The following is a 72,089-nucleotide window of genomic DNA, read 5'->3' on the forward strand; positions in this document are numbered from 1 at the left end:
GTTAAAAATATTTTCTTTTTGTGTTTATTTTTTATTTGTATGAAAAGTATTAGGAACCTATTACAGTACAGTACTATATAGCCAGTTGTGTTAGTTGGGTACCTAGGCTAACTTCACTGGACTTATAAACAAATTGGACTTAAGAACCCACATTCAGAATGGAACTTGCTGGTATGTAGGGGATATACTGTAATGAAATATAGTGGACTCTGGAAGATCACAGGTTTGAACTGAGCAGGTCCACTTATAAGTGGGTTTTTTATAATAAATACATACTACAATACAACATGATCTAAGGCTAGTTGAATCCATAGATACAGAATCTCAGATATAGAGGGCACACTAAAATTATAGGCAGATTTTCCACAGTAAAGAAAGTTGACACTCTTAATCCCCATGTTGTTCAAGGGTCAACAGTATTTAGGAATAAATTTAACCGAGAAATTGCAAGATTTGTAGACTGAGAACTACAAAACATTGCTGGAATAAATTTTAAAACATCTAAATAAATAGAAAGAGACCACACTTGTTGATAGATTTGGAATATTTAATATTGTTAGAATAGCTATTACCAATTCAGTGTATTCCATATCAAAATTGCAACTGCCTATTTTATAGATATGGACAAGCTAATTCTAAAAGTATTATGAAATTACAAGGGCCCAAAATTAGCAAAACACTCTTGAAATAGAATGAACTTGGAAGATTCACATGTTCAGATTTCAAAATGTACTCTAAATCAACAATAATCATATCTGTGGTATTAGCATAAGAATAGATACAAAAATTGACATCTATGGCCAACTTCTTTTTGACAAAGATGCCAATGGATGCCATTCCATTTTGAAAGAATAATATTTTCAACAAATGGTGCTGGGAAACCTGGATATCCACATGGTTACATACCTCATGCCTTATGCAAAAATTAACTCAGTGTACGAGCTGAAATTATAAAACTCTTAGAAGAAAACACAGGGCAAATATTCCTGACTTTGATTTGACAATGGACTCTTAGATATGACACCAACGACAAAATCAACAAAAGAAAAAAAACTAGAATATTTGGATTTCAGTAGAACTAACTTTTGTGGATCAAAAGACACTATCAAAAAGTGAAAAAAGACAACCTTTAGGATGAAAGACAATATTTGCAAAAATCCAGAATGCATAAAGAACTCTTACAATTCAACAAGAAAAAAGAAAACAACTATATTTTAAAAGGAACAAAGAACTTGAAGAGATATTCTTCCAAAGAAGATACACAAATGGCAATAAAAATATGAAAAAAAACTCAATGTCATTAGCCATGTAGGGAATAGCAAAATAAAACCACAATAAAATATCACTTCATAACCATTAGGATGCTATAATCTTTTAAAAAAAGGAAATAAGTGTTAGTGGGAATACAGAGAAATTAGAAACCTCTTACATTGCTAGTAGAGTGCAAAATACTACAGCTGCTAAGAAAAACACCTTGGAAATTACTCAGAAAACATGTACACAAATATTTAGGTATTTATAATAGACAAAAAGTGAAAATGACTCATTTAACAACTGATAAACAAATATAGAAAACACTATATGTATATATGATGGAATATCATTCAGTCATAAAAAGAAATGAACTAGTGATACATGCTCTATCATGTGTGAACCTTGAGAACTTTATGCTAAATGAAAGACATCAGACATAAAATTTCACATATTGTGCAATTCCCTTTATAAGAAAGTGAAGATTAGTCAAAACCATAGAGACAGCAGATTAACGTTTACCAGGTGCTGCGAGGAGAGTGAATTGAAGAGTGGCTGCTTAAATGACCATCAGGTTTATTGGGGGGTAAGAAAAATGTTCTGGAATTAGGTGGTGGAGAAGATTATACAACTTCAGGAATTTGCTAAAAATCACTGAATTGTATGCTTTAAAATGGCTAAGATGATGAATTCTATGTTAAGTGAATTTTATCTCAAATTTTTTTAATTCCACATTAAAAGAACACAGTGGCATATCTGAAAATACTAACCAACACTGAGATAAAGTATAGTAAAATTAGTTGACTTGAAAAGAAAACTATTTTGGACATATAAATAAGAAGAACAAGTTAATTAAGAAAAATTAAAAGATTATCATCAGATATTTTAATAACAATATTTTATATTAGAATAAAACTGACTGAGGTATTTAACTATCAAGAAAGAAAATGTGAGCCCAAAATTTTGTAACCAGCAATAATGACTTTCAAGTGAAAGGCACAAACTCTTTTCAATACTCAAGAACTTAGGAATTGTTCTTGTGAACACTTCTTGAGTAATCTATCAATATTTTAGCATAAGCTTCAGACAAGAAAAAAATCAAAAGATACTAACATAAGATCTGATGATGAGAACTACATATATTTATTATAGGACTAAAATTGAATAAGATTTAAGAATGCATACACATTATAGAATGTATACACATTATACATAGTACACATGTATCACACATTATAAAATATATAATCTATATTCTCTAACAATGCACATATAGAATAATTATAAAAATTGAGTCAATTTGGGTGGTTTATGCTTTACCAGAAATTTGCCCATTCCACTTGTTTTCAAATCCACTTGTTTTCAAATTTACTGACTTGAAATCAGTAGTACTAATCTCATATATTTTAATGGTTGTTGAATATTTAGTTTCATCTCCTTTTTAATACTTAATATCATTCACTTGACTTCCATTTTCTTTCCTTTTCTTATCACTCTTGCACAAAGTTTATCATTTTTATTAGTCTTAGCAAAAAAACAACATTTATCTTTGATGACACCCTGTTTATTTGTCCCCACTAATTTCAACTCTATATTATTTCATTGCTTATATTTTCGTTGCCTTTGGTCTTAGTCATTTTTTAAAATTTCTTGAGTTCAATGACAATTTTTAGCATTTCTCTTATTCCAATACATTGAAGGCTATAAATTTCCCTCAAAAATCCTTTATCTCTGTCTCAAGATTTTGATAGGTATTATTTTAACTATCAGTAATTTTACATTGTGAGTTCTTATTTGGGCCTGGTCAGGCCCCAGACATTTTTCCCCATGGGATGAGCATGTGAACTGTTTAAACCCTGCCTCTCGGTTTCCGTGGGTAATTGATATCTCCAGAGATAAAACTGATTCCTGTATTGTCTTAGTTCCATATATTATTTCTTGCCATTTGTGTCCTTTGAGGATTTCCCTTGCATTCTGCCACATATTTGAAAATAGTATATTGGATTACATTTCACAGGTGTATCATCCATACAATTACCAAAAAATAGAAGCTCAGCAGTTATTTCTACAAATATCTTGACTACTCTGCATTTCTAAACGGCAAATGTTGTCCCTAAACTTTTTCCTCAGTTTGAAGATCTAACACAGTGCAATATATTTTGAATTGTGAATAAGTGAATGAATGAGTGTCCATGTGGAAAAGCTTGGCAAGTAACTAGAAATTAAACCAAGAAAATCTACATGTTTTTAACTTCACACATTTTATAATATAAACACATGATTTAAATTTTCCAGCATCATTTTAAATAAAAATTCTAGAATCAGATTTTATTATGAATATTTTACATAGTAAAAGAGTAAGTCTGTCTAATTATTTAAAATGCCTTGCAGAGGGCAATAGTCATTCTAGTTTCAGTAGCTTTTCCAACGGAACTAGACCCAAATATCACAAAAAGGGTTTTTGAATATTATTCTTAAGAGGTGTAATTTTAGCTGTGAATTTCTGCCTTTATCAATAATAAAACATCCAAAAGAGAAGAAAAATACCCTAGCCAGTCAAGAAAATAAAGCACGATCTTTTTCCATGGCTTCAAAACAAAATTTATTTAAAACACACACACACACACACATAGCGCAGGACATAGACATAATTTTTTTTGCTGGAATCTGCCCAAGGGACAAATTTAACTCCTTTATGTTAACCTAAATACCATGGGATTTTTAATGACCGTAAATCTTTATGTCTAATCTAAGAGATAGGACCTCCAACCAGCTCAATTCACTAATATCCCACTGAGGCTGTGAATCATCACTGACTCAGATGCATACCCCCTAGTGAATCCCTCACAACACACTTCCCTTAGCTTTTAAAATCTAGCAGATCAATTTGGTACAATTGCACAGGTGGAATGTTTAGGCTTAAGTTCTTTTTTCATGTTCTCGCAAGTCATTCTCCCTTTCATCACAGAGTCATTTTCCATGCTAAGAGAAGTTTGTTTTTTTTAATCTTTTATCTCATTCTTATATCCTTTCTTCCTTTCTATACCTTTCTTTCTCCTTTATCTTTTCCTTGTCTCATTACTTCAAAATAATGTATCTCTTTTTTACTTTCTCTACTTATACCCTATCTTTGCAGAGGTTTGGTATTTGTACTGAACTTCTAGCCTCTTTCGCTTATCAAGATTCAATTTAATCGACATGGTGAGAGGATGTACAAGTAAGATGTCCTTCTAAATCTTGCTTCCTCTTGTCAGGCGGAAGGAGAAAAACAGGATAAATCTCAGCTTCAGTTGTTAAAGGTGTAAATTTCTTTAGGAACTTGAATTTGATCACTTCAAATTTTGTCCTACAGCACATTCATTTCACTTCTAATTGATAAGCCTCCTTGTTGGTCAGAGTTCAATTCTTTCCAGAGCCCAGAATAACTTCTCTACTCGATGCTGTCTTTAGTCACTATTTATGCTCTCTCTTGTCAAAGTCACAATGCACTTGCTTCCATTTACCACATTTGGTCTCTCTTCTCTTCACAGTTTCCATGCTGAGTAACATTTTCTGGATAGTACAAATCCATTTTTTTTTCCTCATGTAAGTATAGACACTAAAGATCTCATTAAGGTAGTCACAGCTCCTCTTCTTTTTGAGCATGATGTATGATGTTTCTTGGAGTCTTCAGAGAGAACTGAATAACCAGCTCTGTTCTGCCATTGCTATTGTTTGAGTGACATGTCTCTGCACCTGTTCTAAAGAGTATGTGTTCTAGTTGTATGATTTAAAGTGTTTTAAAACATGCTTTCACATATATCATCATTATCTAACACTATTTGAACATCTACTATGCACCAGTTATTATTCTAAATACCTTACAATATTACAGCATCTAATCTCTGTGAAATTGGTAAAAGTGTTCATCTGCAGTTGTAGAGGCCCAGGGAGAAGTCTAAGGTCACATATTATCTGAAGCCTGCTTAGTCTAACCCAAGTTCTCACTTCTAATCATTATTCCACAGCTGCCTGCTTGGATAATCATGATAAGCTTGATTCTGGGAATTTTACATTTAAATAGCGTGCCAAGTGCTTTATTATTTGGTTAGTTGCCCTTCTTATCAGCCCTGAGGAATACAGAAAATATTGTCATTTAATTTTATGGCTGGTGAAAATTAAACAGTCTGATTTAAGATTTCTTGATGTTCCCCAATAATGACTTCCAATCTGCTCTACAGACCAGCAAACATTTTAATTCTCCAAATAGCATGAGGAAGGTGAAAGAAATGAGTATTCATGGCATCATTAACAGAGTATTGTAAAATTTTGAAGGAAAGATAAAAAATAGGAAAGTCTAAGGAAAAATAGATGTGGTTATTCAGTCTTACAAACTTACAAATATAACCATAAATAAAAACAAAGAGTGAAAATATTCTTTGCATCAAGAATTTCAAAATATATTTAACTAGCACTTACAGAGCACTTACTGTTTGCTAAGCATTATGTAAATTACAATGAGGAGACTGGCCCTGATTATAAAGGAACTCCTTTCAGATGAAGGGCTTTGGGAATGTGACTTGTGTATATACCTGGTCATGTTCAATCCCCTCTCAGGGGTGTGGTTGTTGACAAAGAGAACTCAAAGTAATTATCACAAAATGTCATTTAATAATAGACCAGACTATCCTCTTGAACATTAATTCCTGTCCCAGGAGCCTCACAAATGGAAATGGAAGAAACACAAATATATGGATAGAATAGAAAGGAAAGCAGTTAAATAAAACTGGAAATCGCTATGGTAGCCAAAGCAAATATAAAGAAGGTCAGATTCATTAAGCCTCCCATTAACCAGCTCTGCCAGAGCTTCTCCCACTTCCTGACTGTCTTTCCTGTTCAACACTAAGAATAGACCTTTTGACAAGAGATATCCTCGGGATCCTCCAAATCCTTGAAGTAATGTCTATTTTAAGACTTAGAAAGTAAGAAAGGGAGATATTTAAATCTCAGCATTATTTAGAATTAGCAGCTAAGAAGATGATTTTCAAGTTTTCCTCTCAAGATCCCTCACTCCTATTTGCTGCCATCCTGAACTTTACAATGACTGATCAAGAAATGACTCACAAGGTCACCGATTCCCAGACACTCAAAGGGCAGAGCAGGAAAAATGCTGCTCTCCCCATTAAGCCAACCACAAAGCTCCTAGAAAGCTCACTGACAGCTTAATCAAGTGGTTCTGGCAGTTTTAATTCCTCGGACTGTTTCAGACTTGCCCTTAGGTAAAGGAAATGGAACTTGGACAAGCTTGAATTTGCAGTATCAATGTTGGCAAAGGGAATGCCAGTAGATTCATTAGTCCAGAAGAACTAAAACTTCCTGAATACAGTTCATCACCTACATCTACACAAAGAAAGGCAGATGGAGAATGGGAGAAATTTGAAGTTGAGAGAAGTGGACAATTTTTTGTCTTAAAGAAACAAAACAAAAATCTGAGTTTAAACCTCAGTCAACCAGGAGTTTATCACTTTATGTTGCCTTCCTTGCTTCTGGAAACAGAGAATTTAAGACACACACTATCATCCAGTCCAGTTATTGACACAGGGCTGTTATTTCACAATAGCCCTTGTAGGCAATTTATCTAGAGTCTACATGAACATGTCCAGTGATAGCAAAATCCATCATGGAAAAGAGCTACTCATTTCACCGCTTTGTAGATCTAACAGTTTAAAAACTTAAAAAGGGCTTTTTTACTTTGAGAAAGTTCTGTCTTAGTAGTGACCCTCATACATGAGACTGACCCTCACATATTTTGAGACAGCTGTGAGTCAAACTCAACTATTCCACTTCTCTGTGGTGAAAATCTTCAATTCTTTATGTATATATATTATATAATTATTTCAATTACATATTAAATAGCATTTATTTATTGGCAAGATATTGCTCTAAAAACTTTAACTACTTTGGTTGTTCCTCAAACATGATTTTAATGGTTAATGGCTCACAAAAATGCAGGATTCTGCAGAGTAAAAAGATATAAGCAACGTCTCCCAGCCAAAGGCAGGCATGAAACTACCAGACAGGTCTTGGTTTTGCCAGAAGCTGGCCTAGAACTCACAGCAAGCTTATGGTGTTGTTCTGTTGAACATAAGCAAGTTCACAGAACATCAATAGAAGACAAGGCTACTGTGACCATGATAGATTAAGCCAAAAATAAGGCCACTTCGTAGATTTTACATAGATAAGGCCATACATCTTCTATCCTAATTAATATGGGTCCCTATTATTGGATTTTTTTCTTCTTTACCAAGCTTTAGTCTCACTTCATTCCCTCTACCTTCTCAATAAAAGTAAGATACCCAGTCATAATGTTGACAACAAAACAAAAGTAAGGCAAAAAAAAAATTGATATTGGATCAGAGAAACGAAAATAAGGCAATAATACTATTGTATTATCACTACGTCTATTATTAACATTACTAATAATTACAACATAAGCTTAGAGTTAATATTCACTAAGTTTTTGGTTTGGATTATGAAAGACCTTGTGCTAAACAATTTACCTACATTATTTCTTCAATGTGCACAATTTATTAAGTTTACAGTTATACTCATTTTGCAGAGTAGAGAAAAACTGAGACTTGTCAAAGCAATTATCACAGATCACTAAGCTAATAATTAAACATTGAAACCAAGATCCAAAATCTACATGCCAAGATTTTATTCACTCAGCTGAAGGCAGTGAGTAGGGCTGATATTTTTGAAGTGATGTGTCTCACCAAAAGATAGATGCCTTTTGAAATTTGTCTGACCAGAGGATGTGCTTATTACAAATGTTCAAAAGGTAAGTGTGTGCCAACTATGAATCTTCTTAACACAGGAAGAATCCATGCCAGTCTTGGCTTAAGCATCCATTCTTTGAAAAATTTCTGTGAAGTTTGGATAATTTTTATTTCTATTAACTCTCAGTTCCAAGTGCATCTGCCAATTCTTATATGCCAAGTACCAACTAAAAGGTTATTATGTATCAGCCAAATTATCATTTTGTTCCATCACTCACTAAGCTCCCACTGCCTCATGGAAAGTTGGAAATATTGGTACTCAAGTTCTACTGGATAATCCAGGTTATTATTTGTCACTATGATCTTACTCTGACAAGGAAGATGATGCTATTTAATAAAATCTTTTCCAGATCACTTTTGGAAATTCAAATAATCTGCTTGGTGATTTGTACTAACTAAAAAACAAAGATCACAATCCAGTCATTCTTGTTAGCAAAGGCACTTATCAGTTATACATTTTCCAACTTAAAACTTCACATAATTATAAATATTACAAAACTATAAAAATAATTAGCAACTCTTCAATGAACCAAAGACACAGGGTGAAACTCCAAAACTAGTGTTAATAGAGGCCCCCAGGTCTTTTCAGAAAAACAAAAAGAAGCAATTTATGTAGTTCGCCCTTTCCCAAATAAGTCAATAAACTCTTAGTAAATTCATGAAACAGCTAATACAAACAATGCTGATTTGTGAGGAAAAGAAAGAACTTAGTTGTTTAGTTACCAAGACACTAACAATTGCTTGCTCCAGTTTCATTCTAAATGATACCAGGATGAAAATTTCAGGAACTAAAATAATTTTCTTTGCATAGTTCTTGTAGTTTAGTTGCTAAGTATTGTTTGACTCTTTTGCAACCCCATGGACTCTAGCCCACCAAGCTCCTCTATCCATGGGATTTTCCAGGTAAGAATACAGAGGTGGGTTGCCTTTCCTTCTCAGGGGATCTTCCTGACCAAGGAATCAAACCCTAATCTCCTGCAACAGCAGGGGCATTCTTTACCACTGAGGTTACATATATTAGAGGGCAGCTTCAGGGCAAATGACTCCACCCACTGTCTGAAAACAGTAATGCAAATTAGCATGGCCCACAGAGCCATGATCTATAAGAAATAATGCTATAGGCAACTGAGATGTCATTTTGTTAAATGGTGAAAAGAACACCATGCTAAATGTCATAGAATGAGAGAGAGAAAGAATCTTACATGTAATTACTTGGCTTTATAACTTTTTTTTTTTTTACTATATCGCTCATCCATTTACCATATCTCTCATCCATTTACTGTAAGCTGGATGAAGACAGAAAGCATGTCAGTCTTGATCATAAGGAAGAGAATTAAAGAATGAAAATCTACCAGGCCTTTTGCAAAGTATATCTGTTATATTGTGTTCCCAGCAATCACCCACATTTATCTCATAGGACTTCTATTTTTCCCAAGGCACACACAGACTTTCTACTCCCAGACCATATGTTTCAGGTTAGACTATCAATACCAACCCCTCATGGTTAATTAAAGGCATGTTATGTGATACAGTGCAAACTCATCAGCATACTTCTCCCTGGCTGTAGTAATTTATTCAGGAAAAGGCACATGACCCCAAAGAGTTAGTAAAACAAAATTCCAAAGATCTGCGGGAGTACTTTTAGGAGTCTTGGTTATAAGTCTATATATTTTTAAGACTACCAAATGATAAGTTCCTCCCTGGGAATGAAGTTAATATAAACTAATAAAGAGCACTAGAAATAGAGGTTACTTATACACGTACATACAAACCCACCCACACATAAACACACACACACACACACACACACACACACACACACATACATGAAAGAAAATGATGGGAGAGTATCTGTTAATATTTCTTTATTTTGACCATTCTTGAAGCTTGGCTTCCCAAACAGGTAAATTATCTTCTTATGCTCAAATAATTTTGAATTGGGCTACTTTCATTTATAACTAAAAGAATTAATAATATACTCTTCCTTGTACATATGGAAAAACTAAAATTTGAAGAAGAGAAATACCTTATACTTCCTTAGGTCTAATGCCTTGCAGTGAAAGAAATGTTACTAGAATCACGGTTTCTTGCTTCCAGATCTTTCCCCCATGCCAGGCTGCCTTTATTAACTAATTCATTACATTTTTTAGTCTTGGGAGATTAAGATGCTGATATCTATGATTTTATATTTCAAGTAATACAAAAATTTTCTTGGGAGAAGAACCAAAAACCTAATTCTATAAGACATACCCTCTTTTCTCAATTATGTTTCTCCAAGTTGAAGACAGAATTTTAATCTGTGATTTCACTTGGCCATTTAGCTTTCTGCTGAGACTCCCTGAAGAGGAGACAATTGTGCCCAAAGGGCACTCTAAGAAATAAATTATGTAAAATTACTCACTGAAATTTGTATTACCAAAAACAGTACTTTTTTGGTAATACAAATTACCAAAAATACAAATTACCATTCAGCAGATAATTTGCGATAATGTTCAGTAATTGATAGCTAGAAATTTCTTCACTTAACATTGGTTTCCCTTAGTGAACCCAGTACTAAGAAAAGAAATTAGTGGTTAATGACCATGTCTGGTATTTAAATGCTTTACTAAGCAGAGGAAGGATAGAGTTAAGGAAGAAGTGGCTAACATACAGGGTTAGATTGCCTAAGTGGTTTCATACTGAAGTAAATTTCTCAGATTATATGATTAACAAACACTGGGATTTGAAAAGGAAAAGAATACATATTTGGAATGCATTGGGCCTTCCTACATTCGCTAGTGAAGAACTTGCCTACTAATGAAGGAGACTTAAGAGATGTTGGTTCAATCCCTGGTTGGGAAGATGCCCTAGAGGAGGGCATGGCAACCTACTCCAGTACTCTTGTCTAGAGAATCCCATGGAGAGAGGAGCCTAGTGGACTACAGTCCATAGATGGGGTTGCAAAAAGTTGTACATGACTGAAGTGACTTAGCATCCATGGGGCCTTAATTAATATGAATTTCCATTTAACTTATTGCCTTTTAGGTTAACTCCAAATGCTCTATATTTTCTAGAGGGATAAAATAATTTAAACCTATTGGAAAGTTTTCTGAAGGATATTTAAACCCATTACACTAATTATCATTGTGATAATTAATGGTCATAGATCAGAATTAAATTTCTCTTACTAGAATGGAATCTCCTTAGCAATGCATTTTCATTTTGGTAGATCAAAGAGTAAAGTCATAGCCAGGACTATATCTATGATGTATTGAATGTTACCCAGTTGTTAAAGGGTTCTATATAATCACTGAATTGACTTAATTCTAAACTCCAATTGGCTTTAAATATCATTAATTTACTTCACATAAATGTATAAAACTTCAGTAATAAGTTTAAGTTGAAGGTTTGCACATATATACATCACAGTCAGGTATTCAAAGTCAGGTATTTTATTTTCTCTTTGAAGTGCTGACCCTGGACTTCCCTTCACCTCTGTTTCTACCTGCTTGATTTATCCTTCATTTTCTGCTCCTTCTCAGTCTATCTGGCAACTGTAGTATCTCATGGAATATTGTTTATTGTTGTTTCATGACCCTCTTCACAGACTTTTTTTTTGCAAAAACCATTTGAAGCCCTATAGATCTAAAAATTTGAGTACTATAATGCACAATAACCTCATCTTAAGATGTATATATGATCTCAGAATAACAATTTTTAGCATCCATTCTTTCTAAACAATAAGGAATTTGTATATTAGAAATTTTAAATCTTAGATATTTTAAAGCACATTGAAATGAAGTAAGCACTACAAAATACCAAGTGTGAGAAGGATTTTGACTTATTAGTTTAGTCAAAGAGTTAGTGCAAGTATTTCCATGAGGTGGTATGGAAAAACTTGAATGAACATCTTCGCCAATGCAATAATAATTACCTTTTTCTTTTAGATTTTTTTCATAATGTGTATGTGTGGTTTGGGTAAATCATTGAAGCTGTCAATCTAATTTCATTCAGTCTCTAAGTATCTGAAAGAAGATAATATTTTGGCACTATCAGTAAACTGGGATGACTCTGACAGACAACCAAGGGAGGAGAACTTCATTCCTGAGCCCTTGACCTCTTGAATCCTCCTGGGTTACTGATTTATTTAAATGCATAGCAGTTGAGCTATCATAAAAATGTAATGACCTCTCTGTCATTGAAACCAAGCAACTATATTTAGTACATAAGAAATCTAGTTACATAAGTACCTTGAAATGTTAAAAAAAGAATTGCACATGTCATTAAAAGTAGTTAGTTCTACTAAAATTATGAAGCAAGGGACTCTAGCTTCTGACTACTTTACACTTGCTCTTTCACAACTCTTTCCTTTCCTCCAGTAGCTCAGAGTATCTACATGGCTTTAACCCAGCTAGCTCCCTCTCATATTACTGTCTTAGAAAAATGATATATTTTAATCTATTACTCCTTTCTCTTTACAGCAAATAATTTGCAATAATGTTCCATAATTTGATAGCAATTCCTAATAGTAATAGATAATTGTGGTAAACAAAAACAGACTTATGGACAGACATATTCAGAAACCTGGTCTAAGGTCTGCTAACTAAGTGACCTGGGGAAATAATTACCAACTTTTTGAGATTCAGTTTCTTTCTTCCTTTCTTTCCCATCTTCTTTACTTTCTTCCTCCTTCCCTTCCTCTTTCTTCCTTCCTTTTTCTTTCTTATTGTAAAATGAAGATAAGATTCATCATTTTTGATGTTGCCTTGAGGTAAAAGTGAGATTAAATCTGCAAAAGTGTTGTACTCAGCTAATGTGACCTAACTTATATTTGTTTGTATTCAGCTCAGTATAAGTTAAGGAAAAACTGAACTAGTAACACTAGGTAATATCTATTGAGAGCTCACTACATATCAGGGATCCTTTGTGGCCTATTTTAAATGTTGCCTCCTTTCTAAAAAATTTAATAACATCCCCACTTAGTATCATCTCTTTTTCCTTTGATAACTTTAATATCTTTTGTGTGTTGTGAGTTCATTCACACTTGTATTTGTATATATTCCTGTTCTTACAAGAATATAATTTCCTGAAAATAATACTCCTTTTTAGACATCTTTTTATTTCCTGTCTAATCACACAACTTTAATGTAAGTTGTATTAAGTCAAAATAAAGCAAATAAAGTCAAATTTAAAGAGATTAATAAACAACCTCATGCTGAAGTATAACTTCTTTCACTCACATACACTGACACATGTGAATACATATTATGATGGTGAAATTTAAGAATCAAATATTGCTTAGTTGCTGAAGGGAATGTTTTGAATAAATCTAATTGGTGCAGCAGTGTTCTCATTTACGTTCCACAAATTACTTCTGAATTATTACAATTTAGACTCTTCAATTCACGTTATAATACGTCAACTTTGGTCATTATGCTCTTTTTGTTTTGAAAGCACATGAATCTTCTTTCAATTAGCACAACAAACACATTTCAAAAATTTCGTGAAAGAATTATAGGTGGAAAAGCTTTGCCATGATTATAAAACTGTTATCAAAGTTATGATCCAGAATATTGTCCAGAGCATTTCATGATGACCCTCATACTACTATCTTAGATTTCAGAGTCAGGAAAACATTAGTTTTCCAGGAAAAAGATCATATTGTTATTTTTAGCTAATAAAAATCATGCAAGACTTTGTGTTTCTCTACTTTCTTTTGCTGAGAGGATAGTTAGAACTATAGTTCACACTCAAGTAATTACTCTCCTGTCCCCACACGATCTGGTAGTTCTTTTTCTTTTACTAGTGTTTTAATATTTTGTAATTTCTTCACCTTCTAGTAGAGTATATCAAATTCCTTTGTGGAGGTGAGCAGAATAAAGATAATAAATATGTGAATGCAGTGCTTACTCTTCCATATGCCCAACTGCACTGTTAGATTGAGTACTTTTAAACTACTGTGGTAGAGCCTATAATGAAGGATTTGTTCCATCTCATGGAAACACTTGGTAAACAGAACCTTTTCTGTCTGCCTCTTCCAGAATTGCCTTACTGGCAGAAAACCCCCATTATCCAAGGTCACCCTTCTTCCTAGAGCAACCCACAAATGCTGACTGATCATTGAGAGGCTAAAGTCCAGTTCTTTCCAGTATAATCTGGAACAAGTCTGAAGGAACATTCTTAAGCTTCTCAGTTGCTACAAGGAATAGGCCAAAAAAGCAGGATCTAGGATTCTGGCTGGCACCATCAATGGTGGTTCATGGTACATATAGGTACTGGAACAAGGTGCCTATCTAATTGTTAAACTTTCATTGGCTTTAAATTGGAACAATGTACTACTGTAAGGGAATGAATTAGCTGGCTCAATGTATTAAGAGTTTTTTTTTTTTTTATAGTTGAATATTGCCCTTTATTCAAGTAAAAAATGTTTTAAAGTATAATTACTGTTTCTCTTTAGAATTACTCATGACACCTATTGTCATTTGTTTTTTTTGTTTGTTTGTTTTTATTAGTTGGAGGCTAATTACTTTACAATATTGTAGTGGGTTTTGTCATACATTGACATGAATCAGCCATGGAGTTACATGTATTCCCCATCCCGATCCCCCCTCCCACCTCCCTCTCCGCCCGATCCCTCTGGCTCTTCGCAGTGCACCAGCCCTGAGCACTTGTCTCATGCATCCAACCTGGGCTGGTGATCTGTTTCACTATAGATAATATACATGTTTCGATGCTGTTCTCTCGAAACATCCCACCCTCGCCTTCTCCCACAGAGTCCACAAGTCTGTTCTATATATTTGTGTCTCTTTTTCTGTTTTGCATATAGGGTTATCATTACCATCTTTCTAAATTCCATATATATGTGTTAGTATACTGTAATGGTCTTTATCTTTCTGGCTTACTTCACTCTGTATAATGGGCTCCAGTTTCATCCATCTCATTAGAACGGATTCAAATGAATTCTTTTTAATGGCTGAGTAATATTCCATGGTGTATATGTACCACAGCTTCCTTATCCATTCATCTGCTGATGGGCATCTAGGTTGCTTCCATGTCCTGGCTATTATAAATAGTGCTGCGATGAACATTGGGGTGCACGTGTCTCTTTCAGATCTGGTTTCCTCGGTGTGTATGCCCAGAAGTGGGATTGCTGGGTCATATGGCAGTTCTATTTCCAGTTTTTTAAGAAATCTCCACACTGTTTTCCATAGCGGCTGTACTAGTTTGCATTCCCACCAACAGTGTAAGAGGGTTCCCTTTTCTCCACACTCTCTCCAGCATTTATTGCTTGTAGACTTTTGGATAGCAGCCATCCTGACTGGCGTATAATGGTACCTCATTGTGGTTTTGATTTGCATTTCTCTGATAATGAGTGATGTTGAGCATCTTTTCATGTGTTTTTTAGCCATTTGTATGTCTTCCTTGGAGAAATGTCTGTTTAAGAGTTTTGAGAAATATGGGTGAAAAATAATTATAAAACAATGTCTTGGGATAACTATTCTGTTCTATTGATGTTCTGAATAAGAAAACAAAAATCTAAGAATCATTAATCTAACAGAAAGCTACATGTGAAATCAGAGAGAGCTTTCTTGATAATATACAAAGAAGGTCTCATTTTCTACAGAATGAAGGAAGATAAAGTTGAGTACTATATCAGAAACTCCCAGTCAGGGACTTCCCTTGTGGTCCACTGGTTGAAAATCTGCCTTCCAGTCCAGGGGACAAAGGTTCAAATCCTGGACAGGGAGTTGGGATTCTGTAGGCTGCAGGGCAGCTAAGCCCACACATCACAGCTACTGGGCCTGTGTGCTCTGGAGCCCACATGCCACAACTAGAGAGAAGCCTAAGCACCACAACAAAGAGACAGCACGAAGGATGGGGAAGATCCCACATCCCTCAGCTATTAGTAAGACCTGATGCAGTCAAAAAAAGAAAAAAATATATACATCTATATATACATATATATATACACATATATATATGCATATATGTGTATATATATAGGCTTTCCTATTGGATCAGTGGTAAATAATCTAACTGCCAATGCAGGAGATGCAGGAGACAATGATAGCTTATGGCGAACGATGTCGGATTCGTGATCTCTGAAGAAGATTTAGCTTCGGGACCAGGGACCAGGCTTGATCACTCAAGAGCTTTTGTGTAGCTGAGTTTTATTAAAGTAAGAAAAGGAACAGAGAAAGTTTCTGACATAGACATCAGAAGAGGGGATGAAGAGTGCCCCCCCAATGTTAGCAAGAGTTATATACTTTAATTAGTTATTACAATAAATCAATAAATCAAAAGAATGTCTCAAGGTTGTAAAAATTTTACCAGACCCATTCCCACAATTTACATTTTAGGATAACAGGATTAGCCAGAAGCTTTTCAGGAAGGAAAAACTGTCCTCAAGCGGGATACAGTGTTGTTATATAAACCTTAGTACAGAGCTTAAATTGAGTTGTTCATTGTGTAATCATCAAGTTGCGGGTTTAAAGAAAACAAAATTTTATGTGACTAAGACTAAGGAATGTAGAGAAAAAAAGATACTTGTCCTTTCCTTCTCCTTGATAATTCTAGACCCGTATCTCCTTCTCAAGAGCCCCAGACCCCTATCTCCTCCTTGGGGACCCCGAACTTCTTATCAACCTGCCTAGGAATTGACTCTCTCAATAAGGGTTCAATCCCTGGGTCAGGAAGATCCCCTAGAGGAGGACATGGCAACCCACTCCAGTAGCCTTGCCTGGAGAACCTCAAGGATAGAGGATCCTGGCAAGCTACAGTCCATGGAGTTGCAAGAGTCAGACATGATTTAGTGACTAAACCACCACCATGTGTGTGTGTGTGTATATATATATATATATATATATATATTATATATATTTTTTTTATTTATATATTTTAATTCCCAATCAAAGAAGACCTGCTTTGCCAATGTCAGGATCTTGGCTGGCAGAATATGAGATATCATCAGATAAGCTAGACACATTTAGGATGATGTCCATGAATATCTATAATCTTCAGATTCCCACAAACCTTCTGAGTCTGTGAAAGCAGCCTAAAAAACCTCTATTTAAATCTAGTATTCCCATCCTTCTTAAAGATGATTTAGAGAACATTCAAGATAACCTGTGTCCCCATTCCCCCCTCTTGGCCAGAGTTAAGTCACAGTATAAGCCAGGTAGGGATGTGATGAGAGTCACATAGCTAGTGATTCTATCACTTGGCATTACAACCTGGAAGGCATGCAAGACATCAGTGATGATAAATGATGTCATGTAGAGATTATGGCAGGTACCAATGAGAGAATCAGAACATAGATTGCCGGGGGTCTGGAGCAAGGTCATGTCATCAGAATTATGTGCCTCTTTTAAAGAACTATTGACATACCAATGAACCTGGTATAGATGGCACGGATGACCATGGGGCAGCAAATGATAGTTAAGCCACAGCTGTTGATCATGAGCTGTGTACTATCAAACCCACTAAGCTGTAAGGTCAGAAGGCTTCTCAACTATCATTGAAGGTTTTAGAGGTATATCCAATATTAAGCTGAAGCAGGATTGGGGGTCCATTAAAAACTACACAAACATATTGCCACAGCCCCTGTTTAACCCACCAGTGTCATTCCAGCACACAGATCTTTCCCATCTCATATCTATAACAATATAGGGGGCTCTGATATCCAACATATGGAGGAAGACAAAGCACAAGATTTGTTTATGAAAGTATCAGTTCAGTATATGAGTACAGTCTGAAAATGGACAGCAGCTGCATTATAGCTTCTTTAATTACACTGAGAGAATAGTGAGGGAAAATCTCCCCAATGACCAGAGTCTCATATGGGGAACCTTGTTATACATTTTATGTAGAAATAAAACTGACAAATTTTTGAATGTATATGGATTCAAAGACAGTAGCAAATGGCTTGGCTAGTTGATCATGGGCCCAGAAAAAAAAAAACAGAAGAAAATACAACAAAAGGATTTCTGGGGTAGAATGAAAACATGGAAGAGAGCATGAAGTATGAAGATTTTTGCATCAGATGATAATGCTCACTGGAGAGCAACCATCATGGAAGAAGTACTGAACAACCAAGAATATATAACAATTTGGCCATTGGTGCCAGGGTCTGTCACTGGCTATCCCATGGTTGGCACTTTGGTCTCATGAAATGGCTGAGAGTGCCAAGATGGAGGTTTCATATAAGTTCAACATCTTGAAATTTACTTAGCATCCCAATGTTGGTCTATACTGACAATACCAAATATCCAACTGTGATCAGTAGAGTCCAATGCTGAGTCTTCAGTATAGCAACATCCCTCAAGAAAACTAGTTGAAGTGCTGGTGACCAATTATTGAAAGGATAAGTAACTTCAGTTCAGTTCAGTGCAGTTGCTCAGTCGTGTCCAACTCTCTGCAACCCTATGAACCGCAGCATGCCAGGCCTCCCTGTCTATCACCAACTCCTGGAGTTCACCCAAACCCATGTCCATTGATTTGGTGATACCATCCAACCATCTCATCCTCTGTCATCCCCTTCTCCTCCTGCCCTCAATCTTTCCCAACATCAGGGTCTTTTCAAATGAGTCAGCTCTTCACATCAGGTGGCCAAAGTATTGGAGTTTCAGCTTCAACATCAGTCCTTCCAATGAACACCCAGGACTGACCTCCTTTTGGATAGACTGGTTGGATCTCCTTGCAGTCCAAGGGAATCTCAAGAGTCTTCTCCAACACTCAATTCATCAGTGCTCAGCTTTCTTTATAGTCCAACTCTCACATCCATACATGACCACTGGAAAAACTATAGCCTTGACTAGATGGACCTTTGTTGGTAAAGTAATGTCTCTGCTTTTTAATATGCTGTCTAGGTTGGTCACATTTTGATATAGGTAAATGTATCTTTTAGGTATGAGTTTGCCTTTTCAGCCAATTTCACTATCTGAATATTTAAAGCATGTACATTATACATTGTACATTATACATATTTTATTGTACATTGCACCTTCTAATTTAAAGTTTTAGAGAGTTCAAATACTTTTCCAATGTGACCAGAAAATGATAAAGCTAGAATATGAATCAAAGCAGTCTAACTACAACTTCTGGCTGCTCTACCACTCCCTGCTTGAGACATGGTAATATCAATATTATTTATCATACAACCGAATGCACATTGGGTAAGTTTTATTGAATTATTGAATAACTAAAAAATGTATATACATAATATGATGGAAGATACTCTAGAAGAATAGTAAGAATGAAAGAAATGAAAGAGAAGGATCCTGCTGTGATTTATGTCAGAGAGTGTTTTGCCTATGTTCTCCCCTAGGAGTTTTATAGTTTATGGTCTTACATTTAGATCTTTAAGCCATTTTGAGTTTATTTTTGTGTATGGTGTTAGAAAGTATTCTAGCTTCATTCTTTCACAAGTGGTTGACCAGTTTTCCCAGCACCACTTGTTGAAGAGGTTGTCTTTTTTTCATTGTATCTCCTTGCAGGATCCTCTATGACCCACATCCCAGAATATTGGAAATAAAAGCAAAAATAAACAAATGGGACCTAATGAAACTTAAAAGCTTTTGCACAACAAAGGAAACTATAAGCAAGGTGAAAAGACAGCCCTCAGATTGGGAGAAAATAATAGCAAACAAAGCAACAGACAAAGGATTAATCTCAAAAATATACAAGCAACTCCTGCAGCTCAACTCCAGAAAAATAAATGACCCAATCAAAAAATGGGCCAAAGAACTAAACAGACATTTCTCCAAACAAGACATACAGATGGCTAACAAATACATGAAAAGATGCTCAACATCACTCATTATCAGAGAAATGCAAATCAAAACCACAATGAGGTACCATTACACGCCCGTCAGGATGGCTGCTATCCAAAAGTCTACAAGCAATAAATGCTGGAGAGGGTGTGGAGAAAAGGGAACCCTCTTACACTGTTGGTGGGAATGCAAACTAGTACAGCTGCTATGGAGAACAGTGTGGAGATTTCTTAAAAAACTGGAAATAGAACTGCCAAATGACCCAGCAACCCCCCTGCTGGGCATACACACTGAAGAAACCAGATCTGAAAGAGACACGTGCACCCCAATGTTCATCGCAGCACTGTTTATAATAGCCAGGACATGGAAGCAACCTAGATGACCAACAGCAGACGAATGGATAAGGAAGCTGTGGTACATATACACCATGGAATATTACTCAGCCATTAAAAAGAATTCATTTGAATCCGTTCTAATGAGATGGATGAAATTGGAGCCCATTATACAGAGTGAAGTAAGCCAGAAAGATAAAGACCATTACAGTATACTAACACATATATATGGAATTTAGAAAGATGGTAATGATAACCCTATATGCAAAACAGAAAAAGAGACACAGATGTACAGAACAGACTTTGGACTCTGTGGGAGAAGGTGAGGGTGGGATGTTTCGAGAGAACAGCATCGAAACATGTATATTATCTAGGGTGAAACAGATCACCAGCCCAAGTTGGATGCATGAGACAAGTGCTCAGGGCTGGTGCACTGGGAAGACCCAGAGGGAGTGGGTAGAGAGGGAGGTGGGAGGGGGGATCGGGATGGGGAATACATGTAACTCCATGGCTGATTCATGTCAATGTATGACAAAACCCACTACAATATTGTAAAGTAATTAGCCTCCAACTAATAAAAATAAATGAAAAAGAAGAAAAAGAAATAAGAGAGAGAAGGGAAAGGAAGAGAACAGTTTTTTATATTGCACCCACTAAGATTTAGAACAGGGGTGGCCAACAGGTTTCAAAAATCATTTGACAGTTACTGTCTGGCTCTCCAAGCTGAAGATTCTGAAGTCTCACTAAAGCTTCATTTCAGTTCAGTTGCTCAGTCATGTCTGACTGTGACTCCATGGACTGCGGCATGCCAGGCTTCCCTGTCCATCACCAACTCCCAGAGCTTGCTCAAAATCATGTCCATTGAACTGGTGATGCCATCCAACCACTAAAGCTTAGGAAGAAAGAATTCTTGCTATAATCCAGGTGAGCAGGGTCCAAGGAATCACAGTAGCACATATTCCATGGAGGTGCTATATTCTTGCTAAGAATGATACATTATAATTTTTTACAAACATTGTTAATACTTTAAAAAATTATGTAAGGAACCTGAGAGATTTGATTATTCCTATTCTTCAGATAAGGACATTTAATAAGTCAGTGAAGCTTGGTCTCTACTTACATTCTAATGACTGATTAGGAAATAGTGACAAACCATCAGAACACTTCTAATTACTCTTTCAATGGGAACAAATGACTGGATGACTGTCCTAGAGGTTCCAAAGGATTACACTATCTAATGATTATTTTGTTATCATTGTCTTTTTGTGGCTGAGCCTCTTCTTAACCCTAACTCACATTCTTGGTTCTAGAGAAGTAAGTTCAAGTTCAGACAGATCCTCTTCAGCTTCCAGAAAAGCATGGAGAGAATTAAAATGAAAATATTTTCTGCTTCTTCCTCTCACAAAGGAAAGAAAGTTTTCTAGAAAGTAAATCTTGTCAATGGTCTCAGCTTTTCTAACAAACAACCACTACTGTGCAGTTTTAGGGTAAAATAGTAGTATTTCCTCAGTCACATAGGCATCTAGATTCAGGTACTTTATATAAGTAAGTTTACAGACATATTCTTATCTGTGCCCCATGAACCTCAGAAGTATTATCTAGTACCTACAGAAATCACCTTTCAATTTTTGAGAAATAGCTAGTCAACTGTTTCAGGGTAATTATCTCCTTCTTGCTAGTAGCACAAATTTTAAGGAGGTAGCTTTTGCAAGAAGGAGTACCTTTGTTCTCCACCACTATCTTTAATACTCAGTAATCCTGGGCACCAGGAGCATAACAAAGCAATTAACTTCTGACAATGGTATAAATTTAGGCTTGTTAAGACAAGAATTATTAATATTCTCTTGGGTTATCACACTGACCTAACTTACCCAACCATAAAGTACAATAAGACACAGACCTTTAGTTTTGTGGTCACATAAAATGCCCAAGGAAAGAGACTGAAAAAAAGAGAAAGAGAAAGAAACACAAGAACATAGTATAAGAGACTAAGAAAGTGAAATAGATTAATCACATTTTAAAGAGCAGGGACTTTGCATTTTATTTTAAAACCAATAACTACAACAGTTCTATAATGATTGTGATAACTTCTTAGAGTCTGTGGTGACATTGTGCTCATAATATACTGGTCATTAAAATACCAGAAGCCTCGGGTCAAGCTTATCTCTGACTTTTTAAAAATAACCCTCTCTGGGCTTCTCTGATAGGAAAGAAAAACCCAAAAGCATTAAATTGTATCATTGCAACGTAGTACACTTATCAGTCTCAGAGGTAGTGTTAAAGATGAAGAACTATTTTTCTCTTACATGTACTTTATAAGAAGCAAGATAAATTTGAGAAGTCAAGCAGAGAAATGGAGATGTATTGGATAGAATATCAGTTTTTGAGACTTGAGTTCAAACTGTTTTGCCCCTGAAGTGCTATGGCACTTCAAGTCTCAACTTCTCTACACTTCTTTGTCTCCTCATCTGTAAATTAGAAGAGGAGGCCTACATCATAAGTTCTGTGTCTTTACCCCCAGAGCATGGTAAACAGTAACTAACACATTTGATAGAGCAATTACATAAAGCAATTGTATAACATATATTAAGTATCCAGCACATAGTAGGAACAGAATAAATGGTTGCTGCTATCTTTATTATGTATCATTTACTGTAGTTTACTAATATTGGTCCCATCACTTCATGGTAAATAGATGGGGAAACAGTGGAAAGAGTGTCAGATTTTATTTTGGGGGGCTCCAAAATCACTGCAGATGGTGATTGCTGCCATGAAATTAAAAGACGCTTACTCCTTGGAAGGAAAGTTATGACCAACATAGATAGCATATTTAAAAGCAGAGACATTACTTTGCCAACAAAGGTCCATCTGGTCAAGGCTATGGTTTTTCCAGTGGTCATGCATGGATGTGAGAGTTGGACTGTGAAGAAAACTGAGTGCCAAAAAATTGATGCTTTTAAACTATGGTGTTGGAGAAGACTCTTGAGAGTCCCTTGGACTGAAAGGAGGTCCAACCAGTCCATCCTAAAGGAGATCAGTCCTGGGTGTTCATTGGAAGGACTGATGCTGAAGCTGAAACTCCAGTACTTTGGCCACCTCATGTGAAGTGTTGACTCATTGGAAAAGACCCTGATGCTGGGAGGGATTGGGGGCAGGAGGAGAAGGGGAAGACAGAAGATGAGATGGATGGATGGCATCACCGACTCGATGGGCATGCGTTTGAGTAAACTCCGGGAGTTTGTGATGGACAGGGAAGCCTGGCGTGCTGCGGTTCATGGGGTCACAAAGACTCGGACACGACTGAGCAACTGAGCTGAATTGAACTGAACTGATATTGTATGTCAGCAATATTTTTGTGAGGCAGTGAGTAAAGTTCTTTAAAGAGTCAAATCATGCACACAAAGGAAAAAATGAAAGGAAAGATCAGGTCAAAATCAATCGTTCTGTATGTATATTGCTATAAGCTAATTGTTTAACTCAAGGTCTTACCCCACTTAATATTTTTTCTATTTTTTCCACCACCGGATTAGACTTTTAATACACTTAATGAGGCAAAGAAGAATAACAGTATATCTGAGCAATTAAAGCCCATTTGTTCAGACAGCAATAAAACCTACAATAGTCTCCTTTCTGCCTGGAAGAACAACTTTATAGTTTATTGAACAAGAGAGATTGTGATTCAGCTCTATCTCTTCTCCTCAAAAGTCTCTTAACTTTACTACCCTCATCTAGTTCTCTGAAAAGATTTTTTTATCAAATGGGAAGGATTACAAATCAATATTATCAGGACAAATCAAGGCTCAGTACATTCTCCAAGCATAAGTCTTATTTGCAACAGCAGTCTCAAAGAAACAAATTTTTCTCTCTGCTCTTCATCAAATTTTTGCTCTTCACCAAAAATTATTTTGCCCTTCATCAAAAATTATTTTGCCTTTCTAAATATGAAACAAATAGGGTAGAATCCAGAGACAGCCTTTTTTTTTTTTTACTCTATTCAAATGTTGCATTCTTGCAGATAAGACCTTCCCAGAGACTAGCACCAGATTCTCAGACTAGCAAATCCTACCCTCCACCAAGCATACTCTACCTGACATATGTGCTAACAGAAGGATGGAGAATATAAACTGGCCGCCTTTTATTTTGAACTTTATCATTTATTGTTTACTTGTACCAGGTCTATAATACCTTTTGTAATACATGTGGAGTTCTACCTTCTCTGATCAAAATACTGACCAGTATTTTGGTCATCTGATGAGAACAGTTGACTCATTAGAAAAGTCCATGATGCTGGGAAAGATTGAAGGCAGAAAGAGAAGAGGGGGTCAGAAGATAAAATGGCTGGGCAGTATCACTGATGTAATGAACATGAATTTGGGCAAACTTCAGGAGATGGTGAGGGACAGGGAGACCTGGCGGCTGCAGCCCAAAGGATCTCCAAGAGTAAGACATGACTGGGCGACTGACAACAACATTCTCTGACATAAAGGAGGTCTGGAAAACTGTAAAGGAAGCTCAGAAGTGTTCCATAAATTGATTAAAAGTTTAGAGATTAATTAAGCTAGAATTCTGCTTCCAATTAAACAGGCTGAAGGAATGATTTTACATTTTGAGTAAGGGATATTTCAGAAAATGATGACAAATTCCTTGTGTTCTCTAAGTACATAATAAAGGAAACAGGTTTAAATGGCAAGATAAAGGACTTAGTAAATGTTGTTGATAATGAAACAGCCTCTGTATAGATGGATTCTGAAGTTACTTGTAAGTGAACTATTAATAGGTTCTACCCAGAGATTTGAATAGATGGGTGTGGACTGTTACCATCTCAGTTTACTTTTTTATTCTGTGATGCAGTGTCAGTGAGGCTTCCCAGGTGGCACTAGAGGTAAAGAACCCACCTGCCAATGCAGGAGACATGAGACGTGGGTCTGATCCCTGGATGGGGAAGATCCTCTGGAGAAGGGTGCGACAACCCACTCCAGTATTCTTGCCTGGAGAATCCCATGGACAGAGGAGCTTGGCGGGCTTTTGTCCACAGGGTCACAAAGAGTCAGACATGACTGAAGTGACTTAGCAAGTAGCACAGTATCAATACAGCAAAGAATAAGAACAAGAAGAATATGGAAGAATAGACGGGGGTGAAAGAAGAGAAATTGAACCCAGATTCTTCTGGATTTAAAAAAGTCTGCCTCTTTCTGCAGCATGATGAAAAAGACAACAAACCATATTGAACTCTCTCTCTCTGATGCACTAGCTGAAACCTTACTATCTTCAGTAAGCAAAGCATGTTAGACATCTCATCTCAGTCCATTTATATCACATGTTCAGGTCTTGAGAAAACAAGCATCCCAACACACTGTGATATAAAACACCACACACTAAGAAGAAAATGAAACTTATCATCACTCCTCAGGTTGAAAAGAGCTGTGGCACAGAAAATTATATGAACATTAAAACACACAGAGAATGTTTACACACACATCAGTTAATTTCAGTTCTGGACAGGGGCTATGCCTCTAGAAAGCAGAAGTGCCTCAAGTTACCAATGAAAAAGTAGCATCATTGAAACCTCCCTCTCCTTCTAAAGATAAACAATTCAATACCAGCTTCGTAATGACCACATATTTTCAGCCACAGCAGGTTGCTGCCTAGTTCCCACAGGAAAATGACAAATGAATGCTGTTTAATATTTTGCTTGAACAGTTTTTTCTTTCAGAAAACTATTTGCAATACGATAATGAGAAGGGCATAGCTGCAGATAGTAGCATTTTGTAAGGATGACTACCTTTCTGGGGCATATCATCTGATACACACTTTGTTTATCCAGAGTGAATTCAGTGGTTAAAATGATTAATTGAAACCATTTTGTGTTACTCATGCTAGTTCTTGCAAAGGAGGTGATTGCTATTTTTTCTTAGTGACTCATACAAAGATGCCAGCAGTACACTGGCAATAGCAAAATGACATTTCTAAATTTAGCAGTTCATACATCTTATAAGATGCCAGTCACATCCCATCTCCCATCCCCCATGCTCTTCTTCCAGTACTTGCTCCTATGTGCAGAAGTCCTAAATGTGCATGGAGACAGGATGGAGACTTCCTCAGGGCACATTCCTCTGTTCCTTTCCTAGTGCCTACCAACACCTCTGTGCACTCTGGGAGAAGCAATATGTATATTTCCCAAATCATAGCTTTTATTATTCCATTAAGATGCTAAATTTGTCTGGCAAAAAAATATATAGAATATGTGCATGTTTCCAAAGATTCCAATTCAATGAATTATTTTCAAGGGGCAATGTGGAAATGAGCAAATTTCCTCCATCCTCCTATGTTATCTGTTACGTGATATGAAATATGCAGTAATTTCACAGTCTCAAGAAAATTTTTTGCCTCTATCATTTTCTCTGGTTTATACAAGGCATTTACCAAATGTATTATGCTCTTCTGATGTCATTTTGCCTGGTGTTCTAAGATGTCAGGGCTACAAATGCCCTCCAGAAATTTTACCAACATATGACTCACACAGTGTGCAAAAAAAAAAAAAGAAAATAGAATTATAGTTGGTGCACTGAACATATGTCTAAAAGAGAGATTTCTGAGCAAAGTGACATACAGGTATAGACCTAGAGATTGTCATACTGAGTGAAGTAAGTCAGACAGAGAAAGACAAATATCATATGCTATCACTTATATGTGGAATCTAAAAGCAGGGTACAAATGAACTTATCTACAAAACAGAAATAGAGTTATAGAATGTAGAAAACAAGCTTATGGCTGTTGTTGTTTTTGTTCAGTCTCCAAGTTGTGTATCACTCTTTGTGAACCCATGGACTGCAGCACTCCAGGCTTCCTTGTTCCTCACCTTCTCCCAGAGTCTGCCCAACTTCATGTCCACTGAACCGGTGATGCCATCCAACCATCTCATCTTCTGTCACCCTCTTCTTCTTCCTTCAATCTTTCCCAGCATCTGGCTCTTTTCCATTGAGTTGGCTGTTTGTATTAGGTGGCCAGAGTATGGGAGCTTCAGCTTCAGCATCAGCATCAGTCCTTTCAATGAGTATTCAGGGTTGATTCCCTTTAGGATTGACTGGTTTGATCTCCTTGCTGTCCAAGGGACTCTCAAGAGTCTTCTCCAGCACCATGGTTCAAAAGCATCAATTCTTCGGCACTTTGCCTCCTTTTGGCCCAACTCTCACATCCATACATGACTGCTGGAAAGACCATAGCCTTGACTATACGGACCTTTGTCAGCAAAGCGACGTCTCTGCTTTCCAATACACTGTCTAGGTTTGTCATAGCTTTCCTTCCAAGAAGCAATTGTGTTCTAATTTCTTGGCTGCAGTCACCATCCACAGTGATTTTAGAGCCCAAGAAGAGGAAATCTGTCACTGCTTCCACCTTTTTCTTTTCTATTTGCCATGAAGCGATGGGACTGGATGCCATCATCTTAGTTTTTTTTTTTTTTAATATTGAGGTTTTTAATTGATTTATTTTTTTATTGAAGGATAATTGCTTTACAGAATTTTGTTGTTTTCTGTGAAACCTCAACATGAATCAGCCATAGGAATAAATATACCCCCTCCTTTTTGAACCTCCCTCCCATCTGCTTCCTCATCCCACCCCTCTAGGTTGATACAGAGCCTCTGTTTGAGTTTTCTGAGCCATCCAGCAAATTTCCATTGGCTATCTATTTTACATACAGTAATGTACAAGAGAAGAAAAAAGATCTACAAAATCAATTCCAAACAATTAAGAAAATGGCAATAGGAGCATATAAATCAACAATTACTTTAAATGTAAATGGATTAAATGCTCCAACCAAAAGACACAGACTAGCTGAATGGATACAAAAACAAGATCCATAATATGCTGTCTACAAGAAACCCACTTCAGACCTAAAGACACATATAGACTGAAAGTGAGAGAATGGAAAAATATATTCCATGCAAATGGGAAGCAAAAGAAAACTGGCATAGCAGTTCTCATATCAGACATAATATTGAGTTTCAAGCTGGCCTTTTCACTCTCCTCTTTCACCCTCATCAAGAGATTGTTTAGTTCCTCTTTGCTTTCTGCCATTAGAATGGCAACATCTGCATATCCGAGATTGTTGATATTTGTCACAGAAATCTTGATTTCAGCTTTTAACTCATCCAGCCCAGCATTTCACATGATATGCTCTGCATGTAAGTTAAATAAACAGGGTGACAATATACAGCCTTGTGGTACTCCTTCCTCAAATTTGAATCAAGCTTCCATATAAGGTTCTAACTGTTGCTTCTTGACCTGCATACAGGTGATAAACTTATGGTTATCAGAGGGTAAAGGAGAGGGAGAGATAAACTGGGAGATTGGGGTTGACATATACACACTACTATATATAGAAGATATAACTAATAAGGACCTACTGTATAGTATATGCGGAGAAGGCAATGGCACCCCACTCCAGTACTCTTGCCTGGAAAATCCCATGGACAGAGGAGCCTGGTGGGCTGCAGTCCATGGGGTCGCTAGGAGTCGGACACGACTGAGCAACTTCACTTTCATTTTTCACTTTCATGCACTGGAGAAGGAAATGGCAACCCACTCCAGTATTCTTGCCTGGAGAATCCCAGGGATGGGGGAGCCTGGTGGGCTGCCGTCTATGGGGCTGCACAGAGTCAGATATGACTGGTGACTTAGCAGCAACAGCAGCAGTATAGTATATGGAACTCTAGTCAACGCCCTGTAATGACCTATATGAGAAAAGAATAATAAAAAAAAAGAGTGTATATGTATATGTACAACTGATTCACTTTGCTGTACACCTGAAACTAAAACAACATTGTAAATCAATGATACTTCAATATTTTTTTTAAATAGTTGCTTTTAATCCTTCATTTGCACAATGTCTTAACCATGGAAATCTTCCCATCAGTGAGTGTAAGAGTCCATCATGTGGACTTCCATCTACTTGAAATGACTTTCTACAAATGGTTAAGTATATAATAAGCCTTTTGCCTCTCTTCCGTTTTTCTTCACATATCTTTTTAAAATACCCCATTCTTGAGGTCAATGACAACAACAAAATTGTCATTTAAGTGTGATGGGGTGGGAGGAAGGTTCAGAAGAGAGGGGATATATGTGTACCTAGGGCTGATTCATGCTGATGTATGGCAGAAACCAACACAATATTGTAAAGTAATTATTCTTCCATTAAAAAATATTTTTAAAAGAGAAAAGAATAAATGTATTCAGTAGATGAATATACTAAAAGGCTGAAATCAATAAGATAATTCTTTACAAAATACTAGCTTAGTGGCAAAGCTGAAGTATAGAAACAAAGAAATTACTTACAAGAAACAGCCTTATTCAAGGTAGGGAATGCACATTTTGTGATTGTATAGAAGTGCAGACATTTCCAAACAACCTTCCTCCACTCACATTTGCTTTCTCTCTCTTTATTTGGTATTATTCTTCTATCATTCTTCTTAGTTTACCTATTTCTGATTCGTCATCCCTCAACACTTTTTGTTGTTAGAACTTCTAGAAAGAAGTCAGCTGGATTAATTTTCTTAGTAATTGTATTCTCTAATTTATAGAAGGCTTTCTGAACACATAAATAATTCTCTCTAGAGTAGAGATAGCACTGTATCAAAAAATGTAAACATCTAGGATACAAAATTTTGGTTGACATGTGACCAGATTAATCAAAACTTTCATCTCTCTTTGATATGTCATATATCTCCATGGTGGAATTTGTTCTTAAGACAAGGGATTCTCGGTTACTCTATTTATGTTGTCTGATGTGCTTACTACTTATATTACAACAAATAGAATGTTCTGTATTCGAAGCAATTGAGCTGAACAAGCAATTCTTGCCTTTGCATGTCTAAGATATAAATTTCAAAGACCCAGCGTGTGATATATTATGCCTGGTTACTGACTCAGCTAAGTATCTCCACAATGAAAATAAAAGCATCTGAGTTAAGAGTCCCTTCTGGCTTAAGAAAATAAAGTAATCAGCTTTCCAAATGGATTAAAGATAATGGTTACTCCTTGTTGGAAAGAAATGAGGTCAGATTCTGTTCCTACAATCAGATGACTGCTAGGCTCCCTCCTGAAGATCCACTGAGGATAAACAGAACTTCCAATTATGTTTAAAGATAGGTTGTAGAGGACAGGTCCAAAGTTTACTTCTTCAAGATGATTATTTGCTGAAGTTTGTTACTGAATTTATACCAACAAGTAAACTAAAATTGGACTTCCATGATAGCTCAGTTGATAAAGAATCTGCCTGCAATGAAGGAGACCCCGGTTTGATTTCTGGATTGGGAAGATCTGCTGGAGAAGGGATAGGCTACCCACTCCAGTATTCTTGGGCTTCCCTTGTGGCTCAACTGGTAAAGAGTCTGCCTGCAATGAGGGAGACCTGGGTTCGATCCCTGGATTGGGAAGACCCCCTGAAGAAGGGAAAGGCTACCCACTCCAGTATTCTGGCATACATAGAGAATTCCATGGACTGTATAGGCCATAGAGTCACAGAGTCAGACACCACTGAGCAACTTTCACTTTCACACTAAAATTAGCACCACTTTCATTTATTCCCATTTTCTTAATCTTAAAGCATGAAAAAAAGCAATACTACCCTGAATTTTTCTTTGTTCTTTTTACAACTCAAGATGTACACATCTATTCTATTTTTTATGTCTTTTAGATATTGATGAATTATTTAGAATGTAGGAACCATGGGATCCCATTCTTTGGTGACAGTTGGTTCACCCATCCCAATCTCAAAGCAATTTATAAAGTAGTTTAAGTACTAGGAGAGCAGTAACTATGTGACCCTTTTTTCTTCTTTCTTTCTGTTTTTAGTCTATGGTCATTCCTATTGTGAAGTGATAATTTGGCTTTTCATTGTTGTTGTTATTTTAGTCCCTAAATTGTGTCAGATTCTTCTGCAACCCTATGGATTATTATTGCCCACCTGTCTACTCTGTCCATAGGATTTTCCAGGCAAGAATACTGGAGTGGTTTGCCATTTTCTACTCCAGGCGATCTTCCCAACCCAGAGATCTAACCCACATCTCCTGCATTTCAGTCCTTTCTTTACTGCTAAACCACCAAGGAAGCCCATCTTTTCATTAATTGGTAAACAAAATCTTTCTTATTTCCCTTTCTTTCTCCCTGAAAGAGAAAAACTGTTGGCTACATGCTGGAGATAGTATTACTAACAAAATATCCATATGGTCTCTTTATCAATACAGGACTTTAAAGGGAGGTAAACTTTTATTTGAGAGACTTCTGTATAAAGATGATAATCTGTCAGCTAGGTGTGTATGAAACAGGGAGATGGAATCACTGACTCAGGTCTCAGGTGCAGAGGGAAAGCCAATGTCACAGGAAACAATGATATGACAAACTGGCCTACATTGATTAAGCTGGGCTATTTTCACAGCTAACTCCAGTAAATACAGGCAGCAGAAAAACTAAACTGTCAGTCCAATTCTACCCCTTCTCCCCAGATATCACACTTGGCTCTAGAATTCTAGGAAAAGCAGATGCTCACTCTGCCCCTTGTACAAAGTCACTATTTACTGGCATCAGGACAATTTATTTAGGCTACTCCAATCCCTTTAGACTCAAAGCTTTCAGAATAACTGAAGAAATAGACATGGCTTGTCATGACCACACTCCTCAATAAATAGGAAAGCAAAACGCTTTTCTACATAAACATCTGTTGCAAAGCAAATGAATGAAAGCAGTGTAATTTTGTTTTCCCTTTCTTACTACCCATGGTGTATTCTCCTGTGCCACAGAATTTCTACACCTGCATGGTGCAAAAAAATGAGGATTTTCATGTACTATAGTTATAATGCACATCACAAAATTTTCTTCCTCTTAAATAAGTTACAGTCATTTCATCTTAAAAAACATGAAATATGAGGTAATTAAAAAGTAGCTGAAAGAGCTACACAAACTCTAATCTCTTTCTTTTATAAGAAATGGGACCAACCAACTCCTCATTAAATTAACCGATAAGAAAAAAAAAAGATGAAAGCTCACTAAAAAATAAGACTTTAGTCAACCTCATGCCAATACGTAGGCATCTAGAATGAGAATTAAGTTCATAGCATATCCTTGCTTTGTGTTGTGAAATAGAGACTACTTGGTGTGGCTAGAGAAGATGGGAAATTATAAAGCTTCCTATTAATAAAATTAAAAAAAAAGACCTGGAAAAAAATGTTAAAAATAATCTACAGCAGCAACTTACTCTTGTGATAAGTGAAGTGGAGTAGAGGGAAATTAGTGATCTGCCTATGAGTAAACATTTACTTAGAAACAGAACTAAGATTGGAAACAAGATTTGGAAGAGCAAAGACTCTGGAATCAAACAAACTTTCTTTGAATACTAGCTATGCCTTAAGAAAAGTTACTTAAACTCTTTAGCATAAATTCCCTAACTGTGAAACAGAATTATTTATTAACTCCACCTATATTGTAAACTTAAATAGTTGCATGATAAAATGATACAATGCACTGTCTATAGAAGCTATTAGTAATGCAAACAAACTTGCCTTCTTAAAATTTAAATAATGAGAAAAATAATGGATCATAGCTGAGAAAAGTGAAATCCTCATTCAGAAAGACCTGACCAGAGTTACCAATCACAGCTAAAAGTGAGAGCAATATTTGATGGGTTCTAGGATGGTCAGTCTAAAGGCAAAGAGAAACAAGAGACTTAAGCAGTTCTTAGCAGTGGCCATTCATGCAATACCCAGGAAAAGACCACCTTGTCATGCAGACCTGCAAATTTGACCCCCTGGATAAATAAATACATGTTATAGAAAAGGACAGAGTAGGATCCTCAAAGCCTTATTTATTAAGCATTTATATCTTCCAACCAAATTCTCCTTTTCTGGTAGATTCTAAACAAACATCGACTTACATGACTTCCCACTATAGTTTGATTATTGAGAAAAATATCCCAGGAAATTAACACATTGATACATTACCTTCATGAGAACTTTGTTACCATGAGTCTACATTCTTGAATGTGATCAGACTGGGAATCTTAATGAAAATTTAGTTCACGGATGAAACCAAGTCCATCATTATGAATATACAACATTTGAGATCACACTATATGTCTCCATAGTCTGCTGGTATTTCCCAGATGAATTCACTCTGAATTTTCATGTCCCATACAGACTTTTGGGTAACTTCTCTAATAATAACTTTTAAAGTTATGTTGGAATGATTCAGTTCAGTTCAGTCACTCAGTCGTGTCCGACTCTTTGCGACCCCATGAATCACAGCACACCAGGCTTCCCTGTCCATCACCAACACCCGGAGATTACTCAAACTCATGCCCATCGAGTTGGTGATGCCATCCAGCCATCTCATTCTCTGTCGTCCCCTTCTCCTCCTGCCCCCAATCCCTCCCAGTATCAGGGTCTTTTCCAATGAGTCAGCTCTTCACATCAGGTGGCCAAAATATTGGAGTTTCAGCTTCAGCATCAGTCCTTCCAGTGAACACCCAGGACTGATCTCCTTTAGGATGGTTGGATCTCCTTTCAGTCCAAGGGACTCTCAAGAGTCTTCTCCAACACCATAGCTCAAAAGTTGGAATGATTAGGGATATATTATATTTAAAGTATCCAATGCAAAGCCTTGGCATATGTCTCAATAAGTGTTCTCTTTCTTTACATTTTTAAGTCAATGCACTTTCTTCTATATCACTCTTATTCCAAGTTTCACTTTTTCACATAAAATTAATGCAAATCAATTGACATATTTCAAGTTTTAAAGATCTAAAAATAATTCATTTTTCCAATAAAAATAAATATATTCAATATGTCAGAGTGTTAAACTATCTGTTAAAGATTCAATAAAAAATAGAATGTTCTAAATACAAAAATCCTCAACGAAAAACCAAATTCAACAATACAGTAAAAAGAACATACACCATGATCAGTGGAATTTACCCCAGGGGTGTAAGGATTTTTCAATATTCATAAATTAATCAATGTGATTGATTAACAAATTAATAAACTGAGTAAATTAACAAATTGAATAATAAAAACCATATTATCATCTCAATAGATGCAGAAAAGCTTTTGATAAAATTCATTAACAATTTATGATGAAACATCTCCAAAAACCAGGCACAGAGGGATCAAACTTCAACATAATAAAGACCATATATGACAAACCAACAGCTAGCATCATACTCAATGATGAAAAGCTGAAAGCATTTCCTCTAAGATCAAGAATAAGACAATGATGCCCACTCTTGCCATTTTCATTCAACATAATTTTGGAAGTCATAGCCACAGCAATTGTAAAAGAAAAACAAATAAAAGGAATCCAAATTGGGATGGAAGAAGTAAAACTGTCACCATTGGCAGATGATGGGATACTACACAGAAAATCCTGAAGACACCATCACAGAACTATGAGAGTTTTCAAAAAATCTGGTAAAGTTGCTGGATACAAAGTTAATATACAGAAACCTGCTGCATTTCTACACAACAACAAACTATCAGAAAGAGAAATTTAAAAAACAAGCCCATTTACCATCACATTAAAAAGAATAAAATATCTAGGAATAAATTTACCTCCGGAGGCAAAAGACCTCTACTCAGAAAAATATGGCACTGGTGGAAAGAAACTGAAGACAACACAAGCAGATGGAAAGACATACCATGTTATGAGATTTGAAGAATCAATTGTTAAAATGGCCATAGTACCCAAGGAAATCTTTAGATTAATGTGATCTTTATCAAAATACCAATTGCATTTTTATAGAACTAGAAAATTATTTTTAAAACTTGTATGGAAACCCAAGAGAACCCAGATAGTCAAAAAAGTCTTGAGAAAGGAGAACAGAGTTGGAAGAATCACTTTCTCTCACATCAGACTTTACTACAAAGTGGCAGTGATCAAAACATTACCGTACTGGCAAAAAAAAAAAAAAAAAAAGACACATAAATCCATGGGACAGGATAGACAGTCCAAAAATAAGCTCATGCACTTATGACCAATGAATTTACAACAAAGGAAGGAAGAATATACAATTGAGAAAAGATAGCCTTCAATAAGTGGTGCTGGAAAAACATGTAAAGAGTAAAATTGAAACATTTTCTAATACCCTATACAAAATAAAACTCAAAATGGATTGAAGATCTAAATGTAAGACTGGATACTATAAAACTCCTAAAAGAAAAGATAGGCAGAATACTCTTTGACTTAAATTGAAGCAAATATTTTTTTGGATCTCTCTCCTGAACTAAAGGATACAAAAGCAAAAGTAAATAAATGCTGGATGGCATCACCGACTCAATGGACATGGGTATGGGTAGACTCTGGGAGTTGGTGATGGACAGGGAGGCCTGGCGTACTGTAATACATGGGGTCACAAAGAGTCGGACACGACTGAGCGACTGAACTGAACTGAACTAAATTAAAGTTAAAAGCTTTTGCACTGCAAAGTAAACCATGAACAAAGCACAAAGACAACTTACTAAATGAGATAAAATATTTGCAAATGACATGACCAATAATGGATTAATATCCAACATATATAAATAGTTCATACAACTCAATAGCAGAAAAACAAACAACCCAATTTTAGAATAGAATAACTGAATAGACATTTTCAGTTATTTCCTCCCATATTTCAGTCCTCCCATAGAGGACAAGCAGATGGCCAATAGGCACATGAAAAGATGTTTAACATCACTAATTATCAGTCAGTCAGTTCAGTCAGTTCAGTCACTCAGTCATGTCCGACTGTTTATGACCCCATAAATCGCAGCACGCCAGGCCTCCCTGTCCGTCACCAACTCCCGGAGCTTACTCAAACTTATGTCCATCGAGTCGGTGATGCCATCCAGCCATCTCATCCTTTGTCGTCCCCTTCTCCTCCTGCCCCCAATACCTCCCAGCATCAGGGTCTTTTCCAATGAGTCAACTCTTCACATGAGTTGGCCAAAATATTGGAGTTTCAGCTTCAGCATCAGTCCTTCCAATGAACACCCAGGGCTGCAAATGACTGCAAATCAAAACTACAATGAGATACCACCTCACACCTGTCAAAATGGCTATCATCAAAAAGAACATGAATAACAAATGTCTTCCAGCATGCGGAGTAAACGGAACCCTGTTACACTTTTGATGGGAACGGGAATTGGTACAGCCAAGTAGTATGGCGGTTTCTCTAAAAGCTAAAAATAGAACTACCATCAGTTCAGTTCATTTGCTCAGTCCTGACCAACTCTTTGCAACCCTCTGTACTGCAGCACACCAGGCTTCCCTGTCCATCACCAACTCCCAGAGCTTGCTTAAACTCATGTCCATTGAGTCAGTGATGCCATCTCATCTTCTGCCATTCCCTTCTCCTCCTGCCTTCAATCTTTCCCAGCATCAGGGTCTTTTCCAATGAGTCGGCTCTGCATATCAGGTGTACTGCACCTTCAGTACTGCAGCTTCAGCATCAGTCCTTCCAATGGATATCCTTTAAGGTTGACTGGTTTGATCTCCTTGCAGCCCAAGGGACCCTCAAGAGTTTTCTTCATCACCATAGTTCAAAAGTATCAATTCTTCAGCACTCAGCTTTCTTTATGGTCCAACTCTCACATCTATACATGACTACTGGAAAAACTACAGCTTTAACTATGTGGATCTTTGTTGGCAAAGTAATGCCTCTGCTTTTTAATATTCTACCTAGATTGGTCATAGCTTTTCTTCCAAGGAGCAAGTCTTTTAATTTCATAGCTGCAGTCACCATCAGCAGTCATTTTGGACCACAAGGAAATAAATTCTGTCACTGTTTCCATTGTTTGCCCATCTATTTGTCATGAAGTGATGGGACCAGATGCCATGATCTTAGTTATTTGAATGTTGAGTTTTAAGCCAGCTTTTCACTCTTCTCTTTCACCCTCATCCTCACCCTCACCTTCACCCTAACCTTAACCCTAACCCCTTTTCATCAACTTGATTAACTTGAGTTTGATAAACTAAATAGAACTACCAGGTGTGTGTTAAGTTGCTCAGTCATGTCAGGCTCTTCTGTCCATGGGTTTCTCCAGGCAAGAATACTGGAGTGGGTTGAAATGTCTTCCTCCACAGGATCTTCCCAACCCAGGGGTTAAACCTGCATCTCTAATGTCTCCTACACTGGCAGGTGGGTTCTTTACCACTAGCACCACCAAGAAAGCCCAGAAGTACCATATGACTCAGCAATTCTACTCCTGAGACTTGAATAGAGTTAAAATTATTAATTCAAAAAGTTACATACACACCAATTTTCATAGTAGCATAATTTATAATTGCCAATATATGGAAGCAACCTAAGTGTTCACCAACAGATGAATGGATGAGGAAGATGTGGTATGCATACACACACACACACACACACACAAATACCACTCAGCCATGCTCCATTTGTAGCAGCATGGATGGACTTGGACAGCACTATGCTAAGGGAAATGTCAGTCAGAGAAAGGCAGATATATGATATCACTTATTGTGGAATCTGAAACTACAACAAACTAGTGAATATAACAAAAAAGAAGCAGACTCACAGATGAACAAACTAGTGGTAACAAGGAAGGGGAATACTAGGGTAGGGGAATTGGAGGCACAAACAAAATATATTCTTAATATGTAATCATCAGGTAGTAAAATGGGAGAATTTTTTAATAGGGTGCTTCTTTGATCTGAAACTTCTCACTCTCTACCTAGTCTCTCTTAGTTACAGTACTATGTGACTATTGTAATAATAGAAGCAACAATATTATAAGACAGTGGGTGCAGGAGTAGAGCCTAGGCTTGGGGAAGAGTAAGAACTTCCTATGGAAGGTAACAAATAAAATGTTTCTAACAAACAAGATATGGAGGAAATGTTTGGAGTAGGAGAAGGAGGACGAAAAGGGGTAAAGAAGGGAAAATAAGAGTAAAGGCCTAAACATAAGAACTAGTAGAGGTAACTCAGGGAATTTAAAATTATTCAGGAAGATTTGAGAGTTAGGGGCTTATCCTGAGACAATAAAGGATTTTGAAGAAACACAGCAACATTTGAGTTTCTTTAAAGGAAAAAACAAAAACAAAACTCACTGGCTGCAACAGGATACTTGAATGGAGAAGAAATGCCTGAGACAAGGAGACTACTTGTTGTACAATCAAACTAGGAGATAACTTGAGGACATGGCATTGTGTGTAGAAGAATATGGCCTGATTAGATAAACATTTAGTTGTGAGACTAAAGATAGGATGACTTCCAGGACTTTTGCTTAGGCAAATGATTGAACCATTTCTTTCATTAATACCAGAAGCAGAGTGGAAAGAGGTGGAGTGGAGATTACCGGTCATATTGTGGTATTTCCTTTTGAGAGAACCATAGAATGGATTGATGAGAACTGTCTGAGCTAAAGATTTTATAGTTATCAGAATATATTAACACAGTTTTGGATAAATTCATTCAGGAAATACATGTGTGGTAATGAGGAAAATCTAATTACAAAATCCTGGATATTTAATAACACAGTAAACAAGAAATACATCCAGTATCTGAGCCAATGAACACATATAAAGCCCTCATCTCTAAAATAATTTTTTAAAAAGATATAAAAATGTAAGCCTCTCTCTTTTATTGAAATGCCATTGGTAAAAGATACAATATCATTGGCATAACAATTTAACCCTAAAAATAAGGAAGTCTGTTTAAATCTATTCAACATATAATTTAAGATTATAATGGCATATATAATAAGCAGAATAATATCTCCCTCCTGGAACCTATGTATATATGACCTTACATGACAAAAATGGATTTCACAGAATTGATTAATGTTAGAGCTTTGAAATGAGAAGATTTTCCTAGATTACCTAGGTCAGCCTGTTTAATCACATGACTCCTTAAAAGTAGAGCATCTTTCCTGGTTGTGGGCAACAAAAGAGATGTGATGATGAGTAAAGAAAGTTCAAAAGGATGTGACTGTTTATAGCTTTGAAGATGGAGGAAGGGGACTATGAGGAATGGGAGCTGAAAAAGTAAGAAAATGAAATTTTTCCTTAGAGCCTTCCGAAAGGAACACAGCATAGATAACAAGTTGATTTCAGCTCATCAAGACCCAAATCAGACTTTTAACATACAGTACTGTGAGACAATTTGAATAATTTAAGTCACTAAATATGTGCTAATTTTTTTGTACCAGAAATGGAAAACTAATATAGCAAAGCATAGTTGTGAAGTTGTATATTAAAGAGTGCATACATTGTAGGTTACTACTTTTGAACATTCCCTCCCTTCATTTGTCTTACTGGAAAACTCATATTCACCAATAAAATGTGATTCAAGTACCAATCCTCCATAAAGTATTTCATAACTCTAAAAGACAGTACAATTATCTCTTTTTCTATACCACTTTTATGTTTTGAATATACATCACATTATACATATTTGGGATACATATTTGAGTACATATTTGTTTACCTCTACACTTGAGATTAATCCCATGATTAATCTCATTTTACACTTTAGAAATTGTTTTTAATATCCTAGTGAGCCAGAACATTAACTATTATATATTCTGTGCTTAATAAGTGCTTTTGAATTGAACTACTTATGAATTGGGTTAGCATGAACAGATCTCTTAATCTCTTCAAGACTCTATTTATAAATAATAAACCGGCATTCACAGCTGATCAAGAGATCAAATCAAATAATATATGTGAAAAGATTAAAGAAAAGGCTCAGTTCAGTTCAGTTGCTCAGTTGTGTCCGACTCTTTGCGACCCCATGAACCACAGCATGCCAGGCCTCCCTATCCATCACCAACTCCAAGAGTTTACCCAAACTCATGTCCATTGAGTCGGTGGGGCCATCCAACCATCTCATCTTCTGTCGTCCCCTTCTCCTCCTGCCCTCAATCTTTCCCAGCATCAGGATCTTTTCAAATGAGTCAGCTCTTCTCATCAGGTGGCCAAAGTACTGGAGTTTCAGCTTCAAAATCAGTCCTTCCAATGAACATCCAGGACTGATCTCCTTTAGGATGGGCTGGTTGGATCCCCTTGCAGTCCAAGGGACTCTCAAGAGTCTTCTCCAACACCACAGTTTAAAAGCATCAATTCTTCTCCACTCAGCTTTCTTTATAGTCCAACTGCTAGTACTATACAAAGTTCATTATTTTAAATATATATAACCCTTAGCAACTAAAATTGGAATCAGGTGTTTATATCAATAATCTCAATAGTAAGCTTCTAACAATAAACTCAGATGAATTATTACTACCTCGTTTAACAGTATCAAAAAAATAAATTTTATTTAATAGTGGGACTTTTAAAAGCACATGTAAAAAAAAAAGCACATGTAAAGACAATGCTGAGGACCGATATTTAGGTTGGTGCAAATATAATTGTGGGGTTTCCCTCTTGACTCAGTGGGAAAGAATCTGCCTGCCATGCAGGAGACCAGTTCAATGCTGTTCAATGCATGCAGGAGACCAGTATTCTTGCCTGGGAAATCCCATGGACAGAGGAGTCTGGCAGACTACAGTCCATGGGTTTGCAAAGAGTCAGACATGACTGACCAACCTATCAGATAAACATAATTGCGGTTTCAAACCATGAATTTTAAATCATTATAACTAGGCTCAAACATATCTTTATTAATCAAAGTAGGATTAATCAACACATTTTTTGTCAATGAGAAATAAGTTTGTTTATTTCTGTAGCATAAGTCTGTGCCTTGGGATTCAATGAACTCTTGGAAAGCAGTTTCTGCCTCCTACTGGTTATGGAAGCATTTCCCCTTCAAAAAGTTATTGAGATGCTTGAAGAAGTGGTAGTCAGTTGGTGAGAGGTCAGGTGAATCATGGCAGATGAGGCAAAACTTCGTAGCCCAATTTGTTCAACTTTTGAAATGTTGGTTGTACAGTGTGTGGTCAGGTGCTGTTGTGGAGAAGAATTGGGCCCTTTCTGTTGACCGATGCCAGCTGCAGGCACTGTAATTTTTCAGTGCATCTCATCAATTTGCTGAGCATACTTCTCTGATGGAATGATTTTGCCAGGATTCAGAAAACTATAGTGGATCAGACTGATTGGGAGCAGACCATCAAACAGTGACCATGACCTTTTCTTGGTGCAAGTTTGGCTTTAGGAAGTGCTTTGGAGCTTCTTAGTCACACCACTGAACTGGGCATCACACAAAATTCACTTTTTGTCACATCACAATCCAATTGAGAAAGGGTTTGTTGTTGTTGTATACAATAAGAGAAGACAACACTTCAAAAAGATGATTTTTTAAAATTTGTGGTCAGCTCATGAGGAACCCACTTATCAAGCTTTTTCACCCTTCCAATTTGTTTCAAATGCCAAATGACCACAGAATGGTCAGTGTTCAGTTCTTCAGCAACCTCTTGTGAGGTTGTAAGAAGATCAGCGTCAGTAATGCTCTCAGTTGGTCATTGTCAACATTTGATGGGCAGCCACTACACTCCTCATCTTCAAGTTTCTTGTCTCCTTTGCAAAACTTCTTGAACCACCTCTGCATTGAAGTCCGTTAGAAGTTCCTGGGCCAAGTGTGTTGTTGATGCTGTGAGTTGTCGCCACTGCCTTACAACCCATTTTGAACTCAAAGAAAATTGTTCTAATTTGCTTGAACTGACTTTTTGTCTAACATAATTTTTATAGTATAAAACACATATAAAACAAACAACAAGTTAGAAGTTGTTAGCAAAAACCATAAAGCAAGAAATGCACATTAAAATTATGTATAACTACATTTATTTAAGAATGTATTCCAGTATCTAATGGCAAAGTTCAACAATGCAAAACCACAATTACTCTTGCAACAACCTAATAATATTATTCAGAAGTAGGTTTTTCACATATAGATATTTGGACTAAACAAAAAAAATAATAATAGTGAAGGACTTTGCTATACAAAGTTAATTTTCTAAGGAAAACTTAAAGAGTAAAATATCCCAAGTGGTATGTAAAGAACCTGCAACAAGAACAAATGATCTAGTGCAGATAATTGCAACAGTCAATGTAGAACAGGGAGTAATTTGCTAATTATTAATTTAGACACTTCTGTCAATGTTGATTCATATAACTTGTGTTCCACCCATTGTTTAAGAAATAAGCTATTCTCTTTTAAAAGTCCTTCTTTCTCCCATTGTAAATCAATGGATGCCAGAATACAGAATTTTCAGGGGCATTGTTGAGAAAAACTTTATATGGTTATCAATTTAGCATTTTTAGTGAGGACTCTATTTATTATTTAGTGCTACAGTCATCCAATTGCTTAAGGTAGATTCATTTTTGTTCTTACTTTTATCATATATACAAAGCCACTTATCTTAGAATAACTAATCTTCCATTTTCTTCCACTTTACTTTCTTTATAAGGTATATTTTCATTGGTAGTAATGTTTTCATGTTATTGTTATCTCCTGACTATAAAAATGAAATTACATGTCAATGGAGCAAATTTTTCACTCTGCACATAAAAGCTAATGGCTTTTAGAACTCCATGCATTTCAATCAGGTAGTTTTGTAGTTAACATTAAGTTGGTTTCTTGGATGGTTGACTTAGAATGTTGGCTACCCAAGGTGATGATATCAATTCAAGTAGAAAACTAAAGTGATAATAACCAATCATAAATAACTACCTAGGAAGAAACAATAGCTATGAAAAAAAGGCATAATCTTTCTCCAATTAAATGTACATTTAATAAGAAATATAAAATGTTATTGTTTCAGAGTGGCTATTAGTTTTATGAGATACATTAATGTTTGAAAACATTGCAGAGATTAATATTTTAAAAAATGAAACAAACTACAATAGAGAACTTACTAATTATTTTTTTAGGAGTATAATTTTGGACTTTATGGCTTCTGTCTACTCTAAAGTTTTTACTTCATATTTCTCTTTCAAAGACCTTAGTGACCATTTTCTCTGATCTCATCAGCATTTCATGGATATTACATAGTCAATTTCTACCATAAAGGTCAAAAAAGTTTTAGAACTTGGCCATCAGTTCTTGTCAGAATTGAAGTACTGATTTCTTTGTAACCCAACCAGCAAAAACACAGATATTGCATAATTACTCACCTATTCTAGAAGACAGTAACTGACCAATAGACATTCAAATTTAATCAATGGAAATCTGACTAGATAAACACCATTTTAAAGAAATGGACTTAGGAAAAGTGGTGAGCCAGCAATTCAGACACTGAGTTAGGTGATTGAAGGGTATAGAGAAGTTCTAGTAGGGACCAAAAGGAAGGGAAGTGATATAAAAAGTGCATGTTTTGTGTTTGCTTAAACTCAGTCTCTTTAATGCACAACATAAATACAAGAGTTGACTACATTTTATATGTGACTTCTGTTATTTGTATGTGAGTTCTGTTGTTTATGAACAGGATGTTGGTTATTAACATAAGAACAATCTCTAAAAATTGTTTAACTCTTCAAACAAATTTCATCTTTATTTTATGTCATTGCATACAAATATGAAATTATTACATTAGTTTACAATTATTTTTAAAAGCTTATTAGAAATAAAGCAAATGTACTACAAAAAAACATTAAAATTATTTTTGCCTTATAATTACATTTTTACTATCAATCAGTGCTCTATAAAACTACTATTTGCCTATATTTTTCATTTCTTTCACTTAAAAATAATAATATGATTAATCATAAAAGGGCTAGGTCTCTGTTGAAATTTGCTATTAGGATAGGCCCTGGGGGAAATTACAAGCAATGAAGAGAAAGGGAGGAAAGATAATTGTTCCAACAACAACAACAAAAGAAATGAATGAGTGAATAAACCCAATAGAGGACTGTGTGAAAAGCAGAATCAGCATGGGGCTCATGAAGCATCCTATGGGACGATTAACCAATGATAAATGAAAGTCAGAATGGGATGTGCACTAAGGTTCAAAACCTGCAGGTGGTGGGGTGCAAAGAGATGGGGGAGGGGTGGGGAACTAGAAGAAACATAAATGGTAAATCATCAGAAAATCTTAGATGAGGTAAAAAATGACTTGGGGATTCAGGTGGTTCCCAACTACTACTATATGGAGCCAAATTCATAGTGTAGTATAAATTTTCTAGTCCAGTTCCCAGAAAGGAATGGTCTTTGATGTGTCCCATCAGATATTCAACTGTACTTGTCACCTGGATTCTCTTTATTCTAGGTTAACAATATCTCAGAGAAAACTTTTCCTACAGACTATATAGTCAAAGGAATGTTTTTTAAGAGTGATTAAAACTATATTCTGGAAGGAATTAAAAGCAGTTTGTCAGAGAGTTAATACACAATGATCTAGGGTTCATTAGAACAACAATTTATCAATAGCAATATAATAAACATTTTAGAGAAAAATTTGGTAGTTGTTTGACAGAGTAAGCTGCAGGTAAATTTTGGGCATGTTAAGGGTAGGAGGAGTATAAATTGAAGGACAAATTTCAGTTGTGTGGCAAACTGTGTAGATTCATATACACAACCCATTATGTAGACATATATATAATCACAAACTAAAAATATATACAGCTAAAATCAAATATTAATTTTAATCTCTATTCAAGGTAGGATAACAAAATTATCTCTATTACCATTCTGTTTAAATCCCTTGTTCATCACCTTGGTTTTGCATTATTCATGAATCTGCTTCAATAATCCATTCAGGTCCAGTTTGTATTCCAATCATCACTTCCTTATTATTTCAGGTTTTATACATAATTTTTAGTGTCTCTGCCATCAATTTGGTCCATGTTCACATTTTCTCTTGGTCAATTAAATATCTGTAACACTAGCTACTGTTATGCTTAGGTTTCTACTGCACAGATTTAAGCAACACTAGTATTTGTATACTAGTACACTAGTATATATATATATATATATATATACTAGTGTATATATATAGTGTATATATACACTATATATATATATATAGTATATATATATATATATATATTTGTACACTAGTATATGTGTACTATACTTCAATAAAACTTACATTAAAATTTTAAAAATAAAATAAAATATGTATTCTTCAAAAGTGTTCTCTGCAAATGCCAGCTACATATTTCACAGAAATGATTGTCCTCTTAACTTTGTAAATCACCCTATGCTTTCTTTGAAATAATAGGGATGGATCTGTAGATTATACCATTGTTTGGCAAATAAGAAAAACAGTACAATTTGCAAAGTTAAAAATTTAAAAAAAATTTTTTCTACTGAGCAGTCATCATTAATTCTCTGATATTTGCTGTTTTGCACTATAATGTCTTCCTACATTGGCACTAAAGAAGAAAGATTTGTCTAACAGTTGTGAATATAGATACCAGAATCAGCAAGCCCTGATTGTGATTGTTGCTTTGCCACTTACTAGCTGTGTGATCCTAGATATTATCAAATTATGAAGTCTCATTAAACCTATGTGTAAAAGGAGACAATAATTCTCATTACCAAATAATTTGTGATGGAAATTTTATGAATAAACATATATAACACTCTTCGCACTGGGATTGGCATACACTGAGTCAAGAAATGATGACACATTTTTTTCTCAGTTAATTAATTTCCATCCATTACATAAGGACTATATAAACAAGGAAAGTTACTAGCAATTTACAACATTAGTGAAGTAACAATCTTGTAACCACTGATCTATAACCAAATACAAATTTGAAGTAAAGAAATGGCAACTCACTCCAGTGTTCTTACCTGGAGAATTCCATAGACAGAGAAGCCTGGTGGGCTACAGTCCACAGGGTCACGAAGAGTTGGACACAACTGCAGTGACTTAGCACAAGATCCCTATTGCTGTAAATTTACTGAAAATCCGAACTGAACCCTAATGAACAAAGTAGTAAGCCACAGGTAGCTAATCACTAAGGACACAATAAATGTCCTATGGAAATTTTTGACTTTTATTTAGGATCACAGCAGGTACACTTTTTGCCAGGTCAAGACAAGAATAACTTGAGTGACTAGTGTTGTAGATTACAGAGGTCAGCCAGATGATCTCCATGAAATGTGGGTTACTGGCTTTTGACATTCTTTAGGAATTTATAGAAAGAAAAAAACTTAGCAACCCACTACAGTCATTTTCTAGGAGAAAAGTAATAGGATCCACGACAAAATAGGGGTTGGTATGCTTCTATAGGCAAAAGCCATCAAATTGGCTTTTCTTCCCAGTGCCCTACAGTTACACAAAATTAATGTTTAACATGGATACTCATTATTATTAGAATAGTTCACTCAAACCATATAGTAGAACCTTTCATTCTGCAATAGACCCCTATATCTTGAGGAATCTCAAAATATGCAGACAGATAAATGTATTTTCATAAATGAAATTGTTCTTTTGCAATCACAGACACTCTTTTTGTTTTTCACTAAATATCCAAATAAAAACAGAAATCATTGGAGAAAATCTTTCTAAATAACAGCTGTAATAATTGATGGAATAAGATATAAAGCTTTAAAAGTGAGTATTTATTATAATTTTGTTATATTAAGAAAGTAACTTAAAGAGATAGAACACTTTGTCACATTTCACATGGTGATACTGGGAAATATTTACACACACACACTGTGTAAACTGTAGATACTTATACTATACTTATTAGTATACTATGGATATTCTATACCAATAGTGTATCCAAGAATATGCATGTGGGAGATTATGCCTGTGTGTATTTGAAGTATTAAAAATCTGAGAATTTTAATTGTGTCTCTCAAGAAATTTTAAATTCCCTGAAGGTTAGTTAAAGTTAAGAAGGGATGCTTAAAAAAAGTAAGATTATTCCCTATTTTTTCTTTCAGTCTGACCTCAATCCATGTCTGAGATTAGGATAAACTTGCAGGTGCTATGATGTAAGCACACATCAAGTAAATACATTATAATACACTTGCATTCTCACCATCCCTAGAGATGTTCCATAAGACTCTTAGGATATAGCAAATGGAAAATTGTTGTCTACCAACTTAGGTTTCAGAAATCCTGCAATGTTATTATCTAGTTTCATTAATTTATTTTTAAAATTTTCAATGAATGATATTATAGAATTTATGCTAGGCCAAATCCAGAAGTAGACCACAATACACCTCCATCAAATACATTATAGTCTTCTATGAAAACAGAAGCAAATTGTGTCACTACAGCTGTGATAAGTGTCACAATAAAAGCATGCAAATACCGAAGGGAGTCAGAGAAATGGCTTCCTCCCCAGACTGGGCATCAGGGAAAACTCACAGGCTGGGTTGAAGAATGAGTAGAAATAGGAATAAGTTGTTGTGAAGAAATGGGGAGGGGCTCTCCAAGCACAGGAAAAAACAAAGGGGATGTTGGAGAAAGCAGCAGGTATTTGAGAAACAGCAAATTGTTCAATATGGTGGAAAGAGTGCATGTGGGAACATTGTGAGAAACAGGACCATAGAAATAAGAGGAATATTCTTACATATTTAATGAACTACTTATTCTAGGATGAGCAAGAGCACAGTTCTACACACATTAAGAAACATTTTATGTAAGGGAACATAAATCAATAATTATGGGTGTGACTCCAGAATCAAACTGCTTTGTCTGAAATCTCGGCTCTTCCACTTACTAGCTGAGGGGTCTTGAGCAAAAATTTTAACTCGTGTCTTACAAAATCATCTATAAGATGAGGATAAAAATAGTACCTACCTCAAAGACAAAAATAGCACCTACCTCATGATTTATTTAAGGTACAAAAAGCAAAGCATTTAAAGGAGTTTCTGACACAATAAACTGCTTGTTACTTTATAAAGAGAACAAGGTTCAGAGGAGACAGGCCTGTTTAATCCAACTTGTCATGAGAACCAGTTTCACAGGGTCAGAATAGGTAGTAAGGCCTTCTTGATATACTGGTAAGAGGACTAAGGAGGACTACTTAGAGGGTGGAGAACACTGAAAGATCAGTTAGGGGTTTACTCGTCAGTGGAAATGAGTTCATAATGTTTGTGCCTTTGAAAAGGCAATGATATGGAGAAGATGCAAAGAAAAATAAGAAATCAAAGTCACAAAGTGGAAGAAGACACAGGAAAGAGAGAATAAAACTCATGATTGAGCCATTTTTGTCTTCCATAAGTTTTGTCTTCCATAACTCCTCTGCCTATGAATACAGTCTCATTCTGCCCAGTACCTTTAGAGTAGTAGAAACTTTCAAAGAATTTCCCAAACCCCAGAAAGACTGTTCCCTAAGAAGATTAATAATGCCAGCTCTGGATTTACTCTGAGCGGATTGGGCAGTGCAATACAAGTACTTCATATAGCTCATAGTTCTTGTGTGCTGTCGTGTCTGACTCTTTGCAACCTCATGGATTCTAGCCCACAAGCTCCTCTGTCTATGGAATTTTCCAGGCAACAATACTGGAGTGGGTTGCCATTCCCTTCTCCAGGGGATCTTCCCAACCCAGGGATTGAACCTGCATCTCTTGTGTCTCCTGAATTGGCAAAAGGATTCTTTACCACTGCACCACCTGGGAAGCTGCAAGCACTTCATAGTAAAGGTCTAAATATTCATTTCAAAAGTTGAGAATATGGAATATCTGTTGCCACCAATAATTAGAGATGCTAAGATGGAAATATTTATACATTGCATATATACACACATACTGTAACGCAATTCCATTCTAGCACTAACTATCCAAAATTAGAGTAGATTTCACAAATTAAGTATATAGTCCTCAATAAGACTGCTTTCATTTCATATGCCACCTGTAAATTCAGGAGTCCTCAGGCCTCTGATATTTATGATCAACTTGCTACATATTTAGTGGTTCCCACGATTTCCTCAGGTTTGATAACTTACTAGACTGATTCATAGAACTCAGTAAAGTGCTATCCTTATAATTAGACTTTTATTATAAAAGATACAAATCAGAGCAAGTCAAAGAAAACAAATACATGAAAAGGTCTGGGAAAATTCTGAGGGTCCTCTCATATGGAGCCAAGACATGTTACCTCTCAACACATTGATATGTTTACTAGCCAAGGAGTTCACCTAAGCCTTAATGTCTGGAGATTTTATTGAAGTTTCATTATGCAGGCACAAGTTATTAAATCATTGGCCACATGACTGATCTCAATCTTCAGCTCCTCTCTTCTTCCCAGAGGTTGGGCTTATAGCGTGTGGCTCCAAGTCCTAATCCTCTAGTCACATGGTTGGTCTTTCTGGCCTCCATTCTGAGTCAACTTGGAAACTTAGCTGCATAGGCTAGCCAAGAGTCCATTAAGAAGCATCCCATATGTATAAAGTCAGTAATCATCTCAGGAGCCCATCATGAACAAAAAATATACTTTTATCACTCAGAACTTTCCAAGGGTTTAGAAACTTGATCCCAGGAATCTGGGACAAAGACCAGACAAATTCTTTACTACACAATAGACACAAACATATATGCATATAGACATTTGTATGTAAATGGAAAGCAGCTAAGTACTTGATATGCTATATATACTGTATATATACTGTTACACATACTGAGAGAATAAGAAACAATCTTTGAACTTAAGGAAGTTAGCCTTTGATTACTAAGCTAGGGTGAGGGTAGCACAGTGTCAGTATCCAAGCAATGTTAGGTTCTAGGAGGAAAAGGCGAACACTGAAGACTGTGTCATAAAGCAAACAGGTGCTCACTAATACAAACATTTCCCTGTTTCCCTGACAAACATTTCTTGTCATTCTCACTCTTTCTGTAGCATAAACCTAGGCACAAGGGCGAATGCAGACAGAGTTTCACCTTCCCAGTAGGTTTGCTCTCTTTAATTTAGCCTCTCCTTTTAAGACCAAGAAAATTATAACCCTTTGAAACATTAAAATTTTGAACCACTTGGAAGCTTTTCATAAGATATAATTAATAGTTAGGAGGAACTTTACTAGACATTTGGAGTGAATTGAACCATTGTCTAATTATCATACTAAGAAAATCTTTTTTAAAAAAGGCTTGGGTGTCCAAATCACTTAGGAAACTTAAAAATGCCACTTTAAGTGAATTGTTGTGGTGTTTATATATTGAAGCTCTCTTGAAGTTGTATAAACAGGAAACTACAAGACTAAAATGAATATTTTAAAACCATTTGCCTCTGAGTTCCTTACTAATTGTGCAATTTTATATATGTTGAAAATTTAGCACAGGTTAAGTTTTTTGTGAGATAAGCCCTTTTGAATTTGAAATTCTACTTTATTTCATTGCAGTTTTAATTTATTGGTTAGTACTATGTTAATATATCCAGTTAACTTTCAACATTTTTTGCAAATGCCTTGAATTTTTAACTCCCAAGCATCTCTGAAACAAATGATAGCACATAGGCAAGGCGCTCCAGCTCCACTTGTCTAACTACAGATGAAAAAAGGCATTAAGCAGAGAAAATAATCATTAAAGGATCTTTTACAGTTGGCTGCGGGATTGTTATGATTGGAATGGGAGGGACATTAACTTGCACATTACTCAAAGCAAAGTATAATGATATATTTTACAAGTTAAAGAGGCTTTGCATTCTACTAAGATCATTTTCAACCATATAGAAGAAACAGTTGAACAATTTCATAGTATCTTTTTGTCTCAGTGTGTTGGATTGAAGCATAATTGATCCCTACTAGTTTTTATGAGTTGGGTATAAATGCATACCATTAATGTAGAACCTAGTCAAATACGCCAGCTCTTTAATAACACACTTCTACTGTTTAGTCCTTACACCAGAAGTCCTTTTCAAACAGAGATGCCTACTTGATACTCTGGCCAAAGTTCAGCATAGCTCAAGTCTCTGATAACAATCACATCATAACCTCATTGAGGGGTGTTGAATAAACATTAGGTTAGAAATCTGCAGACTTATTGTTAAACTTCTCCTCGGATCTTTTGCTCTAGGCTCTCCAATGCCACACACAGAAAGGGAATGTGATCACAACTAGTGATCATAATTCTTTCAAACATCACAAATCTTTATTTTCTGGTTCAAGCACAACTAGAGTTTCTCAAATGTAACTGCACATGCCCTGAACTGTGCTTTTTTTCACTGATGTCACCTAACTATCATGCTCCTTTACCTAGGAAATCAAAGTTCAAAGAAATAAAGAAATTTGTTCACGGTCTTGCTTTAGTAATGAGTAAAGTGGGAATTTAACTCATAGTTTCTGACACCAAGTCATTGTTCTTTCTCCTGTAAGAAGTTTCTATCCTAAATGATGCACAAAATTGAACTTTATCTAAGGTTAATCTACTTCACAACCACTAGACAAATGGGATCATCTGCCTCTATCTCTAAAGGTTGGTTCTATTCTGATTCTGTTGTGGTTGAAAGGTTTTATTACAGCTGTCCTCTGAGTTTACCACTGGACTGAAACAATTCAAGCAATCAACCTCATGTTCAGTTAATGAGTAAAGTTTGAAGGAGTGTCTAATATATGCAAATCTTCACTCCAGTCTCACTGAGAGGAAGAATTATATATGGAGAATTATCAATCACATACTCATACACAGTCATATATTCAAGAATGTCAACCATGGCATTGTAACAGCATAGAATTGGAAACACTTCAATCATTTTCTATGTACTACCAATCTTTCCTAATCCATCCTAAAAATTGTCACAATTTCAACTTCTGAAAGCCTAGCTCTAGTAACTTTTAAGCTCAAAAGCTGTCATCCTTTACTTTACTTCCTTTGCTTCTCTTCTGTAACTAAATAATTGTAAAACTTCTCATTTACCATCCAATGGGCAGTGTCTTGTGGTGGGCATGGCAACCCACTCCAGTATTCTTGCCTGGAGAATCCCATGGACAGAGAGAGGGCCCTGGCAGGCTACAGTTCATGGGGTTGCAAAGAGTCAGACACGACTGAAGCAACTTAGCACACACACACGGGCATTGTTTTTGGCCTTTAATTAGTTAGTTAGTTTTAAACCTGTAGGAAGTGTGATAGTATTCTAACAAATTTTGCATGTCCCTCCCCTACAACTCAATTTCTCAGCAAGTATCACTATTGTTCGGACAATCTAGGCGACCCCATGGACTATAACCTGCCAGGCTCCTCTGTCCATGGGATTCTCCAGGGAAGAATAATGGAGTGGGTAGCCATTCCCTTCTCCAAGGGATTAGCCATTTCCTTCTCCAAGGGATTTTCCCAACTCAGGGATCGAACCTGGTTTCCACAATACAGGCAAATTTTTTATCATCTGAGCCATCAAGAAAGCTTAGAGCCTATCCGGGAAGGTTAAAATTTAACATGTTATAAACAGGAGCTGTCCTTCTCAAGGTAAATCAACAGATGAGAAAAATATTTCCAACTATGGTGATTTTTTTTCATGGGAGCTGAGGAGTGGGGGGGAAAAAAAAACTGAAATAGGCACTACTCTCCTTTAAACTGGAGAAGGAAATGGCAACCCACTCCAGTATTCTTGCCTGGAGAATCCCAGGGACAGAGGAGCCTGGTGGGCTACTGTCTATGGGATTGCACAGAGTTGGACATGACTGTAGTGACTTAGCAGCAGCAGCAGCTCCTTTAAACTGAATTCTTAATGGCAATCATGTATCATTACTCATAGCCCATCAAACATGTCTTCATTTTTCTGAATCCAGCTGTGGAAAGGGTTAAGCTTCTATCCAAAGTGATTTGGGACCAGTAAAAATCAGGGAATATAGATAGATCAACATATCAGAATTAATGTGCCTAGAGTAGAGAAAAATATTTGATGATTCCATTGTACTTACACTGGAAAATAAACATGATTTTAAACTACCAAAGCATCACTTTCTGTACCAAAATAAACTCTTGGAAAAAAGCAAGTCAAACATAGTGACTAGAAACCTAGAGGGAGCAGAGAAGAAAAGGGAAATGTGACCTAACTTCAAATTCCTCCATAGGTTGCACAGCCAAACCAAAGGATAGCAACCCGCTACCATAACACTTACATGAGCATCACCCATTATATTTTACAGAGTATTTTATATATATTATCTCATTCAATCTGAATTTCTGTTGCATTTTGATAGCATTGTGATATCAGAGATATTCATATCCTAATTTTCAGAGCCTGTGAATATTTTTGGTTACATAGCAAGGATAATTGTGATTGAAGATGGGATTGAGGGAGATTTCTTTGGAATATCCAGCTGGGCCCAGTGTAATTCCAAGGGTCCTGAAAAGCAGCAGAAGAAAGTCATGTATAACTGATTCACTTTGCTGCACACCTTAAACTAACACAACATTGTAAACCAACTACATTCCAATAGAATTTTGTAAGAAAAGAAGAAAGTCAAGAGATATGACTACAGAACCTTGCATCTACATTATCAAATTGAAAAATAAAAGCCATATGATTATCTCAATAGATGCAGATAAAGCCTTTGACAAAATTCAACATCCATTTATGATAAAAACCCTCCAAAAAGCAGGAATAGAAGGAACAAACCTCAACATAATAAAAGCTATATATGACAAACCCTCAGGAAACATTATCCTCAATGGTGAAAAATTGAAAGCATTTCCCCTAAAGTCAGGAACAAGAGAAGGGTGCCCACTCTCACCACTACTATTCAACATAGTTTTGGAAGTTTTGGCCACAGCAATCAGAGCAGAAAAGGAAGGAAAAGGAATCCAGATAGGAAAAGAAGAAGCAAAACTCTCACCCTTTGCAGATGACATGATTCTTTACATAGAAAACCCTAAAGACTCCACCAGAAAATTACTAGAGCTAATCAATGAATATAGTAAAGTTGCAGGATATAAAATTAACACACATAAATCCCTTGCATTCCTATACACTAACAATGAGAAAAATATACAAGCAACTCCTGCAGCTCAATTCCAAAAAAATAAAAGACCCAATCTAAAAGTGGGCCAAAGAAGCGAACAGATACCTCTCCAAAGAAGACATATGGATGGCTAACAAACACATGAAAAGATGTTCAACATCACTCATTATCAGAGAAATGCAAATCAAAACCACAATGAGGTACCACTTCATGCCAGCCAGAATGGCTGCTATCCAAAGACTACAAGCAATAAATGCTGGAAAGGGTATGGAGAAAAGGGAACCCTCTTACACTGTTGGTGGGAATGCAAATTAGTACAGCCACTATGGAGAACAGTGTGGAGATTCCTTAAAAAACTGGAAATAGAACTGCCATATGACCCAGAAATCCCCCTGCTGGGCATACACACTGAGGAAACCAGAATTGAAAGAGACACATGTACCCCAATATTCATTGCAGCACTGTTTATAATAGCCAGGACATGGAAGCAACCTAGATATCCATCAGCAGACAAATGGATAAGAAAGCTGTGGTACATATACACAATGGAATATTACTCAGCCATTAAAAAGAATACAGTTGAATCAGTTCTAATGAGGTGAATGAAACTGGAGCCTATTATACAGAGTGAAGTAAACCAGAAAGATAAAGACCAATACAGTATACTAATGCTTATATATGGAATTTAGAAAGATGGTAATGATAACCCTGTATGCGAGACAGCAAAAGAGACATAGATGTATTGAACAGTCTTTTGGACTCTGTGGGAGAAGGCGAGGGTGGGATGATATAGGAGAATGGCATTGAAACATGTAAATTATCATATGTGAAACAAACCACCAGTCCAGGTTCAATGCATGGTACAGGATGCTCGGGGCTGGTGCACTGGGATGACCCAGAGGGATGGGATGGGGAGGGAGGTGGGAGGGGCATTCAGGATGGGGAGCACATGTACACCCATGGTGGATTCATGTCAATGTATGGCAAAACCAAGACAATGTTGTAAAGTAAAATTAGTTAATTAATTAATTAATTAAAAAAAGAAGAACCTTGCATCTGTAGAGATGTGGTGTTAATGACTTAGAAGATGGAAAAGCCACAAGCAAAGGAATGAGGATAGCACCTATAAGTCATGTAAGTGAAGGAAACAGATTATTCTCTGTAGCCTCCATAAAGGAACAAAGCCCTGACAAGGCCTTGATCTTAGCATAGTGGGACCCTTGCCAAACTCTGAACTACAGAGTAAAATCATAAATGCATGTTGCTTTGAGACAATATATATATGGCCATTTGTTCAACAGCCTTGGGATGGTTTTTTATGTATACTCCTATATTATCATATGTATTCACAACATCTCCCTTCTCAGTTCAGTTCAATTCAGTCGCTCGGTCGTGCCCGACTCTTTGAGACCCCGTGAACTGCACCACGCCAGTCCTCCCTGTCCATTACCAAATCCCGGAGTCCACTCAAACTCATGTCCATCGAGTTGATGATGCCATCCAACCATCTCATCCTCTGTCGTCCCCTTCTCCTCCAGCCCTCAATCTTTCCCAGCATCAGGGTCTTTTCAAATGAGTCAGCTCTTTGCATGAGGTGGCCAAAGTATTGGAGTTTCAGCTTCAACATCAGTCCTTCCAGTGAACACCCAGGACTGATCTCCTTTAGGATGGACTGGTTGGATCTCCTTGCAGTCCAAGGGACTCTCAAGAGTCTTCTCCAACACCACAGTTCAAAAGCATCAATTCTTCAGTGCTCAGCTTTCTTTATAGTCCAACTCTCACATCCATACATGGCCCCTGGAAAAACCATAGCCTTGACTAGACAGACCTTTGTTGACAAAGTAATGTCTCTGCTTTTTAATATGCTGTCTAGATTGGTCATAACTTTCCTTCCAAAGAGTAAGCATATTTTAATTCCATGGCTGCAATCACCATCTGCAGTAATTTTGGAGCCCAGAAAAATAAAGTCAGCCACTGTTTCTACTGTTTCCCCATCTATTTGCCATGAAGTGATGGAACTGGATGCCATGATCTTAGTTTTCTGAATGTTGAGCTTTAAGCTCACTTTTTCATTCCCCTCTTTCACTTTCATCAAGAGGCTCTTTAGTCCTTCTTCACTTTCTGCCATAAGGGTGGTGTCATCTGCATATCTGAGGTTATTGATATTTCTCCTGGCAATCTTGATTCCAGCTTGTGCTTCTTCCAGCCCAGCGTTTCTCATGATGTAGTCTGTATATGAGTTTAATAAGCAGGGTGACAATATACAGCCTTGATGTACTCCTTTTCCTGAAGCCTGGCTTGGAGAATTTTAGGCATTACTTAACTAGCGTGTGAGATGAGCGTAGTTGTGCTGTAGTTTTAGCATTCTTTGGCATTGCCTTTCTTTGGGATTGGAATGAAAACTGACCTTTTCCAGTCCTGTGGCCACTGCTGAGTTTTCCATCTCCCTTCTACTGCTTATATATTCCTTGTGGGTATAGTTGACTTACTCATTTTGGCATCTTTCAATCTAGAATGCTTAGCACAGAATTTAATAAAGACTATAATAACTGATGTAACTTCTGCATTTTAGTCTCTGATTAATATTTTACTTTTGAGTCAAACTTTCAGAATTTTGTTACCATATACTGATGTATCAATTCCCATGTCTATGAGTTTTGAGAAGACTAAGTTCACATTTCATTTATTTAGTGCCTGGCATGTAAAAGAAACTTAAAATATATTTGATAAGGAAGGAAGAAAGGAAAGGAAAAAAATAAGGAAAAAGGAAGGGTGCAAGCTATGAAACTAAGGCATAACTACAGATATCATGATAATAAATATTTAAGAAAGTTCAAGTTTACAGTTTCACATAATTAATAGTGCCTACCTAGTCCAGAGCAGGACTATTTAAATATTTACATATTTGCTTAATGACTGTCTAGATTTGTTTAAAGTTTTGTTAAATGGATGCATTTCAAACTTTCTTAAGTTTATTTGATTAGGATATTCAGGAATACTCTATGTTCTATTGCTGAATCTTTAACTTTTTACAAGTGGATAAGAGATGGGCCAAAGATTTCCAAGTAACATATAAAATCAGCCAATAGAATGACAGTATTATGAAAACTGGAAACATTTTAATCTTCTTATAAGAACAATTTGCACTTCACCTTTAGTTAAAAATAGATTTGCAATCTTCTGCTTAGTCAAAAAACATCACCTCAGTTCAGTTCAGTCCTCAGTCGTGTCCAACTCTGCGACCCCATAAACTGCAGCACACCAGGCCCCCCTGTCCATCACCAACTCTCAGAGTTCACCCACAACATCACTAGGAATTGTCAATTTTAGCATGAAAATTCTAATATAATGTGAATCATGTGATGACACAAGATTCTGTGACAGTTTCCTTATAACTTCAGAAATTTTATTAACAATGATCATGTGAGACCATTCATTTTTAGATTTGATATCTGAACAAACTCCTGCCTCTTAACTCTATCACAGAAGCTGATAAAATATTTCAACTTCAGGTAGCCTATTTTATAGGAGATTATTGCACCAAACTGTGCCATTACTTTCATTTTCCTATAAGTCTTACTTCTCCTTGGATGGCTTTGTTTTGTTTTGTTTAGCATGCAAACTGATTTGTTCCTTTGAGTTGCCGATGTTTTTAACCAGACAACCAAGTTTAAACTGAACTGAGATTTTTATAAAACAGAGCTGTTTATCCACTGGCTACAACTATATTTTCCTTTCTTAGTGATTAAAACTTGGAGAGCCATATGCTCACTCTTATCTAAGTCAAATCCTTTTGGGTTTTGGCCTTAGTCTTTCCTGCTGTTGGCAAACAAAAGGAAATGCTTCCAATATGTAGGGCTGCCCTCTAGTGAAACCTATAAACCAAAGGGGACACTCACTTTTAAAGGTGGATTTAGTTTTAAATTACCTTTCCAAAGTAGGTAATTCTCCAGGTTCCTTCTCAGATTGATCTGCCAAGCCAGCCACTTTGTTAGAATTAACATGGCCTCTTGAATTTATGAATCACAGATGGTAAAGGCATATAAACCGAGTAGTTGGAAAACAAGCTTCCTATAAGGATTCCTAAGCAGCGTAAATTATGAATGTATTTCTCACTTACCTTTTAATTGAAGGCACAACATGTAACTTAAATGATATACTGGAGGAAATCTCCCCCTAGATATACTTGCCCATCCTAGTTGATTCAAGAGGTTTTGAAGACTAACAGAGAAAACCTATTTTTGTCTAAGTAGGTCACAGATCTGAATACTATTAATGAGTTGAGCATAAGGTATTTTCTATTAATAATTTATTTTTTCCCTGCAGTTCCTTCAGTCTTTCTATACCTCTGTTCTAGTTTCCACTTTACTACAGTATTTACAGTACCCACAAGCAAAGTTGTGCCTTCCTCCTTTTGTTTCTGACTCAGTTTTCTAGTTTATTGTCTCTTATTCAAGCAAAAGTGAACAATTGAAAATATTTAGATATCAACTTTCCATATGAAAATGGAAAAACAGAACATTCTCTTCAATTAGGTTCGGAATTATGATTTCTCTTCCTTGAATTTTAATTCTCATTTTATTAGCCAAACAACATGCTTGATCTCTCCTATCATTTTTTTTTTTTTAAAGCATAGCATTGAAGTGTGGCCAAGGTGGTGGAATAGGAAGACTCTGAGATTACCTCTTCCACCAGAACACCAAAATTACAACTACTTGCCGAGAAACTATCCATGAGAATGACCTGAAGATTAGCAGAAAATGTTTTCCACACCTAAAATATAAAGAATGAACCACAACTAAACTGGTAGGAGGGTTGGAGGTGTGCTACAGTCAAAACCCACACTCCTAGAAAGGTAACACACAAATAGGAGGAATGTCACCATTATAGTGGTCCTTTCCAAGGAATGAGATTTCTGAGCTCTGTATTGAGCTCTCCAGCCCAGGGATCCTGAACCAAGCTGCTGCTGCTGCTAAGTTGCTTCAGTCATGTCTGACTCTGTGTGACCCCGTAGATGGCAGCCCACCAGGCTCCTCCATCCCTGGGATTCTCCAGGCAAGGATACTGAAGTGGGTTGCCATTTCCTTCTCCAGTGCATGAAAGTGAAAAGTGAAAGTGAAGTCGCTCAGTCATGTTCGACCCTTCACGACCCCATGGACTGTAGCCTACCAGGCTCCTCCATCCATGGGATTTTCCAGGCAAGAGTACTGGAGTGGGTTGCCATTTCCTTCTCCTGAACCAAGACAAGCCCCCAAAATGTCTGGCTTTGGAAACCAGCAGTGGTTACATTTGGGAGAATCAGTGAGCTATGGGAAGCAGAGACTTCCCTCTTAAAGGCAGGCACAAAATCTCACACAATCTGAGTCCCAGCACAGAGGCTTTAGTTTTAAGGGGGCCTGGGTCAAACCCACTAGCTGATATTGCAGAGCTTCCTGAAGAGACAGGAGGAAACTCTGGGGACAAAGACACCAGCAACAGTCACTTTAGTGCAAGTCACTTTAGTCGCTTACACTGTCACAAGGACACTAGTGTTGGCAAATGCAAAGTGCCATTTTAAAATACTCCCTTTAACCTATTAGCAATAGGGACTTACCCATCCACCACTTGGCTGGCAGCAGCCCTGCACCCCCCAGGTCACACAGTAGACTGCAAGGGAAGACTACCCCACTCTCCAGTGGGCCAGCAGCCACCACAAGAGGCAGGTCCTCACAGACAGCCAGTCCGAGCCAACCACCCCTGCCCACCAGGGCACCTATGCTACTCAGCCTCACTGTAGCAGAGCAGCTCACAAGCTCACACAGGGGCACTCGATAAGTCTGGTGGTCAGCGAGGAGCATGCTGCTGGGTCCCATAGGACGTTTCCCACTTAAGGCCACTTCTCCATCAAGAAACTAAATCACCCTGCCTAAGACATAGAAATTAACATATACAATTGGGCAAAATGAGGAGATAAATACATCCTAAACAAAGGAACAGACAAAACTTTAGGAAAAAGAAAGCTAAATGAAGTAGTTATAAGCAAGCTATCTAATTTAGATTTCAAGATAATGACCTAACAAATGCTCACCAAACTCAAGAGAAGAATGGATTAACAGAGTGAGAACTTCAACAAAAGTTTATAAAAATAAAGAAGAACCAAACAAAGCTGAAGGATACAATAATTGGAATAAAAAATACAGTAGAGGGAATCAACAGTACATTAGATGATACAGAGGAACAGATCAACAAACTGGAAGAAAAAGTAGTAGAAATTAGCCAAGATGATCAGAAAAATAAAAATGAATTTTTAAACTGAGAATAGTTTAAGAAACCTTTGGGACAACATCAAGCATAATAACATTTGCCTTATAGGGATCACAGAAGAAAAGAGAGAGAAAGGGATAGAGAACTTATTTGAAGAAATAATAGCTGAAAACTCCACTGATAGGAAAAGAAACTGACATCCAGGCCCAGAAATCACAGACAGTCCCAAGCAAGATGAACACACAAAGGTACACACCAGAGCACATTATAACCAAAACAGTAAAAATTAAAGAGAAAAATCTTTAAAGCAGCAAGAGAAAGTACCTAGGTATGTACAAGGAAAAACCCCATAAGAATATCAGCTGACATTTCAGCTAAAACTCTGTAGGACAGGAGGGAATAGCATGATATATTCAAAGTGATGAAAGGAAAAAACCTACAACCAGGACTACTCAACCTGTCAAGTTTCAAATTTAGATATGAAGAAGAGATAGATTTCTACAGAAAATAAAACAGAGTTCTGCACCACCAGACCAGTTTCACAAGAAACATTGAAAGTACTTTATAAAAAAGAAAAGAGGCACAACTAGAAATACAAAAATTATGAAATGAAAAATCTCATGGTAAAGGCAAATATAATACATATTATCTCTATATATAATATATATTATATATATAAAGATAGGTAGTGGATCAACCACTTATAAAGCTATTAGGAAGGTTAAAAAACAAAAATAGTAAATCATATATATTCACAACAAATAATTAAGGGATCCACAAAATAAGATATAAAATATGAAGTCAAAGACATCTAGTTGAGATAATTAGGTACATAAGGATTCTAAGGACCATGAAAGAAAATAGAAACTGAATAAACCATATGAACATTGGAAGGTATGGATCAATAATTTAAAATAAGTGTAATAGTACATTAGGAGATGAGTGAAGATATTCTCAATATAAGCAAGAATAAGACATCTTATAATAAAACTGGTGCAAATAATGAATATATAAACAGGAGAGGATAATACAACTTAATAATAAATATGTGAATTGGGAGAAGATTATATTGAAAACAGAAAGGAAATGAAAATGAAGATAAGCATAAAATGAGGAAAACTATAAAATCAAAATTAAATTGTATGGAAATAGAAGTAAAAATCAAGTTTTTTTGAAGTTATTTTTTAACATGTCCATACTGAGAACACGTTTGCTAAAAAGGCTCAGATAAAATAATGATGCTGTAAAGTTTTTGTTATCTCTAAAATAGCAATAATCATAAAAGTGAAAATCAAAGTGGAACAGGTGGTCATCTCTTGTGCCTTATACAAACCTCTAACATAGTATTTTCCATTCTTTTTCAATATAATCTGCTTATGTACATCTTCTCTCAGAGTCAATAATATATCTCAGAAGAACAAGTGTAGGCTTATTTTACCTTTGTCTTCTAAAGTTTACACAAAGGTATTATACTCTATCACAAATCTTGGCACTTAATGGACATCCTCTATATACTGGTTAAATGGAGCTGAATTGGTTTTTGTCTACCTCTTTCAATTCTACTGCTCTTTTACTTTATCTCTTGTGGCCCCCTGGATTTCATACCCCAAAGATAGTTGACTTCAACTAGTTATTTTGATGTTTAACTGTTTGTTCTGCAATTGGTCCTAAAGCTTCCCCATTCTCTGACCAGTTCATCTGATCTTTTAACCTACTACAATGACTGATGATGACAAGTAGATGCATGACAAATACAAAACCCAGACCTGTCTCCCAGTTTTCATTGCCCATGTGATTGCACTAACATTTAGGAAATTGTTAATAGTGGACTGGATAGAGAGAAGAATGAAAAGAATGAAAGAAACTATCAGATACACTCTATAAAGTGCTGGAGGAAAACATGCTGTCATATCTGACCTTAGGAATAAAGCAGCCTCTCCCTTATGTAGACTGATCCACAAAATAGAACATACATGCAAACCCTGGAGAAAGACTTTTTTGGAGATAAATTGGATGAAAGTCAGAAAGTCAACCTATTTTTTAAAATTTCCTTGCCTGACTTTTAAAACTTTCAACAGTTTCCCTTGCTGTTGATTAGGAGATAGATACAGAATTATCGGGTTTCCCTTGTGGCTCAGCTGGTAAAGAATACCCTTGTAATGCGGTAGACCTGTGTTCAATCCCTGGGCTGGGAAGATCCCTTGGAGAATGAAAAGGCTACTGACTCCAGTATTCTGGCCTGGAGAATTCCATGGACTGTATAGTCCATGGAATCGCAAAGTCAGACATGACTGAGCAATTTTCACTTTCATGAATTATCTCTGTAGTTAACTTTGTATTGAAGTTCTCATATTGCTACCATCTTTCTAAGCCAATTAAGTATACCTTTAACACGCCTCCTGGTGGGGTTATTCAGTATGTGTTAAAGGGTTTAATTAAAATCTGTCCTATTTCCCTAATGCCCATTTGGAAGAATACCTTTCTCAAAATAGCAATTAAATATATAACAACCTATTACTTGGGAAGAAAATGAATCACCAATTGTTCACTAAAGATAAACAAGCAGACTTTCAATTATCTCATTTTATATCCTACTTTATAAATACATAATGACATGTTTCTTTCCCTTTCTAACTGTATTGGCCGAAGTAATCCCCCAAGTTGGGAATTTAGATATAACAGAAAGTGTCCTACTACTATCATTAGAGTAGATGGGAAATACACAATGGCAAATACAGTGATGTTGTCAATAGGAAAGATGCATGGTATGGTGAAGAGAGATTATTTTTTTACAGATGAACCTTCACTAATTCTAATGTTGGGTAAGCACTGTGCCAGCATCTTTATAAATAGCATTGAAAATCCTTATAAAGTTTAATATTATGATTTGCCTTTCATAAATGATGACAATGTAGCTTGGGGAGGTTTAGTGGTTCTGGCAAATCTGTTAGCTATTAAGTGGAGGACAGAATTTGAACCCAAGTTTACCTGACTCAGAATCAGTGTGCTCCATCAGTCAGTCAGTTAAGTTGCTCAGTCGTGTCTGACTCTTTGCGACCCCACAGACTGCAGCATGCCAGGCCTCCCTGTCCATCACCAACTCCTGAGTTTACTCAAACTCATGTCCATTGAGTCAGTGATGCCATCCAACCATCTCATCCTCTGTCGTCCCCTTCTTCTCCCACCTCAATCTTTCCCGACATCAGGGTCTTTTCAAATGAGACAGTTTCTCGCATCAGGTGGCCAAAGTATTGGAGTTTCAGCTTCAGCATCAGTCCTTCCAATGAATATTCAGTACTGATTTCCTTTAGGATGGACTCGTTTGATTTCCTTGCACTTCAAGGGATTTTCAAAGTCTTCTCCAATACCACAGTTCAAAAGCATCAATTCTTCGGTGCTCAGCTTTCTTTATAGTCCAACTCTCACATCCGTACATGACCACTGGACAAGCCATAGCTTTGACTAGACGGACCTTTGTTGGCAAAGTAATGTCTCTGCTGTTTTATATGCTGTCTAGGTTGGTCATAACGTTCCTTCCAAGGAGTAAGCATATTTTAATTTCATGGCTGCAGTCACCATCTGCAGTCATTTTGGAGCCCAAGAAAATAAAGTCTGCCACTGTTTCCACTGTTTCTCCATCTATTTCCCATGAAGTGATGGGATCAGATACCATGATCTTCATTTTCTGATGTTGAGCTTTAAGCCAACTTTTTCACTCTCCTCTTTCACTTTCATCAAGAGGCTCTTTAGTCCTTCTTCACTTTCTGCCATAAGGATGGTGTCATCTGCATATCTGAGGTTATTGATATTTCTCCTGGCAATCTTGATTCCAGCTTGGGCTTCATCCAGCCCAGCATTTCTCATGATGTACTCTACATATAAGTTAAATAAGCAGTGTGCTCCATAAACACCCACTTTTTTCCTTTCCAGAAGAAATCAATGGAAGCTTTAAGTGTAAGTCACATATTACAAACTTTGGCTGAACTTTATCTTACTTCTTTTCCCTAAGATCTAACTTTAAGCCTCTGCCCTTTCACAAACAAAGGATGTGACCTTAGGTGAGCAACAGCACCACACTGGACCTCAGAAAGGGTGGGATTTTCTTTCTTTTAAGATTCCTCCACAGGAAACAGCATAGCAGTGAGAACATGCTTATGGGTGCTTACAGAAATCAGCAATATGTCCCAGACTAGAGCTGATACAGAAGAGTATATATTAGGGATGAGGCAATGTTCTAAGGTATTCAATCCTTATGTGATAGTAAGGATTTTTAGCCAAATTTTTTGCTTTCCTTCCCTAAACAAGGTCCTGACACAAGATAGTTTGAAATGATTTGCAAAGTTTAATACATACTCACTTCCTGTGGCACTCTCAAATAATGTCTAATATAGACTGGTAGGCCAGCACTAGTGTATCCTAAATAGCTAACTATTTGAGCTAGATCCATTATGTAGGGAACAGAAGACTAAATTCTCCAAAGCTGGATTCTCATACATTTTCTTCAAACAATAAATTCACTATAAATGAAAAGAAAAAATTAAATTTTAAACCTATGAATATCTTTAAATGTCTAAGATCCCATACCAGAATTGAACTGTCTTTGTACTTACTGTTTGTTCAATGATTGAAAATCATTTGAAATAGTTATTTCTGAAGTCAGTGATTAATTTACAGTTGGTCCAGGAATCTCTACTTTTAATTGTTTCTTTTGTGTCCAAAAAAGCAATCCTTGAACATAGAAACCTAGAATTCTCTCCACACAGGAAGCAAAAACTCAGACTTTCTGACATAGCTTATACTGGGCTTCTGGAAATTCATTTTTAATAGTCTTGGTGTACAAAAGGAATTGCTGTTAATCCTAGAGCATGTTCGTTTTCCCCAAATAGCATTCTTTAAACCAATAATCAGGAACATAATGAAAAATAGAGAGAAGGGGTATACAGAATGCTGCTTCAGGATCTGTCTAAACAATATATATTTATTCATACAGGATGCATCTGATATGGATTCAGAATCTTTGAGTTAGAAATTGAAATTTACAAAACTGAGGCACAAGGCAAGAAACATAACCAAGAATTTTCTTGACAGTTATCTGAACAAGTTCACTAAATATAACAGCAAAATGGGAAAGAAAACAGTATTAGAAGTGGTAGGTGGGATTCATCCAGGATCACATAATATCTTCTTAAAAACACAAATGAAAGGAACACTTCAAATAATAGAAATATCTCCCCTAATTAGAAATATCTGCCCCTTCATAGGTATATCAAGGTAATAGACTCTCCCATAGCAAAGTCCCACTTACTAATTTTTATTTTGTCTATTTACAATATTATTAGTTTTAGATGTACAGCACATTGATTCAGTATTGTTGCAGGTTATAGTCTGTTGTTGGTTACAACAAGATAATCACTATAATTACCTGTGCTATATAATATATAATTGTTGTTTATCAATTTTATATATAGTAATTTGTATTTGCTAATTTTATACCCTTAATTTGTTCTTCCCCCTTCCCTCTATCCTTTGGTACACTAATTTGTATTATTTTTTAGATTCCATACAAAAAATACAAGTGATTTCATACAATAATTGCCTGACTTCTTTCACTAAGCATAATATTCTCTTGGTACTTCCACATTGCTGCAATTGGCAGGATTTCACTTTTTTAGTGGCTTAATAACATTATATGGTGTGTGTGTGTGTGTGTGTGTGTGTGTGTGTGTATCACATCTCCCAAATCCATTCATCTGTTTTTTTTTTTTTAATAGAAGGATATTTATTTAAAATATCATGTTAGTTTCAGGTGTACAGCACAGCAATTCAGTTACACACACACACACACACACATATATATATATATGATTATTCAGATTTTCTTCCCTTATAGGTTATTACAAAATATTGAATATAGTTCCATATGTCCTTATTGGTTATCTATTTGATATATAGTAGTGTGTATATGTTACTCCTTACCTCCTAATTTATCCCTCCCCACAAAATACCATTGGTTGATAGATACTAGAGTTGCTTCCATATCTTGGCTATTGTAAGCACTGCTGTCATGGACATTGGTGTGCATGTATCTTCTCTAAGTAGAATTTTCATTTTTCTCTAGACATATACCCAGGAGTGGAATTGCTGGATCATATGGTAGTTCTATTTTTAGTTGGTTGAGAATCCTCCACACTTTTTTTCCATAGTGACTTCACCAATTTACATTCCCACCAACAGTATACAAGTTACTTTTTTATCTTTTTCCTTTCTGCATTTTTAACAGTAGCTCAACAGCTTTAGCCCTGTACTATGGTCTGCTTCAGAGTCAAACAACTCTGATGGAGCCTTACTAGTGGTTAGAACTGGTCTCTCTTCTTTAGAGCAAAAAGTAGTCCCCTCCAATGTTACTGAATAACCTTTTCCTCTCCCCCAACTATGAGCTTTTCTGCACAAATGTATTGTAGAGAGGAGAGTGCAATTAGAAATCAGACAATCATCCTAAGAAAGAATAGTACTCATTACATATTTTAACACTACCCTTCATTCTAAATACTTAATTATGGATATCAAGCATTAAAATAGAAAGCCTTGCAGCCCGTACAGAAACTCTCTTGAAGAGACTGTTTCCAGAAAAGTGCCAAAAGTGCCTCCTCTTCTCCCATAAAAGCCAGAGAAGATGAGGACAGTCCAGCTGCTCAGCAAGGACTGCTCACCCTTTATGGGCTCCCGGAAACTTACATGCAGCATAAAGAAATTCATATTTTTATTGCCTCATATTCTCTCAGCGTGAAGAAGAATTTACATTTCTTAATTGGATTTCTTTCTCTCAGCACAAGAAATTGCAACTATCTCACTAGACTCCACTGCTTAGCAGCCCCCAAGAAGCAGTTGTATAACTTATTTATAAGGAGGGTGTAGGGCAAAGTTTTTCAGTACAGTCCAAGGACTACTTATATTAGAATTGCTAAAATGTATTTTTTAAGTGCAGTCCTAAGTGAAGTGAAGTGACTCAGTCATGTCCGATTCTTTGCAACCCCATGGACTGTAGCCTGCCAGTCTCCTCTATCCATGGGATTTTCCAGGCAAGAATTCTGGAGTGGGTTGCCATTTCCTTCTCCAGTCCTAAACTGTAACTACAAACTATAAAATCAGATTCTCCAAGGGTGGGATTCAGAAATCTGTATTCCGAAAGTTCTGTATGCTTTTCATTTATGCATGAAGTTGAGAATTACTGATTTAACAGAAATGTCATAGAGTTGTGAACCCATCCAGGAAACCTTTTCTTTAATTGTTTTTTCCTAGGTTAATCAGTATGAAATGGTGGATTCTACCCATGCTCTTTTAAGTTCTAAGGGTAGGCTATTTGTAAGACATGTACCTAGAATTCATACACTTAGAAAAGTCCTGAACTTTTTAATTCAAAAAGGAAGCTTAGTCTTCTAAGCCCATTCCTCTAAATCACAGACACAGTCAATTTCTTTTCTACAACTGTGAACTCTGAAGGCACAATCTTACAGCTTAAAAATGTTTTCTAGAATGAGACCCTAGTACAGCATTAGGAATATTGTCAGTAATACTGTAATAGCTTTGTATGAAGCTAGATGGTAGCTCCACTTGCCTTGGTAATCATTTTCTAATGTATTGAAATATCAAATCATTATTTTGCATACCTGAAACTAATATAACATTGTAAGTCAATTATACTTCAATAAAATAAACATGCAAATAACTTTTAAATTAAAAAAATAATTTAAAAAAATTGAGATTCAGTTTCATTTCAAAGTTCCAGTGAAAATGGGCACTATGATTTGGAGCATTTAACAAGTTTTCTGGATCTGTCAATTGCCAAGTTTTAGAGTTCAGTGATGGGACCAAAACTTTACTATTTAGAAGTTAAAGGTTGTAGATATAAATATATACACACATACACACACACACACACACACATATATCTCACTTGTATTGGTAGTTGCAAAGATGTACTGAGCCAATATAATCATAATTTTTGCTCTATATGCTGCTTAGGTACCTGTAATTATATGAAGTAATTATGTAGTTCTTGAAAATATTAAGAACTAAGCTGAAAACTCCAACCTTTCCCCATTGATAACTGCCTCAGAATCACAGTGAACTGAGCCAATTGAAAAGCAAAAAAACAAAAACGAACAAACAAAAAAAACTGATAAAAATGTGTCAGGTACTTCTTTATATGAGTTCACATATTAGATGTTCTGTATTCATTTTCTCAATTAATTAGAACCTGGTGGAGTGTATACTGGGCTTCCATGGTGGCTCAGATGGTAAAGAATTCGCCTGCAGTGTGGGAGACCTGGGTTCGATCCCTGGGTTGGGAAGACCCCCTGGAGGAGGGCATGGCAACCCCCTCCAGTGTTCTTGCCTGGAGAATCCCCAGGGACAGAGGAGCCAGGCTGGCTACAGTCCGTGGGGTCACAGGACACAACTGGGCGACTAAGCACAGCACAGCGCAGAGTGCACACTATCTCCATTTCCCATAGAAGGAAGCAGAGAGACTTTAGAAAGCAAATCATTTTTCCTGACCACATTTTTACCAGTGCCCAAGATAAAATCTGAGCTAACATCTTATCATCTTTAAAGCATGTGTTTTCTCCAGACAGAAAGAACATAGAAATGAGATTAAGCAGCAGAGGAATAGACATAAGAAAGAGAGAAAAACCATAAAGACATTTCCATTGTAGGCTTTACTGAAATTAAGACAGTTCTAGGAGAAATTGTTGTACTGAGTCAAAATGAAGAGAATAGGGGTGATGGTGTATTTCACAGGGATGGTAGTGTTCCTGTAAAATATGTTGTAATGGTGTCCGTACGTATTTGGTATCCCTTAAGAAAGAGTAGAGCTCTGGCATCCATTCCAGTTTGAACCTCACATGGCTACAGTAATTTATCAGAATGCCTTTACCCATTAGTGTAACAGAGAGAGAACAGAAATATCTGACAGCCAGCCACTTTTGCAAACAGAGCTCCAAGTGTCTTACAACAAAGTTCTTTTCCTATGAATAATGTCAACTGGAGACATTTCAGATCCTATCACAACATTGTCACTAAATGTTTTCAGTTAAACGTTTTTCTTTCTCTTCTCTAAAAACAGTTACAGAGTCTAAAAAAAGTAGAAATTATTTTAACATGTAAGTCTCCAAATAGGTGAAAACTTTATACATATAAATTTTCATTATGAAATGTCAAAGATTCTGAAATTAGCAATCAGAGCTCATGACTTTTCCTGTATCTTTAAAAAAGGATAGAAATCCATGTGTATGTTTCATATTTCAAAAACCACTATATAGATCCTTCAAAGTTTTTTTTCTTTTAGGCTTTGGGGTTTGGGGTAGAATAATTATTATTAAGAGAGAAAAGATGTATGAACTTGATTCAGCGGTAGCTGAATAAGTCTTAGCCAGAAAATTACCCACCCAAACTTTGAATTAAAATTTTATAAAATATCATTAATATTTTTATAAAGAGAAGATCTTTCTTCCTAAGAACCTTCATGGTATCTGTGAGAAAAGTTTCTATTAATATATTGATAATTTTCAAAATATAATGAAATGGGAATCATCAATAGTATCAACTTTAGAATTGAGTAATCCATAAAGAGTCTAATCTAAAGAGTTATGGTCAGGCACTAGGACAGAATGTCCAGAAGAGACACTTTCTGAGGGCAAAGTGATTAAAGAACTGACTGTTCAGGAGCTAATTCACAAGCAAATACATCCTCCTACTGCAGTGAGCTCTTTCTGAGTTCTCTGAAATCCTAAAGTTCTTCTTGGTTGCATTATTAGCTACATGAAGAAGGCAGAGAGGAGAGAAATAAGGAAGTCAGGGGAACATGGATCTATCAGCCCATATTCCAAAAGCATGACTATTCATATAGATTATATTTGAGATTTCCATAAGATTTTTTTAAAGAGTTTCTACGGTGAAGTTAGGTATATCAGATCAATGTTACAAATATTTGCTCTCTAGCACCACTGCATTAACACCTTCAGTATTCTAGCCACCTCACATCATATTCTATTGCTTCTATCCAACTGACTTAGACTAAGTAGCAATCTCCTTCTTAGGAATGTCTATTAGTCCTTCTCCCCTCTCCCCTTATTGAACAAAATTGTGTTCAATATTTGCTATGAGAGAAAATATTCATACAGATATATGCTGACATCAAGTAGAACTACTCTTTGTCCCTTCTGCTATGAGAATACTTTTCTATCATCAACTAGCCTTCTTTCAAAGCAGAGAGTCTGGTGAGGAAAATGAGAAAAAGGGATAGATAGCAAAGGAACTTACTAAATATTTCCATTTGTGAGTAACAAAAATCTTTAACTAGAAACCATAGTGAGGTAGCACTCTTAACATATCCAATTGACAAACAGCAACAGATAAAACTGAAAACATCAATTTTAGTATGAAAAAAATTAATTTGAAGAACAAAGTTTAGTATGAGAACACTGATTATAATCTATGAATTAGGCAGAATTCCCCTTTCAGTTACTTATAATAATGAACAAGGACATCTATATTCATTTGTCAAGAAAATCTTTTTCCTTCAGGCAGTTGTGTCTCAAAATAAAAAGAATGAAATTAATCTGAACATGCCTAATTCATCCTCTCCAAATTCATCTAGAAGAGCAGGTCATTCCACTTTCCAGGTGGCTAATTAATAACAATAGTTTTTTTAAAAAGAAAGGCAAAAAATAGCAGGATTTAGGGCAGGAATCTCCCCCTAAAAATCCCCATACAGGAAAGTTTCACCTTTTTGTCTATCATGGTTTCTGAATATTCACTAGTTCACTAGTAGAGATTCATTCCTTTGAGTAAAGATACCTTAAGTAGAGTTTCTTTTTAATTTAAATGACCCTCAGAGGCAAAATACCACTAACTCCTAAAATCTTTACTATATTGGCAGAGATTAGAATAACTTTAAGGAAGAGAAGGATCACAGAGAATGACTCATTTTTCTCTGGGTATCTCTCATATATACATGCAGTATAGATGTTAATAAACTTGTTTTTCTCTTTGAAAGAAAGAAAGAAAGAGATCAGAGTGAGAATGGAAAAGGGAACAAGACTACTGGTAAAGACCAGAAAAAGTAGTGTAATAACTAGATCACAGGGCTGGGTCAGGAGCACTAGTTCCAGTTTAGATTGCTCCTTACATCTCAGAAACTCAGTGATCACTGCTGTAAAAATTAATGGGTTGAACACACTGAGATCTAGAGTTCCATCCAATTCTATCAATTATGGCATAACTGGAAGCAAATATAGAGATGGAACTGTAGCCTAAGTTGCTGAGGGAGAAATGTAAAAGGAATTCATAACATAAGACAAAACATAACTATTTTCCACTTCCCTAGAGAAACTCAGCTGCTTAAAATTAAATCCAGATTTGTTTCTATTTTGCTTCACCCATCAGTATAAAAATGCAATATAAAAATACCATCTTGAATGGTATAGACAATTTACTCTCTTATAACCAAAATATAAAGCCTATGGAAATGTAAGTAAAATTTTTAAAATGTACATTCTAAATATTTTTATAGATATATTAATACACATTCTACCCTTAAGTCAGGATCAAAGTAGAAATTTTCTTCAGTCCCACTTCACTTAGAGGAACAAACAATAAAAGACCAATAGGGCAGACTCATTTTAAGCTGAAACCGAATCACTATAATTACACACAGTTCATAAGCGCAAATGGTACCCATTTCTTGGCAGATTAAAAAGCCAAGTGATGAGAAATATTGCTGATCTAAACATGGCTGTTTATTAAGCCACGCAAACAAACACTCCTATTATCCCTTGACACACACACACACACAAATTGTATCTGTAAGTCTAATAAAATCTCATTTGTTTTACCTAAAGGTCCTATGAACCACC

Source organism: Odocoileus virginianus, chromosome 18 (genome assembly GCF_023699985.2).
Source record: "Odocoileus virginianus isolate 20LAN1187 ecotype Illinois chromosome 18, Ovbor_1.2, whole genome shotgun sequence".
Classification (NCBI taxonomy): Eukaryota; Metazoa; Chordata; class Mammalia; order Artiodactyla; family Cervidae; genus Odocoileus; species Odocoileus virginianus.